This window comes from Phoca vitulina, unplaced genomic scaffold (genome assembly GCF_004348235.1).
Source record: "Phoca vitulina isolate PV1807 unplaced genomic scaffold, GSC_HSeal_1.0 scaffold59, whole genome shotgun sequence".
In the NCBI taxonomy this organism is placed as follows: Eukaryota; Metazoa; Chordata; class Mammalia; order Carnivora; family Phocidae; genus Phoca; species Phoca vitulina.
In genome coordinates this window covers 9,538,713-9,592,917 of record NW_022589762.1, presented here as the reverse complement: position 1 = coordinate 9,592,917, position 54,205 = coordinate 9,538,713, and the positions used below count along the sequence as shown (strand labels likewise).

Sequence of the window (54,205 nt, the reverse complement as noted above, 5' to 3'; positions counted from 1 at the left end):
AAGGAAGGAAGGAAGGAAGGAAGGAAGGAAGGAAGGAAGGAAGGAAGAAAAATCTATGTTCTATCGTGTTTTCTTTCTGTTCCATGATGAAACTAGTTGGTTCTGTTAGAACCGTCAGCACCAGCGGAAGAAACATCTTCGGTCTCAGCTAGAGGAAGTGGTGAAGCGGCTCTAGTTACTTTTCCCTCTGCAAGGGCGGCAGGAAGCAGGGAGCAGGGGGCGGGGGTGGGGGCGGACGGGCTGCGCGAAGACATCGTGTGCTCGTGTGTCCCCGCCGTGCGGCGCGCGCCGCTGGCCCGTCCTCCCGCGCGTTCCGCGCGCTTGCGGTGGCGCTCTGCAGCCGGGACTGGAGGAGGGGAGGAAGTGACAGCGGCTCCGGAGCTCTCTCCCGGCGGGGTCCCCGCAGCTCTCGGCGGAGGGGGGCGGGGGCTGCGAGGCCTCTGCTCGCCTTCAGCTATTTTCCCTGCCCGGAGCTCGAGCCCCGGGGCCACGCCCTCCCGACCGCCCCCCAGAAGTAGCGGGGGGCTGGCCTGGCGAGACCACCGAGAAGGCTAGAGGCCAGGGAGGGAGATGCCGGCTCTGGAAGCCACCGGTGACCTGGTCAGGGCCAGTTTGGGTGAAGAGGTAAGAAAAAAGCAAATAGACTTCCCCGAATGGGTTCAAGAGAGAACAGAAGAGAAGTGAAGAGGGGATTGTAGACATTCTTTTGAAGAGCTATGCACCAGCACAGCTGGGAATTGTAATCAGTACAATGCAATCGTGATTAGAGCCGTTTAACCCCAAAGGATCCTTCGCTTTTCTAGACCCTGGTTTATGTTAACTTATTTAGGAGTTAAATCAGTTAGCTTAAAACCATTGTTTTATTCCTGGTCGCAGATGACGGAGGCAGGACTGGAGCGTCGAGGTTTCCACGTGGATTCTAGGAACCAGAAAGGAGAGCCCTGAAGGAATAGCGCTGAACGGCAGTAGAAAACCACAGAATGTTCTTCATCACGAGCTTTCCCAAGGCACACCATGCTGACAATCTTCTCATTATCTTATTTACATTTTGCCACCGCAGGCCTCTAGATCTCTACTCTGTTCATCAGAGAGAAAACCTTACCGAGAAACATGCTAATGGTTCTCATAGAAAAATGACTCCTGACTGGAGAGCAGAATAATCTGTAAAGAAAGACATACTGCTGTGGTCATGACCCAGGATCCAAACAAACAGGTGAGGACTTGAATAGTGCCTGGGACTCTCCATAGTTTTTAGTTAGCTAATTAGAAAAGGAATTTTCTCTGCAATTATATTTTTATGTTATTCCTTTGTGTGACATAACAAAACACAAGTAATAACCCGTTGTCAGAAGGGTGTTTTGAGTCATTCATTGAGTAACTACTGGTTGCTCCATCTTTTGTTCCTGGGAAACATGACAGGTCCCTCTACACACAGTGCTTACACTGGAGGATAAGCATGAGTCCACTTTGAGGAGGTAAAGCCTGAGATGAAATTGAAGTATTAACCAGAAAGCATAATTGGAGATGGGTTGAAGGTGTGCAGGGAATGGAGGAGGGTTTTCTGAGTAGTGGAAGCTATGTTTCGGTCACCTCTCTCATTGCTAGGCCAGATCTAAGTAGCTATTGTTGTATAACAATGAAAGAAAATCTAAGAAAGTGAGTATAGAAGTGGTTTTTCAGGGAGAAAGAAGTCAAGTAGCTTCCAAATAATCTCCTTTTCCAAATAACCTGACCCCGCATATTTCTCTTTTCCTGCCCCATAGCTCCTTCCATAGAACTATCTTTGTTCCTTTACATTTCCAGAAAATCCGATATATGCCAAAGGCTTTGTATCTCCATGGATCTATTAGATAGGGTTGTAATAAAATATTATCTCGTAGGCATCATGAGGTGAATTAGCAGAGATAGTAAAGGATTTTCTCTTTCAGAAACTGTCAGAAAATTGCTCAAATATATTTCGGAAATGCTGATAATTTAATTTTGCTTTTTTTTTTTTTTCAAGTTTAGGAGATTTTTCATTGTTGTTTCCCAAATGAACTATGACCTGCTCTTCACACCGGGGCTTCTATCTGTATGTCCTCAGTTCCATGACAAAGCATTAATCAGAACTTGGCTCTTAGCTGTACCTGCAGGCAATTTTTACTGTCACCACATGTTGGGCAGGGCTCGTCACCATAACAAATCCTTCATTCCAAAGCATTAGCAGAACACATGTGTTATTGAAGATTTATAGGGAGCTTCATTAAAGGAGAGGTTCACAGTGCATAGGATACACCATTTAAAAAAAATACATCATTTCTTATTTCCGTGTGATTTATTTCTTTTTTTTTTAAGTTAATGGTCTTTTTTTATTGGAATAATAAAAAAAAAAGACTAGCATTTACAACTTGGAATGGACGTAAATTGTAATTTCTTGATCAGCAGTGTTGATGCTTGTGCTGAAGTCCACAGCCACAACCTACTCTGCTGGCTCCAAGTCGTGGTTCAAGGGGTTTTAAAAACAGAGAGTCCCAAGATGCTCCCTTGGTAAAGGTTTCTTGTTTAAAAAAAAAAAAATTTGTGTGAATGGTGACAGCTTGACACCCATTTCGCACTAGGACAACACGGAACAACGCTAAACCAACATACACGGCATGCCACCGGGATGAGTGTCATGGTCACCATGGGTGGGGGTGCCCAGAAGTACGAGAGGGCCATCCTGCTAAGTGGGGCAACGTCTAGACAGTTTATCCTTCACCCATTTCTCTGCACAGCACCCTGAGCTAAACCAATTTTAAATGTTTTGTTTTCAGTAAACCAGCTATGACAATTTATACTAACAAATTGAACTAGAACCCATTTGAATAAGTTTTAAATTTGTTTTTTTCATTTTTTGTTTTTAATACAAATGCCTGACTGTGCTCAATTGTCAAGCTGCATGCATGAAAAACTGGCGAGCCCAAACAGTGTATTAATCATGAGCAAATGGAACTGCAAGGAGTCCATTAGGTGCTTCCTTATCATTAAGGTAGTACAAGTATTTATATTGTAAAACTGATGTGTAGCTTGATCTTTAGGGGACAGGACCACCAACCAATACATGCAGATTTTGTGTGTGTGGACAGAAGGTACTTTTGACATTCAGTTTTGCTATATAGAAACAGAATGAGTAAATGAACTTTTTTTTTTTTTTTTTTTGCAAGAGGTAAGTAAAAGATTCAATTTGATTCTTCTACAAGGGGGAAAAGGAGTTGAAAGTAGGCCTTCATTTTGCAGTCATCATCTGTACGAATTCTTCGTAGTTGACTTGCCCATCTCCATCAATATCTGCTTCTCTGATCATTTCATCTACTTCTTCATCTGTTAGTTTTTCTCCTAAGTTGGTCATGACATGACGTAGCTCCGCCGCACTGACGTAACCGTTGCCATCCTTGTCAAAGACTCGGAATGCTTCGCGAATTTCTTCTTCACGGTCTGTATCTTTCATTTTTCTAGCCATCATAGTCAAAAATTCTGGGAAGTCAATGGTGCCATTTCCGTCAGCATCCACCTCGTTGATCTTATCCTGCAACTCGGCTTCTGTTGGGTTCTGACCCAGTGACCTCATGACAGTTCCAAGTTCCTTTGTTGTGATGGTTCCATCGCCATCTTTGTCAAATGGGGAGAAAGCTTCCTTGAACTCAGCAATCTGTTCTTCGGTCAACTGATCAGCCCTAGTGCGAGCGAAGGGAAGAAGAGCAGAGGGAGCGAGGGTGGCTGCGCCAGCGCAGGGGCTGTGAGGGCGGGGGTGCCTCCAGGGCTGCTGCTAAGGCGTGATGTGCACTCAGCGCTGTGCCGCGCCCGCGAGGCTCCCAGCACCACTGACCTCTGTGTCATTTCTTATTTCTTGAAAGCTGAGCAGACAGCTAATTTCCTTTATCTCACCCCTGCCCTGTACCTGTTACTCTGGGAGAATCACAACCCATTTAGGGCATATGGCTCCTGAAGTTATCCTACCCAGCAGCACGCTTTGAGGTCACACTCTCAGTGTAACCACTAAGAACCTTCTCCCTTATCTTTCTTCAATCATGTGTTTATTGTCTGCCCACTCTATCCCATTCTTCTCAACTTACATCTTAAAGAGGGCCTATGGAACAAAATTAAAGTTGTGCTAATGATCCACTTTGAACATGGATTTTAAAACCATACCATGATAATGAAGACTTCAAGAAGAATATATACATGGGGCTGTACACCTCCAAAAAAGGGACTCAAAGTGACAAGATTTTTGTGTTAAATACATCTGCTTTTTATTGCTTGTTTTTTCCTTCCAGTTGGCATCCCTTGCTGCTCAGTCTCATGTTCCTCTCTAGGCATATTTTCATCCCTCGCTTCTCATCTACTATTTATAATTTGTGAACTGATCAGATAATCAAACCCATTAGAATTGTGCATAATATAACTACCTAACTGATTTTGAATCAGGATCTGAATGGGACACTCTTCTGAATAGTACATATTAGCCTTATTTTGAGCACATTGTTTCAGCAGACCTTTATAAATTAATAAACTGTTTACGTCTCTATTTATTACCTTATGTATTTTATTTTAAACTCAATTACGGGACTTTTTCCTCAGATAAAATTTAATTAGCCAAATGTTTTAAATCTTGAGTAGTATATAGTCTCTAGTGACTAAATGCAGATTTCCTAATGTATAAAAGCAGAGTCAAAGACGTCCTGGGAATGATTCAGTTAATAAGGTTCTATCTTTTCCCTATTACAAATAAGGCTGCAAGGTATATCACTGCACAGGTGGGTATTCTAAGAACTTCTGCCCAACAGAAAAGTACAAGTAGGATTGCAAGTATATACACATTCTTCAATTTTATTACATATTGATAAATTTTTCTTAAAAGTAATTGTAATAACATATTTTATTAGGTGGGCGCCTGGGTGGCTCAGTTGGTTAAGCGACTGCCTTCGGCTCAGGTCATGATCCTGGAGTCCCGGGATCGAGTCCCGCATCGGGCTCCCTGCTCGGCAGGGAGTCTGCTTCTCCCTCTGACCCTCCTCCCTCTCATGCTCTCTGTCTCTCATTCTCTCTCTCTCAAATAAATAAATAAATAAATCTTTAAAAAAAAAAAAAAAAACATATTTTATTAGGTAATAATGAGAATTATGGAAAATTATTGGTCATTGATTCCTCAAATATTGCCTCTCTTTTTTTTTTTATTTTGTTTTTTCCTAGACTTCTTATTAGACATGTTCTGGAATATTCTCATTCTATCTTCTGAGTTTTTAAATGTCTTACATATTTTTAATCTTTTTATTATCCCCAGCTCTAAGTTCCATTACATTAATTATCCCTTCAGTTTAACTTAACCAGTTGTCCAATTCATTAAAAAAATTACTATTTTTTTATTTCTAAAAGTTCTATGTAGTTATGTAAAAAAATTGTTCTTGTTGTTGAGTCTTGTTCTTTCCTTATAATTTCCTTCACTTCCTACTATACTGTTTCATGTCATTACTTACATGGTTTTGTGTTCTTCTCTTTCTAATCTTTCTGTTTGTTACTTCTGTTGACTCTCCCAGGTAGTGTTTTTGGTTTTCTACTCTGAACTAAACTTTGGTGTGGATTTTCCCACATCATGGAAGTGTCACACCAGAATAGTTTTTTTTTTTTAATTGAGGTAAAATTGGCGTAATGTAAAATTAACTCTTTTAAAGTGAATAACTCGGTGGCATTGAGTACACTCACAATATTGTGCAACCACCACCTCTATCTAGTTTCAAGACATTTTGATCATCCAAGACAAACTCCCATACCCATTCAGCAGTTGTTCCCCATTCCTCATCACCACACATAGCCCCTGTCAACAACCAATCTGCATCTGTTTCTATATTTTCACCTATTCTGGATATTTCATATACATGGACTCACACACTGGGTGATCTTTTTTGTGTGGTTTCTTTTACTTAGCATCATATTTTCAAAGATTATCCACATTGTAGCATGTGTCAATACTTCATTTTTTAAAAAAAAGATTGTATTTATTTATTTACTTATTTATTTATTTATTTATTTTTTAAAGATTTTATTTATTTTTTTGACAGAGAGAGACATAGTGAGAGCAGGAACACAAGCAGGGGGAGTGGGAGAGGGAGAAGCAAGCTCCCCGCTGAGCAGGGAGCCCAATGCAGGCTCGATCCCAGGACCCTGGGATCATGACCTGAGCCGAAGGCAGACGCTTAACGACTGAGCCACCCAGGCGCCCTACTTATTTATTTATCTGAGAGAGAGAATGAACAGGGGGAGGGGCAGAGGGAGAGATAATCTGAAGCAGACTCCACACTGAGCATAGAACCCAATGTGAGGCTCGATCTCGCAAGGCTCAATCTCATGATGCTGAGATCATGACCTGAGTTGAAACCAAGAGTCAGATGCTTAACCGACTGAATCACTCAGGTGCCCCAATCTTCATTTTTTTATGTCTAAATAATATTCCAACTTCAGAAATAATTTTGCATTTGTCTCTGCTTGTTACCACAGGGTTATTGATGGTTTAGCATCATTTTTGGTGTGTGTCAGTTTCATGCCCCAGTGTAGCAAGAGCAAAAAGAGAACATAACAGAAATATCAGAATCAAGAAGAGAAGCTCTGGTCATTGCTTCCTTTCTGCTGTAGACTCGAGTGGCTGGTGTCAAGATGGGCAAGTTCATGAAACCTGGAAAGGTGGTGCTGGTCCTGACCGGACGCTAGTCCGGATGCAAAGTGGTCACTGTGAAGAACATTGATGATGGCACCTCAGACCATTCCTCCAGCCATGCTTTGGTGGCTGGAATTGGCCACTATTCCTGCAAAGTGACAGCTGCCATGGGCAAGGAGAAAGTCACCAAGAGGTCAAAGACTGAGTCTTTTGTGAAAATTTATAACTACAGTCACCTCATGCCTACAAGGTACTCTGTGGATATCCCCTTAGACAAAACTGTCATCAACAGGATATCTTCAGAGACCCTGCTTTTTTTTTTTTTTTTCCACGCTTAATTGTTTGACACTTTATTGAATGCAAAGCGAGATTGAGCATCTTTGCCTTCGTTGCACACAGCTGAAGCAGGAGCTCAGGGAGGGGAAGATGGCACCGCTTTCCTCGGCAGGGAAGATGTGACCCCTGTAGTCCTGTCTTGTGGGAAGACTAACCCATGTTCTGTCGGTTGCCATAGCCCCTAGGATGGGTGTCCTTCCAGTCATCCCACTCCCGAGCTCTGCGCAGTGTTTGTTCATCATCCTCATCCTCCTCCTTTTGTTCCTGATCTTCCTGTTGCTGAGTACTTCTTTTGAGCTCTGCTGGTGGTGTCTTGGCTATGCCCTGATCTGGTAATGCTCCGTATTTCCGATGCTGATCGTACCAGTCATTCACCGTCATAGATGCCAGACTTGGATAACCAGCTCCAAATACTTTGGCTTGGGCCACATTCCGAGTGAGAACGAAGGGTTTCATTGGAGGCCTGTCCTGACGAGGTGAATGAGAAGTTGATGCCTCTGTTGAGGAGTCTTTTTCTCTCAGGATCTTCATCTCCTGGTCAATGCTCTCAATCTCTTCCAAGCTGATACCAATCCACCTTCGAAGGTGAAGGAGGTAATATTCACGAACACGCTCATCATCTGCTTGACCACTTTCCACAGCAGATTTCAGTGCAGACAACCTATGCTCCAATTCCTTCTTCTGCTTGTATCTCTCTATTTTAGCATGTCTTTGAGATGCCATATCAGCGAGGCTAGGATAGGCCATGGAGGAACTAGCAGTGTTATCAGTTGAGTTGTTCTTGGCTTTGGGCAGCTCAAACTCTGCCACATGATAGTACTGGCACTGAATTAAGTAGTTTAAAAAGTGTTCTTGAGCCCACTGCAAATGATCTAGACGCTTGCTGGGGTTGACTTGTTTCATGGTGAGCGCTCCTTGAAATGCTGGCACCATCAGGTACTTCAGGTCGGTGGAAGCAATCTCTTCCAAATCTTCATTTCGGCTGAACAATTCGAGCTGCGATAACATTTCGGCAGCCTTTTTAAGGAGGTCTAGTCCCTTGACCACCTTTTCCTGGATCGCTCGGGAACCGGTGGGTTCAGTCGCTACTTCCACGTCGTCTAGAAGCTGTTTGCTGGTTTCGAACAGCTCGGGGAGCCGCGGCAGCAGTAACTCGTCTTCAGCTGTTGCCATCTTGGGGGAGGCCAGAGACCCTGCTCTTAAATGCAAGGCCCAACAAGAGGCCAAGGTCAAGTTCAAGGAGAGATACAAGACTGGCAAGAACAAATGGTTTTTCCAAAAGCTGCAGTTATAGATCTGTTTTGTTTCAGTCATTAAAAATAAATAAATAAATAATAAATAAATAAATAAATAAATAAATAAGACAGAGAGAAGAAGCCCCGTCCTGCTGCAATGCCCCTTCAAAAGGGAAAAAGCTTAGAGTCTAGTCCATTAAAGCAGAGGAGGTAATGAAAGCATGAACTGTAAATAGGACACTAACCTGATACCTGGCACAGACTGAGAGTGACTACCCTCTGTTAGGGAGAAACTTCTATGAGAAGAAAATATTTTAATTATGAGCTAAAATATCAGGGATATCTAGTCTTCCATACTGCCTGAACTTAGTGATCATACAGACGGCCTCAATGTGCCACTTTATATAATATTGAAAATCCAGAATTAGTTTGAATGTGATTTTAGCTGTTTTATAATCTGGTTTTATAATCTGTATACAAAAGCTAATAATGCAGCATTTCAAGTTCATCAGGGATTGCTCAAGATTTTTGCTAGTTTCTCATTCCCTTTCTATACCATTAGAGTCAACCATAAAATACAAAACTGTACATGTTTTGAAACTGGTGAAACCATAGAAGTCATAGTTTTTCTTGGCCATTCATATTCCAGAGGATGTAGCTGATGATTCTGAATTTAGGCTACATACTATTCTATTCAATTTCTACATGTAAACCCCTACTGTAAACAGAAGTTACTATTTCACCATGATTCAGTTTGTACCTAACAAAGGTATTTACAGCAGAAAACAAAACTAACCATTGTATGCACTTTTTGTTTTTCTTTTCTTTTCTTTTCTTTTTTTTTTCCTTTTTTCTTTTATCTCAAATAGGCTCCTGAGGATCACGGCAAATATATTGCCTGTGCTTGTCGTATGGGAGCCTCGACACTGGTCAAAAAACCCCATGGTTCAGGCCCAGTGATGGTATTACATGCATCTTGTAAGCTCTTCAGATGGTTCTATTCTCATTTCTCTGCTCTGCCCTTTTAATATTCCTAGTAGATCAATATTTGAGTTTCTCCATGAATCATCTCTCTTAATTTTTTCATATTCATCAACTCTTTATCTCTTCATTCTGATTTTTCAGTGATATCTTCAACCCAATCTGCTCCTTCACTGTTTTGTCCTTTCGTAGATGTAGCTTTTCTATTGAGTATTTTCAACAATAAATTTTGTTTTCAAGATTATGATCAGATTTCAGGGCCCCTGGGTGGCTCAGTCGTTAAGCGTCTGCCTTCAGCTCAGGTCATGATCTCAGGGTCCTGGGATCGAGCCCCGCATCAGGCTCCCTGCTCCGAGGGAGGCCTGCTTCTCCCTCTCCCACTCCCCCTACTTGTGTTCCCTCTCTCGCTGTGTCTCTATCAGAAAAAAAAAAAAAAAAAAAGATTATGATCAGATTTCTTAGGCTGTTTTGCCTATTTTATGCCCTACTCCTTCATCTCCTCAGGAATAGTAAATATAATCATTTTAAATGATTATAAAAATATAATCATTTTAAAAGGGGGGAGGTTGAGATTATTTTCCATTTGTTCTTACAAATTCTTCTATTTGCACTATTTCTTAAGATACAAATAATTTTGTTCATCTTCCTCATACATTTGGTAAATTTCGCATATGAACTCCTTTCTTGGGATGAGATGACTTCCTGATGAAGCAATTTCAGGATGGCTGACCCCTCTCCATTGCAGCAGGCTCAACTACAAGCCAGCACTCTTGCTAATGCCTCCTTTAAGCTTCTGGCACCTTTCGTGTAGTATGGTTCCTTTGAAAGTCTCTACAATTTGACTAAGAATGTGACAGGTAGACTAGTGTAAATCTTTATTTGACTCCTTCAAATACTAATCCACCATCACATCGTAAGATTATCGGTGAAAATAGTTGTTTTCTGTAACCTGAGGGATACTGGAGAGAAGTGGAGGAAGGCATTCCCCATTCACATCTGTTGAACAGAGTATACACAAAAGGGGAAAATGGAAACTAAATCTTTGGTCCATAAACTGTATAACTGACCACCGTATCACAAATAATCCATAATATCTTCAGCAGGGGGCTAAGGTCTAAAGCCCAAAATGATTGTGCTTCTCTTTTCTCTCATTAGTTTTCTACAAACAAGTAGAATGGAGCTAAAATAGAGCTTTGTTAAAACAATATAATGTTGACTCACTAGTAAGAAATATCAGATCCTAGGACAAAAGTCATATTTTTATAAAGTGAATGTGTGGAGGGGTTCTATCACAATGGGCATATGGGAAAATTAGAGTGCCTTGGCCAGGTTCAATATAAGATGATCTTACTGAATTTTTTTTAAAGTTAACTTTTTTTTTTTAAAGATTTTATTTATTTATTCGACAGAGAGAGAGAACACAAGCAGGGGGAGCAGCAGGCAGAGGGAGAAGGAGTAACAGGCTCACCGAGCAGGGAGCCCGATGTGGGGCTCGATCCCAGGACCCTAGGATCATGAACTGAGCCAAAGGCAGACGCTTAATGACTGAGCCACCCAGGCGCCCCCTGAATTTTTTTTAAGTAAACCCTTACCTGGGAATAGATGTTGATGCAAAAAAAAACAAAAAACAACACAAAGAGACTGCTGAGAAAATTCAAGTGCCTGAGTAGATATTTCTAAGCCATAACTTTGGTATTTTAATGTTCAACACAGAATTAGAAGCCCCATCTATCTGCTAAAATGTGGAATTTTTTTAACAGAAAATATATGATTATTAACAAGAGCTAACTCATTAAACACATTTTAATCTCACTAAACAGGTTTATTTTGGTACTACCAAATTTTACCTTTATCACAACCAAGAAATCAGATCACCATGGATTTTAAATTTTTAAAAATTTTTGTTTGTTTATTTTACTTTACAATATAATTAACATACAGTGTTATATTGGTTTCAGGTGTACAATATAATGATTCAACAATTCTATGCATTACTCGGTGCTCATCATCAAAAGTGTGCTCTTAATCCCCATCACCTATTTCACTTATCCTCCCACCCACCCCCCCTCTGGCAACCACCAGTTTGTTCTCTAGAGTTAAGATTCTGTTTTTTCAATTGTCTCTTTTTTTTCTTTGTTTGTTTTGTTTCTTAAATTCTGCACATGAGTGGATCATACGGTATTTGTCTTTCTCTGACTGTCTTATTTCACTTGGTTATTATTATATCCTCTAGATCCATCCATGTTGTTGCAAATGCCAAGATTTCATTCTTTATGTAGCCAAGTAATATTCCTTTGTATATATATAGCACATCTTCTTTATCCATTCATCTACTGATGGACACTTGGGTTGCTTCCATATCTTGGCTATTGTAAATAACGTGCAATAAACATCAGGGTGTGTATCTTTTCTAATTAGTGTTTTTTGTTTTCTTTGGGTAAAATACCCAGTAGTAGAATTACTGGACCATATGATAATGCTATTTTTAATATTTGAGGAACCTCCATACTGTTTTCTGCCATAGCTGCACCAGTTCATATTCCCACCAACAGGGCACAGGGGATTCCTTTTCTCACATCTTCTTGTATTTTTTATTATAGCCATTCTGACAGGTGTGAGGTGATACCTCATTGTAGTTTTGATTTGCTTTTCCCTGATGATGAGTGATATTAAGCATCTTTTCATGTGTTTATTGACCATCTGTACGTCTTCTTTGGAAAAATGTCTATTCATGTCTTCTGCCCATTTTTAATTGGATTATTTGTTTTTTTGGTGTTGAGTTGTATAAGTTCTTTATATGTTTTGAATATTAACACCTTATTGGATATATCATTTGCAAGTATCTTCTCCCATTCAGTGGGTTGTCTTTTTGTTTTGTTGATGGTTTTTTTCTCTGTGCAAAAGCTTTTTATTTTGGTGTACAGAGTCAATTATTCAATTTTCCTTTTGTTTTCCTTGCCAAAGGAGAAACATTTAGAAAAGCGTTTCTACAGCTGATGTCAAGATTAGTGCCTGTATTTTCCTCTAGGAATTTTATGGTTTCAAATCTCACATTTAGGTGCTTAATCCATCTTGAGTTTATTTTTGTGTACTGGGTAAGAAAGTGGTCTAGTTCCATTTTTTTTGCATGTAGCTGTCCAGTTTTACCAACATCATTTGTTGAAAAGACTTCTTCCCATTGTATATACTTGCCTCCTTTGTCATAGATTAACTGACCATGTAATTGTGGGTTTATTTCTGGCTCTCTAATCTGTTCTATTGGTCTGTCTGTTTTTGTGCTGACACCATACTGTTTTGATTACTACAGCTTTGTATTTTATCTTGAAATCTGGGATTGTGATACCTCCAGGTTTGTTCTTCCTTTTGGGGTCTTTTGTGGTTCCATACAAATTTTAGGATTATTTGTTCTAGTTCTGTAAAAAATGCTATTGGAATTTGGATAGGGATTGCATTTAATCTGTAGACTGCTCTGGTTAATATGGATCTTTTTAACAGTATTTGTCCTCCCAACCCATGAGCATGGAATATCTTTCCATTTGCTTGTCATCTTCAATTTCTTTTATCAGTGTTTAGTAATTTTCAGAGCATAGGTCTTTCGCCTCTTTGGTTAAGTTTATTCCTAGGTATTTTGTTATTTTTGGTGTAATTGTAAATGAGATTGTTATCTTAAATTCTCTTTCTGCTACATCATTGTTAGTGTACAGAAATGCTACAGATTTCTCTCTATTGGTTTTGTATCCTGTGACTTTACTGACTTTTTACCAGTTCTAGTAGTTTTTTGGCAAAGTCTTTAGGGTTCTCTGTATATAGTTATATCACCTACAAATAGTAAAAGTTTTACTTTTTTCCCCATAAATTTGGATGCCTGTTATTTCTTTTTCTTGCCTGATTGCTGTTGCTGGGACTTTCAGTACTGTACTGAATAAAAATGGTGAGAGTGGACATCCTTGTTTTGGTCCTGATCTTAGAAGAAAAGTTTTTCACCATTGAGTATGATGTTTGTTGTGGTTTTTCACATATGACCTTTATTATGTTGAGGTAGATTCCCTCTAAATCTAGTTTGTTGAGAGTTTTTAACATGAATGGATGTTGTATTTTGTCAAGTAATTTATCTGCATCTAGAAATGATCATATGGTTTTTACTCTTTCTCTTGTTGAGGTGATGTATCACACTCACTGATTTGTGAATATTGAACCATCCTTGGGTCCCAGGAATAAATCCCACTTGATCATGGTGAATGATTTTTTTTTAATGTATTGTTGATTTGGTTTGCTAATATTTTGTTAGGGATTTTTGCATCTATATTCATCAGAGATATTGGCCTGTAGTTCTCTTTCTTTTGTAGTATTTTAATCTGTAATCAGGGTAATGCTGGCCTCACAGAATGAACTTGGAAGCTTTCCTTCCTCTTCTATTTTTGGAATGGTTTGAGAAGTATGGGTATTAACTTTTCTTTAAATGTTTGATAGAAGTCACCTGAGAAGTTGTCTGGTCCTGGACTTTTGTTGAGTTTTTAGATTACTGACTCAATTACTTTTCAGATAATCTGTTCAAATTTTCCATTTCCTTTTTATTCAGTTTTGGGAGGCTATATGTGTCTAGGAATTTATGCACTTCTTCTAGGTTATCAAATTTGTTGGCAAATAACTTTTCATAATATTCTCATAATTTTTTGTATTTTTGTGATGCTGGTTGTTATTTCTCCTCTTTCATTTATGATTTTATATGTTTTAGTTCTTTCTTTCTTTTTCTTTTCTCTTCTGCCTCCTCCTACCCCTCCTCCCCCTGCTCCCTCTCCTCTCCTTCCTCCTCCTCCTTCTTCTTTCTCTTCTTCTTCTTCTTCTTCTTCTTCTTCTTCTTCTTCTTCTTCTTCTCTTTCTTCTCCTCCTCCTCCTCCTCCTCCTCCTTCAGATTAGTCTGGTTAAAAGTTTATGAATTTTTTTTATCTTCTCAAAGAACAAGCTCCTGGTTTCATTGATTTGTCCTATTGGTTTTTTAGTCTCTATTTCATTTATTTCTGTTTATTATTTCCTTCTTTCTACTAGATTTGGGCTTTGTTAGTTCTTTTTCTACCTTCTTTAGGTATAAGGTTAGGTTGTTTGAGATTCTTCTTGCTTCTTGAGGTAGGCCTGAATTGCTATAATTTTCCCTCTTAGAACAGCTTTTGCTGCATCACAAAGTTTTGGATTGTTGCTTTCATTTTCATTTGTCTCCACAGAATTTCTCCTTTCCTCTTTAATTTCATGGTTGACCCATTCATTGATTAGCATCATGTATTTAACCTCCATGTATTTGTGTTCTTTCCAGACTTTTTTCTAATGGTTGATTTCTTGTTTCATAGCGTTATGGTCAGAAAAAATGCATGATGATTTCAATCTTTTTTAATTTGTTGAGACTTGTCCTGTGACCTAATATGTGATCTATTCTGGAGAATGTTCCGTGTGTACTTGAAAAGAATGTGTATTCTGCTGTTTGGGGATGGAATGTTACTAATATATATGTTAGATCCATCTAGTCCAATGTGTCATTCAAAGCCAATATTCTCTGAGTGACTTTCTTTTTTTTTTAAGATTTTATTTATTTATTTATTTGTCAGAGAGAGAGAGAGAGCACAATCGGGGGGAGTGGCAGGCAGAGGGAGAAGCAGGCTCCCCACTGAGCAAGGAGCCCAATACGGGACTCAGTCCCACGACCCTGGAATCATGACCTGAGCCAAAGGCAGGTGCTTAACTGACTGAACTATGCAGGCATCCCGGTGGGTGATTTTCTGTGTGGATGATCTATCCATTCACGTAGGTGGGATGTTAAAGTTCCCTGTTATTATTATATTACTATTGATTTCTTCCTTTATGTTTCTTAATAGGTGCTTTATGTATTTGAGTGCTTCCTGTTTGGGGGCATAAATATTTACAGTTATTATATTTTCTTGTTGGATTGTACTTTTTATGATTATATATTGCCATTCTTTGTCTCTTGGTAAAGTCTTTGTTTTAAAGTCTATTTTGTCCAATATAAGTACTGTTACCCCAGCTTTCTTTTTGCTTTCATTTGCATGATAAATGTTTTTCCATCCCTTCACTTTCAATCTGCATGTGTCTTTAGGTCTGAAATGAGTCTCTTGTAGGCAACATATAGATGAATCTTGTTTTTATTTTAAGATTTTATTTATTTATTTGACAGAGAGACAGTGAGAGGGGGAACACAAGCAGAAGGTGTGGGAAAGGGAGAAGCAGGCTTGCCACTTAGCAGGGAGCCCAATGCGGGGCTCGATCCCAGGACCCTGGGATCATGACCTGAGCTGAAGGCAGATGCTTAACGACTGAGCCACCCAGGCGCCCCTTGTTTTTTTTATCCATTTTGTCACCCTATGTCTTTTGATTGGAATGTTTAGTCCACTTACATTCAAAGTAATTTTTGATGGGTATGTACTTATTGCCATTTTGTTCATGTTTTAGGATTGTTTTGTGGTTCTCTGTTCTTTTCTTCTTTTGCTCTCTTTTCTTGAGGTTTGATGGCCTTCTTTAGGGGTATGCTTGGATTCCTTTCTCTTTATTTTTGCATATCTAATGCAGGTTTTTTAAATTTGTGGTTACCATTAGGTTTGTATATAACATCTTCTGCATACACTGGTCTATTTTAATTTGGAGGTCACTTGTTTGAACCCATTCTAAAATCATTAAATTTTTACTCCACTTCTCCCCACATTTTTGATACATGGTGTCATAATTTACATCCTTTTATTTTGTGAATCCCTTGGCTGATTGTTACAGATATATTTAATTTTACTGCTTTTGTGCTTTAACTTCCATACTGGTTTTATAAATGATTAATCTACTACTTGTATTATGTTTGTATGTATCTGTGAAATATTTTCCTTTCCTATTTTTCTTATTTTTCCTTATGATCTTTCCTTTCCACTCAAAGAATCCCCTTTAATTTAAGGCTGGTTTAGTGGTGATGAATTCCTTTAACTTTTGTTTGTCTGAGAAACTCTCGATCTCTGCTTCTTTCTGAATGATGGCCTTGCTGGAAAGGATAATTTTGGTTATAGATCTTTTCCATTTAGCACTTTGAATATATCATGCCACTCCTTCTGGCCTGCAAAGTTTCTGGTGAAAAATCAGCTGATAGCCTCATGGGGTTTCCATTGTATGTTACTAGGGTTTTTGTTTTGCTTTGGGTTTTTTTGTTGTTGTTGTTTTTGTTTTTCTCTTGCAGCTTTTTTTTAGGAGAGGGAGAGAGAGATAGAGAAAGAGAGATGGGGCAGAGGGGCAGAGGGAGAGGGAGAGAGAGAATCTTAAGCAGGCTCCACACCCAGCACAGAGCCCAATGCAGATTTTGATCTGATGACCCTGAGATCATGACCCGAGCCAAAATAAAGAGATGGATGCTTAATGGACTGAGCCACCCAGGCACCGCATTCTCTTGCTGCTTTTAAAATTCTCTCTTTACCACTACCTTTTGCCAATTTAATTATCATGTGTCTTAGTGTGGACCTCTTCGGGTTGATTTTGTTGGAAGTTCCCTGTGTGTCCTGGATCTGCATGTTTGTTGCCTTCCCCAGATTAGGGAAGTTTTCAGCTACTATTTCTTCAAATAAATTTTCAGCCTCCCTTTTTTCTCTCTCTTCTCCTTCTGGGATCCCTGTAATGCAAATGTTACTATGCTTGTTGGTGTCACTGAGTTCCCTTAACCTATCCTCATTTTTTATTATTCTTTTTTCTTTTTCTGTTTCATTTGGCTTCTTTCCATTACTCTGTTTCCCAGCTCACTGATCTATTCTTCTGTTTCATCTAGTCTAATGTTTATTTCCTCAAGTGAATTTTTAATTTATTATTGTTTTATCTCTAGTCGGTTATTTTTATATTTTCTCTTTGTTGAGGGTTTCACTGGAACTTCCACCCTTTTCTGAAGGCTAGTGCGTATCTTTATGACCATTCCTTTGAATTCTCTATCTGGTGTATTGCTTATCTCCATTTTGTTTAGCTCTTTGGCTGCAATTTTGTCCTGTTCTTTCATTTGGGACATATTCTTCTGTCTCCTCACTTTGTCTAACTCTCTGTGTCTGTTTCTATGTGTTAAGAAAGTCAGCTACATTACCTGCTCTTGAAACTAGTGACCTTATGAAGAAGAAGTCCAGTAGTGCCCTGTAGTGCAATGCTCCCTGTGCATCAGAACTTGGGGCTTTAGGGGTGTCTCCGAAGTGTGTTGTGCATGCCCTACTGTTGTGATTGAGATATGTTTGCCTTCAAGCCAGTTGTCTTCAATGGCTCTCTTTGCCTGTTGTGGACAGTGTTTGGTCTCTGTGATGTTAGGGGCCAGACTGGGTCTTCCTTGAGCTTGAATTGAGTCAGACCAGATGCCTACTCTCAGCTCACTTGCCAGAACTGTGGTCACACTGAACTGCAGGGTGCTCTTTCTGCATTGTCCCCTGAGAGGCTTTCACTGGTGGGTAGAGCAGTCAGACTAGATGTCTGTTAGGGTTGCAGTGACCCCAAACTGCTGGAGTCTCTCTTTGTACTGTCCCTTGTAAGATTTTTGTTGGTTGATGGGAACAGCAGTCAAATCAGATGTCTGCCCCCAGCCCACTGCTGGGGTTGCAGTTGACCTGATATATGTGGTTATCTTCCCCTCTACCCAAGGCAAGAGTCATTCTTAAGTGGTGTTTGCCACTCTTGGGGCTGTTTACACAATACCACACTTGTTGTTCAGTTTTGGATGGACTCCTGCCAAGTGGGGCTGATTGGACAGGATGGATATGCAGGAGAGCCAGAGGTAGGATGTGGAGGTGCTTTGGAGGAACTCCTACAGAGAAGGATGGGTTGGACTGGGCCGTCCAAAGAGAATGAAGGGACAGGGTGTGTTGTTAGCAAAGCTACGTAGGGAGTGTTCATGCTGGTTCTTGCAGGTGTTGGTATATTCAGGCTGGAAGGGGGGGAGGGGTGGGCAGAAATAGTGCCAGTCAGCTTCTTTGTACTTAGAGAAGTCTCCAAAGAGCCTTGCCCTTCCTGTGCTTGCTCTGAGACCAGTAAATACATCTCCTTCCTGAATACTCCTGAATACACCTCTCAAACTGCTGCTTTTATGCTGTATCTTGGTGAGGTTGTTTGTTATGCTGGCTCTTTAAGGGCATGTACTCAATTTTCTATTACCCTTAGACTTTCCCAGAGCCAAGCCACTGATTTTTAAGGTTCCCAGTGATAAGCTCCACTGATTGTAAAAATTCACAAAATTAAGTCCTTCTAGTTCTTTTTTAAGATTTTATTTATTTATTTGAGATAGAAAGAGAGAACACAGAGGGAGACTGAGAGGAAGAATCAGACTCCCCACTAAGCAGAGAGCCAGATGCGGGGCTAAATCCCAGGACCCTGAGATCACAACCTGAGTGAAAGGCAGATGCTTAACCAACTGAGCCACCCAAGTGTCCCTAATTTTTTCTTTAAACTTTAATGAAAAGTATAATTTATAATAGCCAAACTATAGAAACAGCTCAAGTGTCCATTGATAGATGAATGGATAAAAAAAGACGTGGTATAATTAGATAACAAACAGAAATAAAAGGCATCCAAATCAGTAAGGAAGAAGTCAAACTTTCACTATTCGCAGACAACATGATACTCTATGTAGAAAACCCAAAAATCTCTCCAAAAAACTGCTAGAACTGATAAAAAATTTTCAATAAAATTGCAGGATACAAAATCAATGTACAGAAATCTGTTGCATTTCTATACACCAATAATGAAGCAGCAGAAAAAGAAACCAAGGAATCAACCCCATTTGCAACTGCACTAAAAACAATAAGATGCCTAGCCTAGGAATAAGCCTAACCAAAGAGGTAAAAGATCTGTACTCTGAAAACTATAGAACACTTATGAAAGAAATTGAAGAGCACACAAAGAAAGGGAAAAACATTCCATGCTCATAAATTGGAAAAACAAATATTGTTAAAACGTCTATACTACCCAAAGTAATCAACACATTTAATGCAATCCCTATCAAAATACCACCAGCATTTTTCACAGAGCTAGAACAAACCATCCTAAATCTTATATGGAACTACAAAAGACCCCAAATAGCCAAAGCAATCTTGAAAAAGAAAAACGAAACTGTAGGCATCACAATTCTGGACTTCAAGCTATATTATAATGCTGTAGTTATCAAGACAGTATGGTACTGGCACAAAAACAGACACATAGATCAATGGAATAGAAAACCCAGAAATGAACCCACAACTATATGGTCAACTAATTTTCGACAAAGCAGGAAAGAATATCCTATGGATAAAAGACAGTCTCTTCAACAAATGGTGTTGGAAAAACTGGATGGCAACATGCAGAAGAATTAAACTGGACCTTACTTTCTTATGCCATACACAAAAAACAATTCAAAATAGGTGAAAGACCTAAATGTGAGACAGGAATCCATCAAAATCCTAGAGAACACAGGCAGCAACTTCTTTGACCTCAGTGCAGCAACTTCTTGCTAGACACATCTCCAAAGGCAAGGGAAACAAAAGCAAAAATGAACTATTGGGACTTCATCAAGATAAAAACCTTCTGCACAGCAAAGGAAACAGTCAACAAAACTAAAAGGCAACTGAGGGAGTGGGAGAAGATATTTACAAATGACATATCAGATAAAGGGCTAGTACCAAAATCTATAAAGAACTTATCAAATTCAGGGAGCCTGGGTGGCTCAGTTGGTTAAACATCTGCATTCAGCTCAGGTCATGATCCCAGGGTTCTGGGATTGAGCCTTGTGTTGTGCTCCCCGCTCAGTGAGGAGCCTGCTTCTCCCTCTTCCTCTGCTCCTCCCCCCACTAATGCTCTCTCTTGCTCTCTCTCTCTCAAATAAATAAAATCTTTTTTTAAAAAAAGGACTTATCAAACTCAACACCCAAAAAACCCAAAAAGTCCAGTCAAGAAATGCGTAAAAAACATGACAAACATTTCTTCAAAAAAAGACATACAAATGGCTAATGGACACATAAAAAAATGCTCAAGATCACTCATTATCAGGGAAATATAAATCAAAACCACAATGAGATACCACCTCACACCAGTTGGCATGGCTAAAATTAACAACATAGGAAACAATAGATGTTGGAGAGGATGTGTTGATGAGAATGCCAACTGGTGCAGGCACTCTAGAAAACAGTATGGAGGTTCCTCAGAAAGTTAAAAATAGAACTACACTAGGATCCAGCAATTGTACTACTAGGTATTTACCCAAAGGATATAAAATACAGATTCAAAGTGGTACATGCACTCCAATGTCTATATCAGCATTATCAACAATAGCCAAATTATGGAAAGAGCCCAAATGTCCATTGACTGATGAATGGATAAAGAAAATGTGGTGTGTGTGTGTGTGTGTGTGTGTGTGTATAATGGATAAAGAAGATGTGATATATATATATATATCATTCCAGCCATTGAAAAGAATATCTTGCCATTTGCAATGACATGGATGGAGCTAGAGGTATTATGCTAAGTGAAATAAGTCATTCAGAAAAAGACAAATACCGTATGATTTTACTCATATGTGGCATTTAAGAAACAAAACAGATGAACATAAGGGAAGAAAGAAAAAAAGGGAGGCAAACCATAAGAGACTCTTAACTATGGAGAAGAAACTGAAGGTTGCTGGAGGGGAGGTGGGCAGGGGATGAAGTAAACGGGTGATGAGTATTAAGGAGAGCACTTGTGTTGAGGACTAGGTATTATATGTTAATGATGAATCATTAAATTCTACTCCTGAAACCAATATTATACTATATGTTAACTAACTAGAATTTAAATAAAAACTTGAAACAAACAAAGATGTGGTATCTACAATGGAATATTATTCAGCCATAAAAAATGAAATCTTGCCATTTGCAACAACATGGATGAAGCTACAGAGTATAATGTAAGCAAAATATGTCAGAAAAAGACAAATACCATATGATTTCACTCATATGTAGAATTTAAGAAACAAAACAAATGAGCAAAGGAAAAAAAGAGAGAGACAAACCGACTCTTAACTATAGAGAACGAACTGATGGTTACCACAGGGGAGGTGGGTAGGGGGGATGGGTGAAATAGGTGAAAAGTACACATCATTTTTTTAACCTCTTTTGTTTGTTTGCTTCAAGTTTTTATTTAAATTCTAGTTAGTTAACACATAGTATAATATTAGTAACATTAGAGAATGTTCTGAGAGTGTAATAAGACTAAGAAGTTAAATAGAAAGAAAACTGCTTCTACTCTTTCAATAAGTAATTCTAGAATGAAAGCTTTTTGTCCTGCACAGGGTTTTGAGAGAAAATTTATAAAATTTATAACAAAACGCCAACTATATACAAAGAATGTCAGGTTATATTCATGTCTTATTTTATTTTATTTTATTTTTAAAGATTTTATTTATTTATTTGACAGAGAGAGAGATAGCGAGAGCAGGGGCCAGTGGGAGAGGGAGAAGCAGGCTTCCCACGGAGCAGGGATCCTGGTGCAGGGAGGGAACCCAAAGTGGGGCTTGAACCCACAGATCACCACATAAAAAAACTCAGAATAGGGCGCCTGGGTGGCTCAGTTGGTTAAGCGACTGCCTTCAGCTCAGGTCATGATCCTGGAGTCCCGGGATCGAGTCCTGCATCGGGCTCCCTGCTCGGCGGGGAGTCTGCTTCTCCCTCTGACCCTCCTTCCTCTCATGCTCTCTGTCTCTCATTCTCTCTCTCTCAAAAAAAAAAAAAAAAAAAAAAACTCAGAATAAAAAAATACAGTTTCTAATAAACAAGATGAAAAATAAAAATTTAGTGGCATGGTCACAATGAGTATATGAAGGTCAGATAGAGCTTTGTCTCTGCATATGGGCATATGTGTCTGGTTTGGAACAGATCCACTTCCTCTCCGTGTAATGCCTAGCACTACTGGCACCTTTGTCATTCAAATAGGCACATTCTCCTCCTCCTCTGATAGGAAAACTGCAATGGAAGAAGCAGAATCAATCAATTGGCCACCAGATATTTCTCCAAAAGCAGAGGGAATAAAGATGAGAAAATAAGGAAACTAACATTAATTCAGCCTCTAAATATAAGATGCATTACACACATCATCTCTTTAATATTAAAAATTACCCTCTGAGATATATATTATCTCTTTTTATGGACAAAAACAACAACAACAAACAAACAAACAAAAACAACAGAATTTCCCAAGATTCTATAACAAGTAAAACTACGATTCATGCCTAAATCGATGAAAATACAGGGCCCATGCTATTCCCACCTTCTTCACTTTGGGAAAGAGAAGAGGGAAGAAATGCTGCTATATTACAGGTAATTTTGTTGTTGTTGTTCTTGGGCCCTGATTTTCTCCTGTGGTATTCATTAGCATTTAAATGGCCTGACACAGACATCTGGGTCAGCATTTAGACTATAAGTTTTTCTTCTGTACCATGTGAAATTGCTATAGTGTGACATGATTTGCCTATTGCTGAGACAAGCTAGCCCTTAATAAATATATAGTTAACAATATATTTGCTCCTTTAAACACTTACAGAATTAGATGATGTAAACATTACTATTTCAGTATTATAGAGGAAGAGGTAAAGGTTAATACTAAATATTTAACAAGCATCCACAATGTGCTAAGCACTGCACATACAACAGTGTGTAAATATGAGTTCTAACTCCTAAAACTTAACATCTGTCCAAGATCAAAAAGCTACTAGGTAAGAACTAGTTTTCAAAACTACCACTGTCCTACCCAGTGCCCTTTTCACCAAATAAAGTGATATTTCCAATGCTGGCTACTTTTCATAACCTCATAAAGCAACTTTTCAAAACCTCCTCATGTCCTCAGACAAGAAAACATTTAGCAAAATTGTCTGAATCCAAGTCTTCCAACATTATCCAAAACTTTTCCCGTAATATAAAGATCCAATAGATATATGATTGAGATTAAATTTGACAATGCCAAACTGTACTTGTGCTAAACATTATAATTATGATCTTATAAATAATGGATGCCATTACCATCACTCATCCTTATGTAAATGGTTGAAGATTGATGCAGTGATAGTTTAATGTAATAATTTAACTTGCATTTATATAAGATTTTAAAGTTTAAGTAGTGCACCCATATACATCAAAATCTCTGATTCTCACATCAACCCTGTGAGATCAATCGAGCAAGTACAATTAATTTTGCTGTAGAGGTAAGCAACAGACTTAAAGATTGTGTAGTTTGCTCAACATGAAAGAGTTGGTCAATGACATAGAGGAGGTGGTTGTCAAGTTCACCATTCTAGCATGCCACATATGATAGGTTTTGTATTGGTTGGAGGAGCTTTCAAAACCTCTGCAACCTACAATTTTTCACTTTATTCCTTTATAACTAATCTTAAAATAAAAAATTTTTGGAGGATGTAACTGGAGAACACGTTTGGTTTCATGCAATGTAAATCCAAATACAAATATTGCTATCATATTTTTCAGAACTTACCAGCTGGTCCATTCAGTGCCATTTATCCATTTCCATGGTTGGCCTTGTTCTCTGCTGAGCCCAATCCAGTGGTCATAAGGGCCTTTATACCTCAATAGGAAATTCTTTTAGAAAACAAAGATGATATGAGTTAACCTGTCATTATCTGGCCTCTCCCAGAAGAAGTGTTGCTTCTATGCTATATTCTTTTTTTTTAATATTTTGTTTATTTATTTGACACAGAGAGAGAGGCACAAGCAGGAGGTAGTGGCAGAGGGGCTCGATCCCAGGACCCCAGGATCATGACCTGAGCTGAAGGCAGACACTTAACGGACTGAGCCACCCAGGTGCCCCTCTATGCTATATTCTTAACTGCTCTTATAATTTTCTCCTTTTTAATTTTGTGTTGTTTAATAATACAGAGAGAATAGATATGCCATAGTAGCATACACACATAAATATTAAAACTGAGAGAAATTACTGATAATTTGCTCTTAATTCAGCATAGTGCCACTTTGTATTAATATTCCACAATTTGTTTATCTATTCTATTATTGATTTCCACTAGCATTATTTAAAGTTTGAAGTTATTATGAATGCTGTTATGACATTCTTGGCACCTGTCCTGGAATGAATGATCATGGCACAGTGAATACTTATTGTCAATTTTACCAAATGACACCAAATTCTTTTCTGATGTCATTGTAAGAAATTATACACACCAGCATTATAGGCCAGTTTTCCATGCTACACATCTTTGTTAACACTTAGAGCATCTTTTTATGATTACAAGTATTAATTTCAATATAATTAAATGTATGATTTTTCTTTATGATTAGTGGATTTAATGACTCCTTAGGGAAATTTTTACTTTTAAGTCATAAAGATGATATTTATTTTCGCTTTTCCTTGAGATATACAATTGGGATACTGATTTTAAATATTTCTTTTTTTTTCTTTAAGATAGGCATTTACAGCTCTAAATTTCCCTCTTAGTATTGCTTCTACCACATATCTTAAGTTTTGGTATGTTGTATTTTCATCTCATTTGTCTCAAGGTATTTTCTAATTTCCCTTATGATTTCTTTCTTGTTCACTGGATGTTTAACAGTGGGTTGTTTAATTTCTACATATTTGTGAATTTTCCAGTTTTCCTTCTATTGTTGATTTCTAGTTTCATTCCATTGTGATTGCAAAAGTAACTTTATATGATTTCAATCTTCTCAAATTTACTAACTTGTTTGGTGGCCTATCATATGATCTATCCTGAAAAAATGTTCCATGTGCATTTGAGAAGAATATGTTCTGTTCTTGTTGGGTGGAGTGTTCCGCATATCTTTTAGGTCTAATTGGTTTGTAGAACTGTTCAAGACTTCTATTTCCTCACTGTTCTTCTGTCTGATTGTTCTACCCGTTATTGAAAGTGGAATCATGAAGTCTTCAACTATTATAATAGAACTATCTATTTCTCCTTTCAGTTCTGTCAATCGTTCCTTCATATATTTTGGGACTGTGTTATTAGGGTATTATATGTTTAAAATTGTTAGATCTTGATGTATCAAAATTTGTATCAAGATATAATATCCTTCTTTGTGTCATAAACTTTTTTGCTTTTGTCTATTTCGTCCAACAAGAATATAGCCACACAGCTCATTTTGGTTACTATTTGCATTTAATATCTTTTTCCATCCTTTCACTTTAAACTTCTTTGTGTCTTTTTTTATTTTATTTTATTATGTTATGTTAGTCACCATACAATACATCATTAGTTTTTGATGTGGTGATCCACGATCCATTGTGTCTTTATATCTATGGTGAGTCTCTGATAGAGAGCATATAGATGGATCTCATTTTGTTTTTATCCAACTGCCAGTCATATATATGCATTTTGTCCCTATACATCTCCAACCCCATCTTTATATTATTGTCATAGATTATATATGTATACATTGTATGCCCATTAACATAGATCTATAATATTGTATTATGAATTCACCTGTTAAATTGTATGTAAAAAGAGAGAATTACAAACTAAACCAAGAGTATAGTAATACTGGCTTTATATTTATCTGTGTGGTTACCTTTATGAGTGTTCTTTATTATTTCGTCTCTGAGTTACTATCTAATGTACTTTAATTTCAGACTTTATAGTTGCTTAAGGATGGGTCTACTGCTAAGAAACTCCCTTAGCTGCTATTTGTCTAGAAGTATCTTATTTTTTCCCCTATTCTGAAAGATTGTTTTGACAAATACCGAATTCTTTTTTTTAAGATTTTATTTATTTATTTTTTTGTCAGAGAGAGAGACAGAGCACAAGCAGGCAGAGGGAGAGGGAGAAGCAGGCTCCCCGCTGAGCAATGAGCCCAATGCGGGACTCAATCCCAGGACTCTGGGATCATGACCTGAGCTTAAGGCAGACTCTTAACCAACTGAACCATCCAGGTGTCCCGACAGTCACAGAATCTTGACCGGCAGGTTTTTTTTGCAGAATTTAAAATATGTCATTCCACTGCTTTCTGGCTTCTATAGTATCTCAGGATAAATCAACTGTTAATCTTACTAAGGATCCCAACACCTGACTAGTCCCTTCTCTTGCTGCTTTCCAATTTCTCTTTGGTTTTTGATAACTTGACTCTAATTTGTCTTAGTGTGGATTTCTTTGAATTTATCTTGCTTAGGAGTTTGTTGAGGCTCTTGGACATGTATATGCATCTCCTTTCTCAACTTTGGGAAGCTTTGGGCCATTATTTCTTTACATATTTCTCCTACTTTTTTTCTTTTCCTTCTGAGATCCCTACAATGCATATATTGGTTTGCTTGATGATACCACAGTTCCTTCAGGATCTGTTCATTTATTTTTGGGTTTTTTTTTTCTTTTCTTTCTATTCCCAAACGGGATACTTTCTTTTTTTTTTTTCTAAAGATTTTATTTATTTATTTATTAGAGAGCGAGAGAGAGAGAAATAGCATGAGAGGGGAGAGGGTCAGAGGGAGAAGCAGACTCCCCACTAAGCTGGGAACCTGATGTGGGACTCGATCCCAGGACTCCGGGATCATGACCTGAGCCGAAGGCAGTTGCTTAACCAACTGAGCCACCCAGGTGCCCTCAAACGGGATACTCTCAATTATCTTATCTTCAAGTTTGCTGATCCTTCCTTCTTCCTGTTCAAAGGAAGACTCTAGTGAGTTTTTTCATTTCAATTATTGTGCTTTTCCGTTCCAGAATTTCTATTTGGTTCCTTTTAATAATTTCTACTTCTTTATTGATATTCTCGTTTTATTTATATATCATTTTCCCGATTTCTTTTACTTTTTCTGTCTATGGTTTTCTTTAGCTCATTGACCATATTTAGTACAGTAGATTTTACATCTTTGACTAATATTTCCAATGTCTGGGCTCCCTCAGGGATGGTTTCTTTCAGATATATCTCCCTGTGAATGGGTTATGCCTTCCTATTCATCTGTGTGCTCTGTAATTTCTTTGTTCAGAACTGGACATTATGAATATTTTATGGTGTTAACTCTGGGAATATAATTCTTTTCTTCAGAGATTGTTGAATTTTGATTATTGAGATTTGGAACCACTGTCTGTGACTTTTCCTAATAATTTTTGCAAAATGTGTATTCCTTACTGTGTGTGGTCACTGAAATTTTTATTTTGTTATTTCTATGGTCAGCCAGTTCCCTGCCAAAGATTTTCTTAAATGCCTGGCTCCCAAAAGGGGAAAAAAACAAGTACTGTTTCTTTAAATCCCTTGGAAATCACTTCAGTTGGTAGAAGTTGAAAGAAAAAATGGCAGCCCACCTCTGTATCTGCCCCTTGGCAATGAAGAGCAGCACTCAAAAATAACAGCACATAACCACAATATTTGAAGACCAATGTTCTTATTGGCCATCCTGGATCCAGCAAGTTTTACCAGGAACATGGCCAGAAGTCCCCATATCTCCCAGCCATGATGAGGTGTGGGGAATGGTAGCCACTGCATGGGAAAGCTGAACTTCACTGGGATTAAGTGAAATTTACTAACCTCTTCATTAAGTTATTCCTTGGATGCTGCAAGACTCCAGAGTTCCAACTCAGTTACTTGAGAGAGTTTCTGCCAGCTCAATAGTTGTTTAGGTACAGACTCCAGGAGCTTTCTACTCTGCCATCTTCTCTGATATCACTCCTGCCTGATTCATTTTGAAGCAATGTTAACTTAATACAATTTAAAATTATGTTTCCCTGTCTAATTCTATTTGCATACTTCTTGCTCATAAGTCAAAGAAAGCACTGACTTGCTCTCTGGCCACCTTCCTGCTATGAATGTTAAGGTAATTGTAGATGGCCCACTGCAGAATGTAGCATCTGCTGGCTTTTCTCTCCTTATGTTAAAAAATCAATATCTAGGCAGATATCTAAACCTGTATTTTAGACATTCTCACATAGAATTACATAGCATATTGGAGGAGCCAATTTTTTTTATTCTAGGTAGAAGTATTTTCTTACCAGTTCCTGGATGGTTTCAACCTGAACAAGATCAGCACCATGTGAGTCACAAAACCTCTGGCTGAATGTCCAATTCTTGATGTCATCAGAAAAATAGAAACACTTTCTTTGGAAACCAATCCAGGTTTCTGGGCATGCAGCTTCAAAACACTCTGATGATATCTGATGCAATTTTCTTCCAGTTACTAAAAATAAAAACAACTTGCTTTTATATTTTCCTATATATATTACCAAGTGCTTTCTAATACACTTTTCAATAGTCATGTGAGATCTAGGGGGCGGAGCAAGATGGCGGAGGAGTAGGAGACCTGGATTTCGTCTCCTCTCAGGAATTCAGCTGGATAGGGATCAAACCATTCTGAACACCTACAAACGCAACAGGAGATCGAAGAAAAGAATAGCAACAACTCTCTGAACAGAAAAGCGACCACTTTCTGGAAGGTAGGACGTGCGGAGAAGTGAATCCGAGGCGATATTCGGGAGGATAGACGGCGGGGGAGGGGCCTCCGTCGGCCGCTTCTGGCAAGTGATAGAGCCACGGAGCACAAAATCGGAACTTTTAGAAGTCTGCTCCGCTGAGGGACGTCACTCTGGTGGCGAAGTGGGGGGTGGAACCCTCGCGGGACAGTGTGGTCTCAGGACCCTCGGGGTCACAGGAAGACCGGGGGTGCCTGAGTGCAGCAGAGCTCCCAGGTATCGGAGCAGGGAAGCCGGCTGCAGAGACGGAGCCCAGGCGCGGACTCTCAGCTCGGGGTTGCCATAAACCGTGATCCGCGGCACAGTCAGGCCACTGCTCCTCCAGCAGGGACCCCACAAGCGGCAGATCCGGGGAGACTCACCTTCTTCCCCCGGGAGGAGAGGTGCGGGAGCGCACCGCGGGGATTTGCTGGGTTCGGAGACACCACCCGGGGTCGGGTGCCAGATAGAAAGGCGCGGTCACAGGCCGAGTGAGCGCGGAGTGTGGCCGGAGACTGGGGAGACGGGAGTGACTGACGGCTTTTCTCTGGGGGCTCGCTGAGGAGCAGGACCCCGAGTTCTCGGCTCCGCCGGGGCGGAGACTGGGAGGCCACCATTTTCACTCTCCGCCTCCAAAGCTGTACGGAAAGCTTGCAGGGAACAAAAGCTCCGGAGAGCAAACCCGAGCAGATTACTTAGCCCGGACCGGCAAGGGCGGGGCAATTTTGCCTCCGGCAAAGACATTTGGGAACCACGGCAACAGGCCCCTCCCCCAGAAGATCAGCGAGAACAGCCAGCCAAGACCAAGTTTACCGATCAATGAGAACGGCAGAACTCCAGCGCTAGGGAAATACTGCACATAGAATTCATGGCTTTTTTACCATGATTCTTTAGTCTTTCAAAGTTAATTATTATTATTTTTTTTTAACTTTTTTTCTTTTTTCCTTTTTTCTTTTTTTTGAATTTTTCTTTTTCCCTTTTTCAACCAACATCTTATCAATCCCTTTTTTTAAAAAAAAACATTTTTATTTTTCATTTTTAAAGTCATATTCTATCCCTTCATAGTAGTTACCCGTATTTTTGGCATATATATATAAGTTGTTCTCTCTTTAAAATCTTGAGATAGTTTCTTCTAACAGATCAAAATATAATCTAAATCTCTAGTGTATGGTTTTTTTCTACTCCCCTGCCTGATCACATTCTCTCCCTTTTTTTAATCCTCTTCTTTCTTTTTTCAAACAACTTATCAAATCCTTTTTTAAAAAAATTTTTTATAATTTCCATCTTTACAGTCATATTCCATCCCTTCATCATATCAACCCTTATTTTTGTACATATACAAGTTTTTCTTTCTTTAAAATTTTGGGAGGGACTTTCTTTTAACAGACCAAAATACACCCAAAATCTAGTGTGTGGCACTGAGCTATAATCCAGCCTGATCATATTTGAGCACATTCTGTTTTTGTTTTGTTTTGTTTTGTTCTGCTTTTGTTTGTTTTTATCTTTATCTTTTTCTTTTTTCTTTTTTTCTTTCCTTTTCTTTTTTCTCTCTTTCCCTTTCTTTTCCCACTGCTTCAGGTCTTTTCTGATTTGTTTAGAGTATATTTTCTGGGGACGTTGTTACCCTGCTAGCATTTTGTTCTCTCATTAATCTATTCTCCTCTGCACAAAATGACAAGACGGAAAAAATCACCTCAACAAAAAGAACAAGAGGTAGTACCGACTGCCAGGGACCTACTCAATACGGACATTAGTACGATGTCAGATCTAGAGTTCAGAATCATCACTTTAAAGATACTAGCTGGGCTTGAAAAAAGCATGGAAGTTATTAGAGAAACCCTTTCTGGAGAAGTAAAAGAACTAAAATCTAACCAAGTAGAAATCAAAAAGGCTATCAATGAGGTGCAATCAAATATGGGGGCGCTAACTGCTAGGATAAATGAGGCAGAAGAAAGAATCAGTGAGATAGAAGACCAAATGATGGAAAATAAAGAAGCTGAGAAAAAGAGAGATAAACAACTACTGGATCACGAGGGCAGAATTCGAGAGATAAACGATACCATAAGACGAAACAACATTAGAATAATTGGGATCCCAGAAGAAGAAGAAAGAGAGAGAGGGGCAGAAGGTATAATGGAGCAAATTATAGCAGAGAACTTCCCTAATTTGGGGAAGGAAACAGGCATCAAAATCCAGGAAGCACAGAGAACCCCTCTCAAAATCAATAAAAATAGGTCAACACCCCGACATCTAATAGTAAAACTTACGAGTCTCAGAGACAAAGAGAAAATCCTGAAAGCAGCTCGGGAGAAGAGATATGTAACCTACAATGGTAGAAACATTAGATTGGCAACAGACCTATCCACAGAGACCTGGCAGGCCAGAAAGGACTGGCAGGATATATTCAGAGCACTAAATGAGAAAAATATGCAGCCAAGAATACTATATCCAGCTAGGCTGTCATTGAAAATTGAAGGAGAGATAAAAAGCTTCCAGGACAAACAAAAACTAAAGGAATTTGCAAACACGAAACCAGCCCTACAACAAATATTGAAAGGGGTCCTCTAAGCAAAGAGAGAGCCTAAAAGCAACATAGACCAGAAAGGAACACAAACAATATACAGTAACAGTCACTTTACAGGCAGTACAATGGCACTGAATTCCTATCTTTCAATAGTTACCCTGAATGTAAATGGGCTAAATGCCCCAATCAAAAGACACAGGGTATCAAATTGGATTAAAAAACAAGACCCATCGATATGCTGTCTGCAAGAGACTCATTTTAGACCCAAAGACACCCCCAGATTGAAAGTGAGGGGGTGGAAAACCATTTACCATGCTAATGGACACCAAAAGAAAGCTGGGGTGGCAATCCTTATATCAGACAAATTAGATTTTAAACCAAAGACTGTAATAAGAGATGAGGAAGGACACTATATCCTACTTAAAGGGTCTATCCAACAAGAAGATCTAACAATTGTAAATATCTATGCCCCTAACATGGGAGCAGCCAATTATATAAGGCAATTAATAACAAAAGCAAAGAAACACATCGACAACAATACAATAATAGTGGGGGACTTTAACACCCCCCTCACTGAAATGGACAGATCATCTAAGCAAAAGATCAACAAGGAAATAAAGACTTTAAATGACACACTGGACCAAATGGACTTCGCAGACATATTCAGAACATTCCATCCCAAAGCAACGGAATACACATTCTTCTCTAGTGCCCATGGAACCTTCTCCAGAATAGATCACATCCTAGGTCATAAATCAGGTCTCAACCGGTACCAGAAGATTGGGATCATTCCCTGCCTATTTTCAGACCACAATGCTTTGAAACTAGAACTCAATCACAAGAGGAAAGTCGGAAAGAACTCAAATACATGGAGGCTAAAGAGCATCCTACTGAAGAATGAATGGGTCAACCAGGAAATTAAAGAAGAATTAAAAAAATTCATGGAAACCAATGAAAATGAAAACACAACTATTCAAAATCTTTGGGATACAGCAAAGGCAGTCCTAAGAGGAAAGTATATAGCAATACAAGCCTTTCTCAAGAAACAAGAAAGGTCTCAAGTACACAACCTAACCCTACACCTAAAGGAGCTGGAGAAAGAACAGCAAATAAAGCCTAAACCCAGCAGGAGAAGAGAAATAATAAAGATCAGAGCAGAAATCAATGAAATAGAAACCAAAAGAACAGTAGAACAGATCAACGAAACTAGGAGCTGGTTCTTTGAAAGAATTAACAAGATTGATAAGCCCCTGGCCAGACTTATCAAGAAGAAAAGAGAAATGACCCAAATCAACAAAATCATGAATGAAAGAGGAGAAATCACAACCAACACCAAAGAAATACAAACAATTATAAGAACATATTATGAGCAACTCTATGCCAGCAAATTAGATAACCTGGAAGTAATGGATGCATTCCTAGAGATGTATCAACTACCAAAACTGAACCAGGAAGAAATAGAACACCTGAACAGACCTATAACCACTAAGGAAATAGAAGCAGTCATCAAAAATCTCCCAAAACACAAAAGCCCAGGGCCAGATGGCTTCCCAGGGGAATTCTACCAAACATTTCAAGAAGAATTAATACCTATCCTTCTGAAACTGTTCCAAAAAATAGAAATGGAAGGAAAACTTCCAAACTCATTTTATGAGGCCAGCATTACCTTGATCCCAAAACCAGACAAAGACCCCATCAAAAAGGAGAATTACAGACCAATATCCCTGATGAACATGGATGCAAAAATTCTCACCAAAATACTAGCCAATAGGATCCAACAGTACATGAAAAGGATTATTCACCACGACCAAGTGGGATTTATCCCTGGGCTGCAAGGTTGGTTCAACATCCGCAAATCAATCAACGTGATACAATACATTAACAAAAGAAAGAACAAGAATCATATGATCCTCTCAATAGATGCAGAAAAAGCATTTGACAAAGTACAGCATCCTTTCTTGATCAAAACTCTTCAGAGTATAGGGATAGAGGGTACATACCTCAATATCATAAAAGCCATCTATGAAAAACCTACAGCGAATATCATTCTCAATGGGGAAAAACTGAGAGCTTTCCCCCTAAGGTCAGGAACGCGGCAGGGATGTCCACTATCACCACTGCTATTCAACATAGTATTGGAAGTCCTAGCCACAGCAATCAGACAACAAAAAGAAATCAAAGGCATCCAAATTGGCAAAGAAGAAGTCAAACTCTCACTCTTTGCAGATGATATGATACTTTATGTGGAAAATCCCAAAGACTCCACCCCAAAATTGCTAGAACTCATACAGGAATTCAGTAAAGTGGCAGGATATAAAATCAATGCACAGAAGTCAGTGGCATTCCTATACACCAACAACAAGTCAGAAGAAAGAGAAATTAAGGAGTCGATCCCATTTACAATTGCACCCAAAACCATAAGATACCTAGGAATAAATCTAACCAAAGAGGCAAAGGATCTGTACTCAGAAAACTATAAAATACTCATGAAAGAAATTGAGGAAGACACAAAGAAATGGAAAAACGTTCCATGCTCATGGATTGGAAGAACAAATATTGTGAAGATGTCAATCCTACCTAGAGCAATCTACACATTCAATGCAATCCCCATCAAAATACCATCCACTTTCTTCAAAGAAATGGAACAAATAATCCTAAAATTTGTATGGAACCAGAAAAGACCCCGCATAGCCAGAGGAATGTTGAAAAAGAAAAGCAAAGCTGGCGGCATCACAATTCCGGACTTCCAGCTCTACTACAAAGCTGTCATCATCAAGACAGTATGGTACTGGCACAAAAACAGACACATAGATCAATGGAACAGAGTGGAGAGCCCAGAAATGGACCCTCAACTCTATGGTCAACTAATCTTTGACAAAGCAGGAAAGAATGTCCAATGGAAAAAAGACAGTCTCTTCAACAAATGGTGTTGGGAAAATTGGACAGCCACATGCAGAAGAATGAAACTGGACCATTTCCTTACACCACACACAAAAATAGACTCCAAATGGTTGAAAGACCTCAATGTGAGACAGGAGTCCATCAAAATCCTAAAGGAGAACACAGGCAGCAACCTCTTCGACCTCAGCCGCAGCAACTTCTTCCTAGAAACATCGCCAAAGGCAAGGGAAGCAAGGGCAAAAATGAACTATTGGGACTTCATCAAGATAAAAAGCTTTTGCAAAGCAAAGGAAACAGTCAACAAAACCAAAAGACAACTGACAGAATGGGAGAAGATATTTGCAAATGACATATCAGATAAAGGGCTAGTATCCAAAATCTATAAAGAACTCATCAAACTCAACACCAAAAGAACAAAGAATCCAATCAAGAAATGGGCAGAAGACATGAACAGACATTTTTCCAAAGAAGACATCCAAATGGCCAACAGACACATGAAAAAGTGTTCAATATCGCTCGGCATCAGGGAAATCCAAATCAAAACCTCAATGAGATACCACCTCACACCAGTCAGAATGGCTAAAATTAACAAGTCAGGAAATGACAGATGTTGGCGAGGATGCGGAGAAAGGGGAACCCTCCTACACTGTTGGTGGGAATGCAAGCTGGTGCAGCCACTCTGGAAAACAGTATGGAGGTTCCTCAAAAAGTTGAAAATAGAGCTACCATATGATCCAGCAATTGCACTACTGGGTATTTACCCCAAAGATACAAAAGTAGGGACCCGAAAGGCTACGTGCACCCCGATGTTTATAGCAGCAATGTCCACAATAGCCAAACTGTGGAAAGAGCCAAGATGTCCATCAACAGATGAATGGATAAAGAGGATGTGGTATATATATACAATGGAATATTATGCAGCCATCAAAAGGAATAAGATCTTGCCATTTGCAACGACGTGGATGGAACTGGAGGGTATTATGCTGAGCGAAATAAGTCAAACAGAGAAAGACATGTATCATATGACCTCACTGATATGAGGAATTCTTAATCTCAGGAAACAAACTGAGGGTTGCTGGAGTGGGGGGTGGGGTGGGAGGGATGGGGTGACTGGGTGATGGACACTGGGGAGGGTATGTGTTCTGGTAAGCGCTGTGAATTGTGCAAGACTGTTGAATCTCAGATCTGTACCTCTGAAACAAATAATGCAATATATGTTAAGAAAGAAAAAAAGAAGAAGAAGAATGTAGCAGGAGGGGAAGAATGAAGGGGGGGAAATCGGAGGGGGAGAAGAACCATGAGAGACAATGGACTCTGAAAAACAAACTGAGGGTTCTAGAGGGGAGGGGGTTGGGAGGATGGGTTAGCCTGGTGATGGGTATTGAGGAGGGCACGTTCTACATGGAGCACTGGGTGTTATGCACAAACAATGAATCATGGAACACTATATCTAAAACTAATGATGTAATGTATGGGGATTAACATAACAATAAAAAAAAATTAAAAAAAAAATAGTCATGTGAAATACTAAATGTATTATCCTTATATTTCAAATGAGGAATAGAATTTTGAAAGTCATTGCATATATTACACAGCAAATGTCAAAGCTAAGATTCAAGTAATGCCTTAGTTAGTGGATGAATTGAAAAAAGAATAAATAATGCCTTAAACTCTGGACTATATACCTGTCTACTTGGATTTCAACAATGTTACCTTTCCTTAAAATATTAGGTACATCAATAGCAACATTTTATCAGCCTTAGAGAACAGATAGTTCAAGAGCTCTAGATACTTTCCTAAATAAAATGAGGTGCAGGGTATAGATACCTTTTGTGAAGAGTTTCTTGAGATGAAATGGTCGGATACATGTCTAAAGAGTCCCATGAGGGTAAAAGAAGTAGTTTTACCCTGAGCATTCTTCTACTAAGGAGCTTCCTTCTACTAAGGAAATTTTGTGATGCTTTCTATATTTTGAAGCTGACAATATTCCATTGGACAGGCTTTTCTGATACACTTCCCATATAACCAGGAGAGATGCTCCCTTCAAGTAGGATTCAGAGCGTGGAAAGTTTTTTTCAGATGGTCTTTATTGATCCACTGGTAGCTGACTCTTCCACTTTTATGACCATTTTCTCCTATTTACAGCTTCTTTATTAAGTAATGTTAATTCAAATCTCTATTTTTGCTTCATCAATGTATAAGGTATTTTATTTTTGGTTATAGAATGGCAAGAATAGATCGTTATCCATGGAATCATAAAAATATTAAAAAATAAATAAGGATCCCCTGGAACATGGAATATTCCAAGTATTATTGACTCTAGGATTTGTAAGCAGCACTTGAAAAGCTTGTTAGGATATTACATCTGGATATAATAACAGCAGGGTAGGTTTTATGTTATTACTCAGGTTGGGGTGGAGGTATAGAGGAATATTCTTGTAATTTTCTACAGCAAAGCTTGGCTTACATTTGATACAGTGCAAGTGTGTTTTAAGCTATAAGGGCATCTTCATTAGCTAAATTGCTTCCAGGGTATGCAATCCAAGAATAATGTGTTGTCTGGGAAAACTGGCTATATATTCCAAAAAAGTGGGGGCTAGAAGAAGCTAGAGTCTCTGGACAAGAAGACCACAATACCTCTATGCCTGCACTGTTGTACAGCCAGTTAGTAGTTTTGATATTCTCTCACTTCTCTCTCTTTCCATCTGATTTGCTTGTATTCATGCAAGCATGTGTGTTATAGAAGTAAAATAAATCTTTGTCCCTGAAAACCACAATGAGTTATCACCTCACACTTGTTAAAATGGCTATTTTTTAAAAGACAAAAGACAACCAGTGCTGCCAAGAATGTGGAGAAAAGGGAACCGTTGTACACTGTTCATGAGAATGTAAATTGGTACAGCCATTATGGAAAACAGTATGAAGGTTTCTCAAAAAATTAAAAATAGAACTACCTTATGATCTAGTAACCCTGCTTCTGGGGTTATATCTAAAAGAAATAAAATCATTATCTTAAAGAAATATCTGCATTCCCCTATCCATTGCAGCATTTTCAAAATACCCAAGATATATAAATAATACTCAGCCTTTAAAGTGGAAGCAACCCTGCCATTTGTGACAAATTGGATAAGCCTGGACGACACTGTGCTAAATCAAATAAATCAGACGCAGAAATACAAGCACTGTATGATCTTACTTCATATATGGAATATAAAATAGTCAAAATCATAGAAGAAGAAAGTAGAATGGTCGTTGCTAGGAAGGGAAAGTGGGGGAAATACTGAGATGTTGGGCAAGGGGTACCAAGTTTCAGTCATGCAAGAAGAATAAGTTCTGGAGATATAACATACACAATGTGACTATAGTTAACAATGCTGTATTGTATACTTAAAATCTGCTAAGAGGGTAGATCTTTGGTGTTCTCGACAACAGAAAGGTAACTGTGAAGTGATGGATATGTTGATTAATTTGTAGTGATTATTTCACATATATACAGATATCAAAACATCAAGTTATACACCTTAAATATACACAATTTTTGTCAATTATACCTCAATGACTTGGGGGAGGGGTGCAGAGATTAAATACCATGACTAAGTGCAATTAATCCCAGAATGCAAGGATTGTTCAATATACAAAAGTCAATTAACCTCGTATAGCATAGTAATAGAAAAAGGTTAAAAAACAAAACAAAAAAACTGATCATCTAAGTTGATCATCTGTATTTTGTAAACCACCATGTTTTTTGTGATCCTCTCTTCTTTCTAATATCTCAGCCTAAAGCCTCATTAATATATGGTTTAAAAATTACTGAATTCTTGGCCAATATTCAAACATAAACACAATTTCATAAATCATACACATTCAGCTTCTACAACTCTATTTTGATGTGTCCTCCACTAGGATCTACACGTAATACCTTTGAAGTAATTTTAATTGAACATTTAATTTCAATTACATTGTACACCTGAAACTAACATAATGTTATATGTCTATTATAGCTCATTTTTATATATCCTTAATCCAAAGAAAAATTTTTTAAAAAGAAAATGTAATTTGAGAGTAAATTGTATATATATAAACGTATAAAGTATATAAATATATGTTTGTAATTAAAATATATGAGTTTATAAATATATATGTATACATATAGATTAAAACTACATGGTTAAAGGCCTAGCAATAATATAAATTAAAGCACAATATGATTGGCAACTGGGTTCTACCTTATGCGGACTCTGGTCCTTCTATTAAGCTTCCAATAACATGACCTCTATATTACACAATTAAGATCTAAGACCCCACTTATAAGGTAATTGGAATTTAACTCAGTGAAATTAAACTGTAAAGAAGTGTAAAGAACAGGAAAATTATCAATAAGTCCTCTCTTCTTTTGGAAAATGGACTTGTCTAGATGAACAAAGATTACAATTCACTTACCTAACAAATTCATAATTATACCAAGCAATATAAATATCAGACATATGACTGTGGATAAAACCAAGACTTGATTCAGGGTAACGGTAATAGAATGCTTCCTTGGATGCCGGTAATCTGGAAAAATAAATATTGAAAACATGTTTTTGTTTTTGTTTATGTTTCCATTAAATGCAGAACAGACATCAGACTACTAGAAGCATTAACCATCAAAATGTTACTTTCACTTCTTTCCTTTTCACTAGAGGGGGCAATTGGCCTATCATTTTGTGAATTTACAATTTTCTCTCTTGAGTTTAATTGTTCACAGAAATTAAAATTGATCTTAACACACAACTAATCCATGAACAGCTTTGCACCCCTCCCAAAAACTAAATAAAAATCTCATTAAACTTCCAGATCCAGCTACCATTTTAATAGAAATACAAGAGAGAGAGAATCATGTCAATTAAGCAACAGGAATGAAATCAACAAACTCCAGACTGTTGGAAATTCTACATAATAAATTATCTTGAATCTTAAAGAAAAAAGTGAAAGCCAAATTTTAAAAAGCAACCATGAGGAAATCTTTTGATTAAAAGAGACTTAAGGGGCGCCTGGGTGGCTCAGTCGTTAAGCGTCTGCCTTCGGCTCAGGTCATGATCCCAGGGTCCTGGGATCGAGCCCCGCATCGGGCTCCCTGCTCAGCGGGAAGCCTGCTTCTCCCTCTTCCACTCCCCCTGCTTGTGTTCCCTCTCTCGCTGTGTCTCTCTCTGTCAAATAAATAAATAAAATCTTTAAAAAATAAAAATAAAAAAAATAAAAATAAAAGAGACTTAAAAGGCTTTAAAAAAAAAAAAAGTTGGGCGCCTGGGTGGCTCAGTCGTTAGGCGTCTGCCTTCGGCTCAGGTCATGATCCCAGGGTCCTGGGATCGAGTCCCACATCAGGCTCCCTCCTCTAGGGGAAGCCTGCTTCTTCCTCTCCCACTCCCGCTGCTTGTGTTCCTGCTCTCGCTATCTCTGTCTCTGTCAAATAAATAAATAAAATCTTAAAAAAAAAAAAAGTCAAAATTAAAGTGAGAAAATGATTCTCATAAAAATCAATTTAATGTGATTCGAGAGAATACTTGGAGGGCTTCTGAGCTGGATAGCAAACTTTTTTCTCTAACAAAGACAGTATTTAACAAGGATGCTCAACTTAGAATAATCCATTAAGCTGTATATTTGTTTTGTACATTTTTCTCCATTTACATTATATCTCAAAACATCCTACATTATCTAAAACCTCTTGTAAATTTTATCATTGGAACCCTCTTCTGACTCCATCTTTTGGCTACTGCACACACTTTTAGCTACTTCATCTAGAGATGTTCTTGGCTAAACAGGTATATTTCTCTCTAATATTCTATCCACACTAGAAATCTTTTCATTAATGTTTACCAGATTGACCACTGGGTTGATGCACATGCAGGAAAGATGTGAATAACATTACAAAGGATCCAAAAAGTGAGCTGACATTGGAATCAAAGCCCACAGAACACCTGAACATAGCCAGAGTAATTGCCTGCTAAAACCAAAAACATTAATATACTCCAAAAATTTAAGTAAAGTCAAAAGTCTCACAACAAAATATTCATTCAAAATGTCCGGAATACAGTCCAAAATTACTCAGCATATGAATAACCATGATAATTTCAACTTTCATGGGAAAAGAAAATCAAGAAAAGCCAATGCTAAAATGACACAGATGTTGGAATTATCTGACATATACTTTAAAGCAGCTGTTATAGAAATACTCAAAATACCAAATGAATAAAGAAATAAATGAAGTCATTTAACAATAATTAGAAATCATCTTTTCCTCATCTGAACTGCCTTCTCTCTAAATTGATTACTACCTCTACCAAAGACAAAAATATTTTTTTCAGTCGTAAATTACAACACTTCAGTTTTCCCCAACAGGTACAAAATACCTTTTTTCACTTATTAAATCATCATATAAAGCCTCAAATACAAGTGTTTTTTTAAAAGTTTCAAGCTTCATATAAATGCATAATATATATGAGATTATATATGTATATTTAGATATTTTCTTTTTACTGTGTAGCCAATGTAAGATAATTCCATTTGAAAGCTCTACTGTTTTTTCTTTGACTTCTGTTTATGTTTTTTATTTGTTAAAAAAACTCATTTTACCTTTTCTTTACTTTTTAATTCTTTCTTTCCTATGAGCTTTCATGATAAATTTTTTTACTTTTAATTAATTAATTAATTAATTAATTAATTTATTTATTTATTTATTTATTTTTAAGGGTGTTATTCATTTATTTGGGAGAGAGAGAGAGTCCACGAGCTGGAGGAAGGGGCAGAGGGAGAGGGAGAAGCAGACTCCTCGTTGAGCAGGGAGCCAGACGTGGGGCTCGATCCCAGAACCTGAGCCTGAGGCAGACACTAAACTGACTAAGCTACCCAGGTGCCCCCTTTTTACCTTATTTAATAATGATAATACCCTGTGTCTATATAACACTTTCAACTATGTATTGTTCTTTTCAGTGAAGTTAATTTTAATAATAAATAATAAGTGTATAATAAATAATAAATAATATTAATATTAATAAATGATTTAACACTAATAGTAAATAAATTAATATTTAATACTAATATTGTTAATAAAGTAATACTAATAAATAATTTCTAATAATGGATTTATTTATTTTAGAGAGTGGGGGGAAGGACAGAGGAAGAGAGAGAGGGACAGTTTTTTTTTTAAAGATTTTATTTATTTATTTGACAGAGAGAGAGCGAGAGAGGGAACACAAGCAGGGGAGTGGGAGAGGGAGAAGCAGGCTTCTCGCTGAGCAGGGAGCCCGACACGGGGCTCAATCCCAGGACCCTGGGACCATGACCTGAGCCGAAGGCAGACACTTAACGACTGAGCCACCCAGGCATCCCAAGAGAGAGACAGTCTTAAGCAGACTCCACATGGAGCCCCAACATGGGGCTCCATCTCATGACCCTGAGATCATGACCTGAGCCAAAATCAAGAGTTGGGTGCTTAACCAACTGCACCACCCAAGCGCCCCTCAGTGAAATTAATTTTTATTAATGTTTTTTAATTTTTAATTTCATTTGTTTAATTTAATTTTTTAATTTTAATATTTAATAGCTGATTGATGAATTAATAATATTAATAAAATATTAGTATATGTTTCAATGACATTAATTTTTAAATATTTATTCTCAATCATAAATTTAACCTGACCCCATTCTCTTACATCTTTCTCTAAGAGTTCTCTCTCCTTACTTGTTAGGACAAGTGCACTTAAGTATCTGCATATTTTTACACAAATTATAAACTAATTTATAACCCCTAGAACTCCATCTCTCATCCTTGAAAACTCTTTAAAAGACTGTTAACCATTTTCCCTTTGCAGAAACTAGATCCCATCACTGCTATAATCTTACCACCTCAGTTCCCACATTCATGTCATACAGTCCAGCTTCTTACTTGAGGTTGCCAGCAAGTCAACTGGTATAAAATTTTCCTCCAGTGGATTGCTATCGTGCATTTTGTGCCCAGTTTTTACAGGACAGCTCACTCAGTCGGCAGTTTCAGCGTCAGAATGTGACAAAAACAAGAGAAAAAGCTCACATTCTGGTTAGAACTTCCTCTAACCGAAGTTTTGGCTTCAGTTACTTACACACGCCTAAAAATGAAAGAGGAACGAAATGACACTGAAAACAGCTTGCTACAGCAAAAGCCTCTTCAGTTCTCAGCATAAACTTGGTATCTCTCAACTTGTATTACCATCAGCACAAGTAAATATAAATTTTCAAGTTTATCCTTTTTACATTTCTTCATGATTTTGTTGTCAAAGAGGACAGAAAGTAAGCCTCGATAAATTTCACATTATCTTGGAATTCCTACACAGATGGCAGAACTAATAACAATACTTTTACTATTATTCTCATGGTGTGATAACATAAAACGATGGTTTATTGTCACTTATCATGATCCAGAAGTACTGATGAAAGACTTAAATATGTGTTCCCATTTAACTGGTACAACTAAATAATGAAGCTGATATTATTATTACTTTTATTTTAAAATGAGCTCCTTGAGTAAGGACTGAGTAATTTGTCTAAGTTCACAGTTACTGACAGACCCCATGATTAAATGGCTGATTTAGGAACTACTTTGAAAGTAAGACCCTACATAGTCAGTAAAGGTCAAATGTTGACTCCTGTGACATTTCTGTGTCAGTCATACACTCATAAAATCTCTGTTTCTATTCCTGAAACAGCTCCTCACTATGAGAAAAAGAGAAAAATTAGTTCTTACAGTCATGATGTGTTAGCTAAATGAAACAGTAAGGCTGAAATGGCAGAAGGGCTCCCGTTGAAGGGAACTGTGTTCATCTAGTTCAAGAGAAGAGAACATGGAGTATAGTTGGGAAACCTCCTGATACTTAAGATAGCTGGAACACAAACTGTGAAAGGTGAAATGCGAGAAAATAACTTTCTAATTAACACAAGCGCTCTATATTAAACTGTGAATTTCATGACCTCTAAGCCCTAAGATCATGTTCACTTTCTTAGGAAACCCTGTGTTGAAACCATATTTAAGATATACCTACATGTTTTTACATGGTGAAAAAACAGGGGACACTGAGAGCTATTTTAATTTCACTTAGGAAAAGGATTTTTTTTTTCTTTTCTGAAACAAGATTTTTTTTTTTTAAATTAGGCATATATTTAAGAGACAGAAATAAGTGACTAATAATCTGCCTGTGAAAAGAAAAAAGAAAAAAGTCCCTTCAGGGTCATTACTATTCAATAGAAGGAACTATTCCAAGTGACTAATGTAAAAGTAATTTTATCAGATTTTTTGTTGGAACACATCACTGATAAAAAAAAATTACAGGAAACAGCAAAAACTCATGAAAATTATTTAGTCTTACTTGACCTCTGCCCCACTTTTCTTGGCCTTTCTGGTTTTGACAACAGAATGGATGATAAGTGTATTCAGTGTAAGAGAAATATAAAAGCCTGTGTACACTATGTGAAAGAACACGGCCTTTGGAGCAAAATAATCCCAGCCCAAACACAACTCTTAAAACGCAGTAGTTTTTTTACTTTCCATATATATATGGTAGGCAGAATTTTAGACCCTCAAAGATTCCATGTCCTAATCCCCAAGCCTGTGGATATATTACCTTACATGGGAAAAAATTTTAAAAATCTTTGAAGATGAGGCGCCTGGATGGCTTAGTAGGTTAAGCCTCCAACTCTTGATTTCAGCTCAGGTCATGATCTTAGAGTTGTGAGATGAGATATGGAGCCTGCTTATAATTCTCTCTCTCCCTCCCCTCTGCCCTTCCCCTGACCTTGTGTGAGCTCACTCTCTCTCTCTAAAAAATAAAAATAGAAAAAAATAAGGTCTTTGAAGATGTGGTTAAAAATCTTGAGATGAGGGGCGCCTGGGTGGCTCAGTCAGTTAAGCGTCTGCCTTCAGCTTGGGTCATGATTCTGGGGTCCTGTGATTGAGCCCCACGTCAGGCTCCCTGCTCAGTGGGAGCCTGCTTCTCCCTCTGCCCCTCTCCCTGCTTGTGCCTTAAATCTTAAAAAAACAAAACAAAACAAAACAAAAATCTTGAGATGAAGAGATTATTCTGGAGGATCTGAGTGGACTCAATTTAGTCACATGGGTCTTTCTTCAAGGAAGGCAGCAATGTTACCTAGAGAAAGGTCTGAAGGAGCTGTGCTGCTGGCTTTGAAGATCAAGCAACCAAGGAATGCAGGTGGTGTCTAGAAGCTATAAAAAGCAAGGAAACAGATTCCCCCCTAGAGCTCCAAAAGGAACATAGCTCTATCAACAACTTGAATTTTGCTCTATAAGATCCATTTTGAATCTCTGACCTCCAGAACTATAAGATAAAAATTTCTGATTATTAAAACCATAATTTGTGGTAATGTATTATTACACAAATTATTATTACAGCATATTAACTAAGTTCTCTCACCCTCAAGATCTATATGGTGACAGGCTTGTTCTGAAAAATGAAATCTATGATTTAGGTAAAGGTGTCCAATAAACTTCAGCTGTTAAATACTTAGTGTTCAGTTACTAATGATTTATGCCTGCTTAAGGAAACATTATGAGCTTTAGTATCTAAAATGTTCCTGATGAAGCTTTGGTCCAGAGAATATCTACAATCTTTTTTCTTCCAGTTTCAGATAAAGCCATTTCCCCCAAGTGCAGAACACTGGCCAGAGCTTGTTCTGATAGTCCAGTGCTTGGGTTTAAATATTCTGAATATCAGTGATTCTTAAGGGTAGGAGAAATGGTGTGTTTCATCCTAGTGCATCATGCAAAGGATCTGAGAGAAGTGAGGGAAGCCTGCTAAGCAAAGCAACTATTGTTAAGTAGCTCAGCAAAGAAAGTACCCTCTTCAGTAAGCAAAAACACTGAGCATGAGCAGGCTATGATGAATTGCGACTGCGCCGAAGAATGACTGTGTGCAGGACCAGCTACATGGACATGCTGTCTGTCCAGCAGCAGACCTCTATGCTTAAAAGGGCTTCCCACTTGGTTTAATATGCCAGCATTGACGTCTTCAAATTATTACTACTATTTAAACAAGACACTCCACATTTTTATTTTGCACTTGACCCTGCAAATTGTGTAGTAGGTCCTGACTCTGTGTGCATGAAAGAGGTGAATCAGTTTTGACCTCATCTAACATAGCTTTCATTTTTTACTTAAATGTTTTTTCTCAATTTTCAAATTATTATAAAGTCATATGCAGGTATGAGAAATATTACAGAAAGAACCCATGTTCCCTTTAGCCAGTTTCCCCCAGGGTAACATTTTAAAAACTACAGTATGCTTGGTTTCCACGTCTTTCCTTAGTAAAAATATCACAAACATTAATTCACCAACATTGTACATGTATTTACATATACACATTCACACATATAGAAAAGGAATATGCTGTGCCAGTCCTAAAATAAAATTGAATCAAGAAGAATGCATTAAAATCAATCAATCAATTAATTAATTAAAACTACAGTATGATATCACAGCAAAGATAATGACATTGACACAGTCAGGATACAGAACTATTCCAATACCACATGGTTCCATCAGCAGGGCTTAACATCAAAAACTTTAAAAAATCAGCAGGCTTGGTTCTGAGAGAGCCTGAGGGTGATAAGAAACTGAGTCCCAACCCTTAAAGAAACAGTATAACAGACAACCCTGCCTAGGTATAGCATAAAAGCAGCAGTTTGAAAAACATATGGGGTATGCAGGAAGATTTATTTCCTGGTCTCAGAGCATATGCAGGAGGGGCAGATACCTTTGGGAGGCTTCTCCAAGAGCAAAGGAATTGGCTGGTGCCATTTCTCTCCCTGCCCACTAGCTTAGATACACAGATACCTATGGGAATCAGACCAAACACTCTCCATCTAGCTTTGCTGAGAGTGCACCCTGCCCCTGCATTCTCCTGCAGACTGCACCACCCAACCATCCCCATTCAGCAGAGTCCCTCTAAAGTGGCTACAGGTCTCATCCTGCAAACATCCCCCAAAATGGCCAGCACCACTCCAGAGTCTTGCCCTGGGGAGAGGGTAAGATAACCACACACACCAGTATGATTGTAGCCCCAGCAGCGGGCTGAGGCCAGGCATCTAGTCTGACCCAACTCAAGCCCAAGGTGGCCTAAGACTAGCCCCTTAACAGCACAGGGACCAAACTCTGCCCATAACAGGCAAAGAAAGCATTGCAGACAACTGGACTGAAAGCAAAAACATCGCAATCACAACAGTAGGGCACATACAACACACTTAGGAGACATCCCTGAAGCACCAAGTTCTGATGCACAAGGGACATTGCACTACAGGACACTACCGGACCTCTTCTTCATAAAGCCACTATTTTTAAGAGCAGGAGATGTAGCTGACTTTCCTAACACATAGAAACAGACACAGAGAATTAGACAAAATGAGGAAACAAAGGAATGTGTCCCAAATGAAAGAACAGGGCATAATCATAGCAAATAAATAAATAAATAAATAGAAACAAAACAAAACAAAGATAAGCAATATGCCAGATAGAGAATTCAAAGGATTGGTCATAAAAATAGTCACTAGACTTGAGAAAAGAGTGGAAGGGCCAATGAGACCTTTAACAAAGAGACAGAAAATGTCAAAAAGAACCAATCGGAGATAAAGAACTCAATAACTGAAATTAAAAATACACTAGAGGAAAAAAATAGTAGACTAGAGAGAGCAGAAGAACAAATCAGGGAGCTGGAAGATAAAGTAATGGAAGACTATCAAGCTGAAGAAGAAAAAGAAAAAAGTAATAAAAAATATGAATAGGTTAAGAGAACTCAGCAATGTCATCAAGCATAACATTTGCATTATAGAGATACCAGAAGGAGAAGAAAGAGAAAAGAGGAAGAAAAATTAATTGAAGAAATAATAGCTGAAAACTTCCCTTATCTGGGGAAAGAAACAGAAATCTAGATCCAGGAAGCACAGAGAACCACGGCAAAATCAACCAAAGGGGGCCCATACCAAGACACACAATAATTAAAATGGCAAAAAGTAGTGATAGAGAATTTTAAAAACAGTGAGAGAAAAGAAAACAGTTACATACAATGGCAACCCCATGAAGCTATTAGCTGATTTTTTTTAATTTTATTTTATTATGTCACCATGCAATATATCATTAGTTTTTGATGTACTAATCCACCATTCATTGTTTTCGTATAACACCCAGTGCTCCATGCAGTATGTGCCCTCCTTAATCCCACCACCGGCCTGACCCTCCACCCCCACCCCCCTCCCATCTAAAACCCTCAGTTTGTTTCTCAGAGTCCATAGTCTCTCATGGTTCATCTTTCCCTCCGATGTCCCCCCCCTTCATTTTTCCCTTCCTTCTCCTAATGTCCTCCATGCTATTCCTTATGTCCCACAAATAAGTGAAACCATATGATAATTGACTTTCTCTGCTTGACTTATTTCACTTAGCATAATCTCCTCCAGTCCCATCCATGTTGATGTAAAAGTTGGGTATTCATCCTTTCTGATGGCTGAGTAATATTCCATTGTATATATGGACCACATCTTCTTTATCCATTCATCTGTTGAAGGGCATCTCGGCTCTTTGCACAGTTTGGCTATTGCGGACATTGCTGCAATGAACATTGGGGTACATATGGCCCTTCTTTTCACTACATCTGTGTCTCTGGGGTAAATACCCAGGAGTGCAATTGCTGGGTCATAGGGTAGCTCTATTTTTAATTTTCTGAGGCACCTCCACACTGTTTTCCAAAGTGGCTGTACCAACTTGCATTCCCACCAACAATGTAAGACGGTGCCCCTTTCTCCACAACCTCTCCAACATTTGTTGTTTCTTTCCCTGTCCATTTTTGCCATTCTAACTGGTGTAAGGTGGTATCTCAGTGTGGTTTTGATTTGAATTTCCCTGATGGCTAATGATGATGAACATTTTTTCATGTGTCTGTTAGCCATTTGTATGTCTTCTTTGGAGAACTGTCTATTCATGTCATGTCTTCTGCCCACTTTTTGACTTGATTCTTTGTTTTTTGGGTGTTGAGTTTGAGAAGTTCTTTATAGATCTTGGATACCAGCCCTTTATCTGTAGTGTCATTTGCAAATATCTTCTCCCATTCTGTGGGTTGCCTCTTTGTTTTGTTGACTGTTTCCTTTGCTGTGCAGAAGCTTTTTATCTTGATGAAGTCCCAAAAGTTCATTTTTGCTTTTGTTTCACTTGCCTTTGGAGATGTATCTTGAAAGAAGTTGCTGTGGCTGATGTCAAAGAGGTTACTGCCTATGTTCTCCTCTAGGATTTGGATGGATTCCTGTCTCACATTGAAGTCTTTCATCCATTTTGAGTTTATCTTTGTGTATGGTGCTAGAGAATGGTTGAGTTTCATTCTTCTGTATATAGCTGTCCAATTTTCCCAGCACCATTTATTGAAGAGACTGTCTTTTTTCCATTGGCTATTCTTTCCTGCTTTGTCGAAGATTATTTGACCATAGAGTTGAGGGTCCATATCTGGGTTCTCTATTCTGTTCCATTGGTCTATATGTCTGTTTTTGTGCCAGTACCATGCTGTCTTGGTGATCACTGCTTTGTAATATAGCTTGAAATCGGGCAACGTGATGTCCCCAGCTTTGTTTTTCTTTTTCAGCCTTTCCTTGGCGATTCGAGGTCTTTTCTGATTCCATACAAATTTTAGGATTGTTTGTTCCAGCACTTTGAAAAATGTCATTGGAATTTTGATCAGGATGGCATTGCAGGTATGGATTGCTCTGGGTAGCATAGACATTTTAACAATGTTTATTCTTCTGATCCATGAGCATGGAATATTTTTCCATCTTTTTGTGTCTTCTTCAATTTCTTTCATGAGTGCTCTGTGGTTCCTAGAGTATAGATTCTTTTTACCTCTTTGGTTAGGTTTATTCCCAGGTATCTTACGGTTTTTGGTGCTATTGTAAATGGAATTGTTTCTCTAATTTCTCTTTCTACAGTTGCATTGTTAGTGTATAAGAAAGCAACTGACTTCTGTGCATTGATTTTGTATCCTGCCATATTACTGAATTGCTGTATGAGTCTAGTAATTTGGGGGTGGAGTCTTTCGGATGTTCCACATAAAGTATCATGTCATCTGCGAAGAGAGTTTGACTTCCTCTTTGCCAATTTGAATACATTTTATTTTTGTTGTTGTTGTCTGATTGCTGTTGCTAGGACTTCTAGTACTATGTTGAACAATAGTGGCGAGAGTGGGCATCCTTGTAGTCTTCCTGATCTTAAGGGAAAGGCTCTCAGCTTTTCCCCATTGAGGATGATATTCGCTGTGGGTTTTTCATAGATGGATTTTATGAACTTGAGGAATGGTCCCTCTATCCCTATACTCTGAAGAGTTTTAATCAGGAAAGAATGCTGTATTTTGTCAAATGCTTTTTCTGCATCAATTGAGAGGACCATATGGTTCTTCTCTCTCCTCTTATTAATGTGTTCTATCACATTGATTGATTTGTGAATGTTGAATCACCCTTGCATCCCAGGGATAAATCCCATTTGGTCGTGGTGGATGATCCTTTTATGTATTGTTGGATCCCATTAACTAGGATTTTGTTGAGAATTTTGGAATCCATATTCATCAGGGATATTGGTCTGAAATTCTCCTTTTTGATGGGGTCTTTGCCTGGTTTGGGGATTAAGGTAATGCTGGCCTCATAGAATGAGTCTGGAAGCTTTCCTTCTGTTTCTATTTTTTGAAACAGCTTCAGGAGAGTAGGTATTATTTCTTCTTTGAATGTTTGGTAGAATTCCCCAGGGAATCCATCAGGCCCTGGACTCTTGTTTTTTGGGAGGTTTTTGATCACTGCTTCAATCTCATTACTGGATATTGGCTTATTCAGGTTGTCAATTTCTTCCTGTTTCAGTCTTAGCAGTTTATAGGTGTCCAGGAAGGCATCCATTTCTTCCAGGTTGCTCAATTTATTGGCATATATTTGTTGATAATAATTTCGAATAATTGTTTCTATTTCCTTGGTGTTAGTCATGATCTCTCCCCTTTCATTCATAATTTTATTAATTTGGGTCCTTTCTCTTTTCTTTTGGATAAGTCTGGCCAGTGGTTTATCAATCTTATTAATTCTTTCAAAGAACCAGCTTCTATTTTCATTGATCTGGTCTACTGTGTTTCTGGTTTCTAATTCATTGATCTCTGCTCTAATCTTAATTATTTCTCTTCTAATGCATGGCTTAGGCATTGTTTGTTGCTTTTTCTCTAGTTCTTTAAGGTGTAAAATTAGTTGGTGAATTTGGGATTTTTCTATTTTTTTGAGTGAGGCTTGGATGGCTATGTATTTCCCCCTTAGGACTGCCTTTGCATTACCCATAGGTTTTGGACCGATGTGTTTTCATTCTCATTGGTTTCCATGAATTGTTTAAGTTCTTCTTTGATTTCCTGGTTGACCCAAACATTCTTGAGCAGAGTGGTCTTTAGCTTCCAAGTGTTTGAATTTCTTCCAAATTTTTTCTTGTAATTGAGTTCCAGTTTTAAAGCATTGTGGTCTGAGAATATGCAGGGAATAATCTCAGTCTTTTAGTATCAGTTGAGACCTGATTTGTGACCCAGTATGTTGTCTATTCTGGAGAAAGTTCCATGTGCACTCGAGAAGAATGAGTAGTCTGTTGTTTTAGGGTGGAATGTTCTGTAAATATCTATGAGGTCCATCTGGTCCAGTGTGTCATTCAAAGCTCTTGTTTCTTTGTTGATTTTCTGCTTAGATGATCTGTCTGTTGCTGAGAGTGGAGTATTGAGGTCTCCTACAATTAATGTATTGTTATCAATATGACTTTTTATTTTGGTTAACAGTTGGCTTATGTAGATGGCTGCTCCCATGTTGGGGGCATAGATATTTAAAATTGTTAGATCTTCTTGTTGGATAGACCCTTTAAGAATGATATAGTGTCCTTCTGTGTCTCTTATTACAGACTTTAGTTTAAAATCTGTCTGATATAAGAATTGCTACCCCAGCATTCTTTTGAGGTCCGCTGGCATGGAAGATGGATCTCCATCCCTTCACTTTCAGTCTGGATGTATCTTTAGGTTCAAAATGAGTCTCTTGTAGACAGCATATGGATGGGTCCTGTCTTTTTATCCAATCTGCAACCCTGTCCTGTTTTATGGAGCATTTAGGCCATTCACGTTGAGAGTGATTATTGAAAGGTATGAATTAATGGTCATCATGTTGCCTGTGAAGATCTTGTTTTTATAGATTGTCCCTGTAAATTTCTGTTCTATATCACTCTTGGGGTCTTTCTCCTTTTATAGAAGACTGCTTAATATTTCTTGCAGGGCCAGCTTAGTGGTCACATATTCTTTCAGTTTCTGCCGGTCTTGGAAGCTCTGCATCTCTCCATCCATTCTAAATGACAGCCTTGCCGGATAAAGTATTCTTGGCTGCATGTTCTTCTTGTTTAGTACCCTGAATATGTCTTGCCAGCCCTTTCTGGCTTGCCAGGTCTCTGTAGATAGGTCTGACATTATTCTGATATTCCTCCCTCTGTACGTAAGGAATCTCTTCCCCCTAACTGCCCTTAAGATGGTTTTCTTGATTCTAAGATTTGCGAGTTTTGCTATTACATGCTGGGGCATTGGCCTGTTTTCCTTGATCTTGGGAGGGGTCCTTTCTGCCTCTAGGACACAAATGTTTGTTTCATTCCCCAGATTAGGGAAGTTTTCAGCTACAATTTGTTCAAATATATCTTCTAGTCCACTCTCTCTCTCCACCCCATCAGGGATCTCAATAATTCTGACATTAGAACATTTCATGGTGTCACTTATTTCTCTGATTCTATTTTCATGGATTTTGAGTTGTTTTTCCCTGGCTTCCTCTTTTTCCTTCTTGTCTATTAATTGGTCTTCTATATCACTAATTTGTTTTCTGCCTCGCTTACCCTAGCTGTTAGATTATCTAGATTAGATTGGATCTCATTGATAGCATTTTTAAATTCTGCTAGTTCAGCTTTCATTTCTGCCATTAGAGACTCTATGCTGCCATTAATTGATTTCTCCATTCCAGCTATTGTCTTCACAATTGCTGTCCTGAATTCCATCTCTGACATCTTGGTTATATCTGTATCCATTTGTAAATCTGTGGCATAAGTCATAGTCTCTGAGTCTTTCCTATTTTGGGGGTTCCTCCTCCTAGTCATTCTGTTGAGGGGTGTTTGAGGGAATGTATAGAGTCCAAATTATTGACCACAACCCAAGCAAGATGCACCTGTTTTCTAAGGACCTTAGGGTTGCTGACCTCTTGTTCTCCCGGCCTATATTCTGGGGGAGGGGCCTTCCATGCTGTTACTCAGGCAACCCCGTTTGGGCAGAGTTGCCCTGCCCCCTGTGGCAGGGGATGGGCTCAGTGAAAACCGGTTTTGGGGGGCTTTTGTTCTCTGGTTGCTTTCCCTGGTGGCTTTCTGCATCTCTTCCGAGAGTCAGAGCAGAAGAGATTGTTTCTAACCCTCTGCCTCAGAGCAGAGAGATCGCAGTCTGTTCTTCAGTGGGCTCTTCAGGCCACACTGTCTCCGTTTCTGTCTGTGCTGCTATAAACTGCAGCATCTTGGGTTGTGCGCCCCTCAGCAGCACTCCCAGTCCTCGCCTCCAGGTTGGGGCACATCTCTGCCCTTTGTGCTTCTAAAACTGCCAGCTGCCACGAGTTCTCTTGTGCAGCCCCACCACTCTGGGTTTCTGTCTGGGGGGGCTGCCCTAAAGTTCCTTCCCCACTGCTACCGGTCTGCAAGTCTGTGCCCTGTCCCCAGTGTGGGAGGCTATTGCTCACCGGCGGTGTAGGATCCTGACGGTTCAGCTCCCTCCCCCTTCTGTTTATCCTCTGATATCTGCCCACAGAATCACGGCCCCCCACTTCATACCTTGAAACCAACCACCTGCAATATTCTGTTTGTAGAGATCCATATCTATCTTCTTAAATCTCAGGCTGATTTTGTGTGTGTTCAGAGTGGTCTGATAGATATCCAGGTCAATTCCAGGGACTGGTTGGAATAGGGTTCCCTACTCTTCTGCCATCTTTTCCAGGTTCCCTATTAGCTGATTTTTTAGCAGAAGTTTTTCATGAAGCCAGAAGGAAATAGCATGATATATTCAAAGTGCTCAAAGTAAAAAACTTGTAGCTAAGAATATTCTGTCCAGCAAGGATATCATTCAGAATTTAAAGAGAGATAAAGAGTTTCCCAGATGAACAAAAGTTAAAGTAATTCATCTTCAGTTTTATAAGAAATGTTAAAGGGGGTTCTTTGGGTGGAAAGGAAAGACTCCAATCAAGAGTAAAGAAATTTCAAAAGGAAAAAACTTCACAGGTACATACAAACATGATAAAAGTAGTAGATAAATCACTTATAAAGCAAGTACAGAGGTAAAGCACAATAACAGTAAAACCAGTTATATTTATTTTATATAAAATCTAAAAAATCAAATTAAAAATCAGATCACAAATCTAAAAAATCAATTATATTGATTTTATATAAAATCTAAAAATCTAAAAAAAAAACAGTCAAAGGATTCAAAAAATAAAAGGATGTAGGTATGACAAAATAAAATGTGGGGGTAGGGAATTTAGTGCTTTTAGAATGAGTTCAAACTTAACTGACACTCAAACTAATATAGACTGCTATATGCATAGGATATTACATATAAACCTAATGGTAACCACAAATCAAAAACCTGTAACAGATAAGCAAAAAATAAAGAGAAAAGAATCCAAGCATATCACTACAGAAGGCCATTAAACCACAAGGGAAGAAAAGCAAGAGAAGAAAGGAACAGAGAAGAACTACAAAAACAACCATAAAAGAAGTAATATAATGGAAATAAATACATACTTAATAATTACTTTGCATGTGAAGGGATTAAACACTCCAATCAAAAGACATAGGTGACTGAATAGATACAAAATAAAGACCATCTATAAGCTGCCTACAAGAGACTCATTTCAGATCTAGAGACACATGCAGATTGAAAGAGAAGGGATGGAAAAAATAACCTAGACACATACCTAACACCCTCCCCAAAATTAACTCAAAATGGATCATAGACCTAATGGTAAAGCGCAAAACCATAAAACTCATAGAAGATAACACAGGAGAAAACCTAGATGACCTTAGATATAGT

The 54,205-nt window shown here is 38.3% G+C and overlaps 3 protein-coding genes and 1 pseudogene across 3 annotated transcripts; 1 reads left to right on the top strand and 3 right to left on the bottom strand.

Annotated features, from left to right (window-relative positions):
* Positions 1-3,008: 3,008 nt before the first annotated feature.
* On the bottom strand, positions 3,009-5,825 carry LOC116623542 (calmodulin-1-like). The gene is made up of 2 exons (XM_032390762.1): positions 5,719-5,825; positions 3,009-3,692 (listed from the first exon to the last, which is right to left on the bottom strand). The coding sequence occupies exons 1-2, from the start codon at positions 5,823-5,825 to the stop codon at positions 3,245-3,247; spliced, it is 555 nt and encodes a 184-aa protein (XP_032246653.1). The 3' UTR covers positions 3,009-3,244.
* An 841-nt stretch (positions 5,826-6,666) lies between these two features.
* Positions 6,667-8,297, top strand: LOC116623604 (annotated as a pseudogene).
* Positions 7,000-8,181, bottom strand: LOC116623603 (immunoglobulin-binding protein 1-like). Its single transcript, XM_032390889.1, has one exon. It carries the CDS (start codon positions 8,174-8,176, stop codon positions 7,154-7,156), a length of 1,023 nt encoding a protein of 340 aa, XP_032246780.1. The 5' UTR covers positions 8,177-8,181; the 3' UTR covers positions 7,000-7,153.
* Positions 8,298-21,950: 13,653 nt separating the features above from the next.
* Positions 21,951-42,157, bottom strand: CLEC2D (C-type lectin domain family 2 member D). The gene is made up of 5 exons (XM_032391035.1): positions 41,980-42,157; positions 38,496-38,609; positions 28,175-28,359; positions 23,707-23,810; positions 21,951-22,184 (listed from the first exon to the last, which is right to left on the bottom strand). Exons 1-5 carry the CDS (start codon positions 42,038-42,040, stop codon positions 22,046-22,048), a joined length of 603 nt encoding a protein of 200 aa, XP_032246926.1. The 5' UTR covers positions 42,041-42,157; the 3' UTR covers positions 21,951-22,045.
* Between the last annotated feature and the right edge of the window lie 12,048 nt (positions 42,158-54,205).

Coding starts and splice junctions, on each gene's coding strand:
- LOC116623542 (XM_032390762.1), bottom strand. CDS start 5,825: ATGTGTGGTGATGAGGAATGGGGAACAACTGCTGAATGGGTATGGGAG. Junction 3,693..5,718: donor GGTGGTGGTTGCACAATATT/GTGAGTGTACTC, acceptor CGCTCGCACTAG/GGCTGATCAGTTGACCGAAG.
- LOC116623603 (XM_032390889.1), bottom strand. CDS start 8,176: ATGGCAACAGCTGAAGACGAGTTACTGCTGCCGCGGCTCCCCGAGCTG.
- CLEC2D (XM_032391035.1), bottom strand. CDS start 42,040: ATGCACGATAGCAATCCACTGGAGGAAAATTTTATACCAGTTGACTTG. Junction 38,610..41,979: donor TGACTTGCTGGCAACCTCAA/GTAAGAAGCTGG, acceptor TTATTTTTCCAG/ATTACCGGCATCCAAGGAAG. Junction 28,360..38,495: donor TATAATTATGAATTTGTTAG/GTAAGTGAATTG, acceptor TTTTATTTTTAG/TAACTGGAAGAAAATTGCAT.